The sequence below is a fragment of the Mytilus californianus genome, unplaced genomic scaffold (genome assembly GCF_021869535.1).
Source record: "Mytilus californianus isolate M0D057914Y unplaced genomic scaffold, xbMytCali1.0.p SCAF_32, whole genome shotgun sequence".
NCBI classification, from domain to species: Eukaryota; Metazoa; Mollusca; class Bivalvia; order Mytilida; family Mytilidae; genus Mytilus; species Mytilus californianus.
In genome coordinates this window covers 1,634,046-1,706,134 of record NW_026262682.1, presented here as the reverse complement: position 1 = coordinate 1,706,134, position 72,089 = coordinate 1,634,046, and the positions used below count along the sequence as shown (strand labels likewise).

General features: G+C 34.6%; 1 pseudogene; it reads right to left on the bottom strand.

Moving 5' to 3' along the window:
* Positions 1-54,729: 54,729 nt before the first annotated feature.
* LOC127736529 (uncharacterized) lies at positions 54,730-55,670 on the bottom strand (annotated as a pseudogene).
* Positions 55,671-72,089: the final 16,419 nt, after the last annotated feature.

Below are 72,089 nucleotides of genomic sequence, written 5' to 3'. Positions count from 1 at the left end.
ACATCTCTTTGTAATAATTCAAACAACTGTGATGTTATAACTGTAGGCTGGTCGGATAAAAAAATAGAAAACAAACTTATCACTCGGAATGATATTATACAGAAGTGTGTCTACTTAATCTGATTAGATTTTTATTTAGATAGTGTACGTTCAGAAGATAATCATTCGTTTACGAATACCCTGCATTTTGTATGTGTCTTAATTCTTAACGTTCCATTATGACCATTAATTTGACAACTGCATACCATTTAGGAAATCATTTGATCACGGATAGGGCTCAGTTCAAAAAAAAAAGACATAATGCTAAATCTGGAGTTTATCGATAAATCAAAGCTATATTTTAGAATTCTTCCATGTACAAGAAAAATGTCTACAACTTTATTTGTTGATTGAAAACTGGTTTGAATCTCCTCAAAATGTGTGAATCCTAGTTTAACCAATGATTCATTTAACAAAAGGTTATGTATTACCCCAACAAAATAGAGAAAAGGCAATGTCATTTATAATTTAACTTGCAACCATTTGTATCGTTATTTTGTTGTTATCAGAGTGTCTTATACACGCTGTTGTAAATGTGTGTATTGTATGGCATGGTATTGGTTGCAAAAATTTGATATTTTTCATTTAAATGCAATATTTTTCATTTAATTGGTATATTTTTTCATTTATATGCAATATTTTTTCATTTGTATGGTATATTTTTTCATTTAAATGGTATATTGTTTCATTTATATGCAATATTTTTTTATTTTAATGGTATAATTTTTCATTTATATGGTATATTTTTTCATTTAAATGCAATATTTTTTCATTTGTATGGTATATTTTTTCATTTAAATGGTATATTTTATCATTTATATGCAATATTTTTTATTTTAATGGTATAATTTTTCATTTATATGGTATATTTTTTCATTTAAATGCAATATTTGTTATTCAAATGGTATAATTCACATACAGAATTTTTTTCTTATAAATGCTCACAAATCTACAACTTTTTTGTCATTCACAGCAAGCATTGGAATTTAACTCTTAAAACAACTCGTATACATTCTGCTGATCCCTGATTTGACATGTCAAATAATTTTCAACAAATGGCTGATTGTTTTTAGATAACTTCATTCGTAAATAGCTCGCCATCAAGTCTTAGTCATTTGTAAAGCATTGTTAACTTAATGTAACAACACAAACACTATTCTTAAAGAATGGTGAAAAGTCTTTTGTGTGTAATTGAATACGATTGCTTTATGAATCAATTACAAATGATTGAGTATAGTTTATAATTGGTTGGCCACAAGTTTAGGAATAAATATAAATACTTTCTTGAGGGGGGATAGGACCTTTATCGGGACTCCGGGATCGGGTGTTTTTAAGCTCGGGATTTCGGGATTTACTACATAGGGATCCGGGAAATCTTTTTTTCAAATTTCGAGATCCGGGATTTAACTTTATTTAAATTCGGGACCTCGGGATTTCGTGTTTTTAAGCCCGAGATTTCGGGATCAGGACCCCTCCTAAACCCCCCCCCTCTTTCTTGATGTATATGAATATACATTTCCGATTGTTTTGGGATATATTCCAGTACTTTGCAAATGTATTTGATTTTGATTTAAGATTTAGGTTTGATTGATTGGTTAAGGTTTAATGCCCTATCAGCAGCTTGTGAAAGTTTTATGAATCTGGTAAAGTTTTGAGATTCGTAAGCAATCGTAAGAAAAATTTGTGTATGTGAAGCGTTATAACTATACATGGTAGAATCATCTAACCTTGTATTTGCATGCATCCTAGATAGTAGATTATCATCCAGGCAAAGTCATGTGTTTCGCAGTTGAACCCTCAGACAATATTAAGAACAAGACAAACTTAGTGATAGTTGATTATTTTTATTTTTACAAAGAAGTTCCAATTCATCGGTTCTTATTGAAATTATGTCACTTTTTCCAAATCGATTGTCATACAATATCCCTCATGTCGTCTCATTACTATAGCTAAACTGTGAACTTGACCTGTTGAACATACTTAGGTTGGACTTAGTTAGGTTAGACATGGTTAGGATTGACATGTTTAGGTTGCACATGGTTAAGTTGGACTTTGTTAGGATTGACATGGTTAGGTTGCACATGGTTCGGTTGAACATGGTTAAGTTGGACTTTGTTAGGTAGGACATGGTTAGGTTGCACTGGGTTAGGTTGAACATGGTTAAGTTGGACTTGGTTAAGTTCAACATGGTTAAGTTGGACTTGGTTAGGTTGAACATGGTTAGATAGGACATGGTTAGGTTGAAAACTAATATGGGATTAAAATTAGAAAGATAAAATCACAGGAGACATGTGTACTAGTTAATGACAGTTTTATTTCCGAAAAATGTTCGTCCGATGAAATAAATTGATGATATTGAATAAAGCAAAAACAACAAACTCAACCGTTACGGATATCCTTTTTTAAACGTTTATTACAGTGACGGATATCCATCTATTCAGTTACCCATATCATCGCTTTGGTCTAACAGCTAGTTGTAACACTTTAATACCAAAAACATTAAAATATCAATTTCATCAAACATGATTAATGCTTATATTCATATATATGGTGAAAATCAAAATGATGTCAACAAACTTAAACACTTGTCATAAAACTCATTTTTAAAAACAGTTGTCACCTCCTTATGCTCATGTCGCCAAAATCTTTCTGTTCTTTTGTAATGTACTGAACGACCAGTTATATGGCTTCTTCTCTTATAAGTCATGAATAATGTTACATTAGTGTTCAGACCGTACTCTAGATGGAACACCAACTGTTGCACAAGTTTTAACAATCTGTTAAAGAACAGACGATGCCGTGTTAGTTGCACCACATTGAAGAAATGTAATGTACCTGCTGTATCCATCAGTACAACCATGGGTCACAATTCCCCATCTGTAAACAATGAAATGATTTCTAATGAGACAATCTATGTTTTTATATTTTTAGTTAAAGGTTGTAGCACATTTCAATAAGCAGAACTTTGATTGACATAAATACAAGCAAAGATCATGATTCTTTATCTGATTAAAACTTTTAATTCCGTTATTTGAATACTAGCTGTTTCACATTCCAATGTGGATATATAGACATTCACTCGTTCGGCATGCTCTAGTGGATCAAACTGACAGCACAAAACAATGACTCAACGACAATTCGTATCACAGCCTTTTCAGTGTTACGATTAACAACTATATTTGTACACATATTGTTACAAGGATAAGGCTTGTGTTAAAGCAACAAAGTCAACTCCTCCCTTCTTAGAATAACTCAGTGTATCAATACAAGTGCTGTAGAAATTATTTACATGACTAAATAACATAAGTCCATGTACTCGCAAAATTACTTTCTTATTGCTTAACAATGAAGTGGCGGATCAAGAACTTTTTATCCTCACACTTTACTCCTGGGTCAGGATGGTTCTTTAAGAATTAAAATCAACAATGTGTCATCCTAAGAGGCAATGATTAATAGTATGTCAAATGAATGGCTGAAAACCAAAAATCTCAAATGTTATTGCCTCAATGCTAAATTTCACAGGGTTATAAGTACCTCTATGAATCTAGTGTACATAAACTTTTTATTCCTGTCGTCATACTGCTATTGTTATGCCCCCATCGTATTAAGTTTTACCCTTATTCTTCTGTAAGTGTGTATGTCCCTTTCTTGAACGAACGCCCATTTATCCCAAAATTGGTTTCTGTTTTCTTACTTTAGTTTGCCTGAACCAAATTGTATGAAACTAATTATCGCAACCACTTTTCTGTTCATGGATTTCCACCAACTTTTGATATTTCAAGTATACTGTTTCAGAATATGTGGCAACTGATACAACAGTGTTACAGCTGTCCTCGCTCAATTCCTGGAAAATAGAGAAAACGCGAAAACATATTTATGGTAAATACCTTAAACTAAACCTTGAACAAGTTAATTCATCACATTTTCATAATAACTGTACTTCTAAATCTTAGTCAAAACACTAACTTTGCATGTATTTCAAATCATGACTTGCACAAGGCTTACATGTTTACCCAGCAATTAGCATACAAATAATTAAGTACTTAACAGACAAAAAGCAGGGGAGGGTTGGCGCCTTCAAACTTGTTAAACCGGGCCACCACATTGCGATCCCAAGTCAGGAACCTATGGTTCAGTGGTTGTAATCTTTATGTCATGTGGATATTGTCTCATTGACAATCAATAACCACATCTCCTTATTTTAATAGTAGAAACATATTTTGATTAAATATTTACTTAGAATTCAGGTTAGGGGAAGGTTGGCATCTTAAAATGAGGTTTTACCCGGTCACATTCTGCATGAACCTATCCCAAGCCTATCAAGAGACTGTAATTTAGATGCTGTCCATTGTAGCTTTGTAACATATTTGTTTTTCATTTATTATTTTTACTCCCAAGGGTAACTGGGGAATAGAAGTATGGTCACCATTGGTCTTCCTCCGACCGGCAGTAAAACCCTTGCTATAATGGGGCGTCCGTTTGGCTGTGCGGGATGTTCAAATTTGCAGCCACGTCCGGTCAGAATGGGGACGTTAAATCCGATGCCTCGTGTAAAGAGAGTGCCATGCTCTTTGCACGTTAAGAACCCTTGCAACAACTCTTTGAGGGGTCCGTAGGTGACCTGTTGCAAGGCTAAATTTCTGTCCGTATCCAATATACCCTCATTTCCCGTGGTAGTCTAAATTTCTCCGACCTTAATCCCGGTCGCCCCTATTACAGAACCTACCTATTGTATTTATTGTAACTTGTTCTCGTCCTGAATATGCATGAAATATTTGCCACTGGACGTTAAGCAACCAACAATCAACAATCAATAATTCAATAAAAACTTTCCTTTCTTTAATGATAGCTGTATGTGATCACAAGTGTGTAATTTTATAGCCATTGTTTAATGTGTATAATGTCGATGGAGTCTAACGAGTAAAGAAATTGGCTATACTGGGAAAAAAGAACAATGCGATTATTGTTTACATATTGAAAGCTCAGGTCTGATATCAAAAGTCTTAAACACGGTAATCTGTCATAAGCAGACCTGTTCCCAGGTCTGGTCAATAGCAGACTTGTCCACAGGTCTGGTCAGGAGCAATCCTGTCCTCAGGACTTGTCCACAGGTCTGGTCAGGGGCAGACCTGTCCTCGGGACTGGTCAATAGCAGACTTGTCCACAGGTCTGCAGCAGTCCTAAAAAAGCAGACCGTAGGTCTGGTCTCCCAATGACGAAGTTAACTTGCTTGTCTGCTTAAAATTTCTCTAGTTAACTTGAAAAGCGCTCAACAAGTCTGCTCCAAGTCAACTGTTGTACAGGTTAGGACCGCACCCATCTGTATATTTGCCATTTCAAAATATAAATACCCATACAAGCGGCAAATCTGTGTATATTATTCATTTTTATAATGACAGACCCCTCGCCCAAGTGTATAGCCCTAGGAAATTCAAACCCGGGTTTTTTTTGTTATTGAATTTTGTGACCTAAAGTATATTTTGTCTCTACTGTTAACACCTTTTCCTCCCTGTTGTTGTCCATTCGTTTGATGTGTTTTATCATTTGATTTTGCCATTTGATTAGGGACATTCCGTTTTGAATTTTCCTTGGAGTTCAGTATTTTTTCTGAATGTACAGACTATCTGCCGATTTTTGATTTTTTTCGGTAATCTACATAAATGTAAATGTGATTTCAAATTAACACTGCCATACAAGTGTGAGACACACTTTTCAATGGATATTTTCTTTTCTCCTATCACTTTCCGACTGAGGAAATTAATAAATGATATCACAGACACTACTTAAACATTTCCTCCCCGCATATTCTCATAGCTCTGCAAGGCCTTACTTCGTGTAATACACTTTGTTGTATCCCAATTTCAAAATGTCGTCAATCTATGAAAATGTTGTTGCCATGTTTCATGTTACAATGAATATTACCATCCCTTGAGTGTCATTCTTTTCCATCTAGGGACTCGCGTACCGTCTGGAAAAGGTAAGTAGTATTCAGTAACGGAGTTAAATCTTCGCTAAAGTGTATTTTTCTAACAACAAAGTCCCAATGGTCCAATCCAAAAAAATATGAAACAATGCTCATTATGTTTTAATAGAAAGCATTGATGATGCCCATATATTGAATTTCTAGTAACTTATGGGTAAAAGATTAGAAAGATCAAAAACAAATCTTCCACTACTTGAAAAGTCATGCAACAGTTTGTTTCCTTGTTTACTTCGTCAAGACAATCACCCATTGTTATTAGAACTATTAATGTCCAATAAATTTATGATTTTCAAATATATAATAGATATAAGAAGATGTGGTATGAGTGCCAATGAGACAACTCTCCATCCAAGTCAAAATTTATTAAAGTAAACCATTATAGGTCACAGTACGGTCTTCAACACGGAGCCTTGGCTCACAACGAACAGTAAGCTATGAAGGGCCCCAAAAATTACAAGTGTAAAACTATTCAAACGGGAAAACCAACGGTCTAATCTATATAAATAACGAGAAACACTTATGAACCACATCAACAAACGACAACTTCTGACCATCAGATTCCTGACTTAGGACAGGTGCAAACAAATGCAGCGGGTTTAAACGTTTTAATGGTACCAAACCTTCACCCTTTTTCTGAAACAATAGTGGAACATCATAACATAGAATGACACACTATAAAATATCATCTGAAATAGCTTAACTCAATCAAAGTTATTAACACCAATGAAAATACACTGAACAAATAAATTTGACCTATGATACAATGTAAATACAAAATAAATAAACTAAGGGAAGAATAATAAAAGTAACATGTTATATCGGTATGAAATGAGAAACAGTTTAAGAAAAACAATATGCTCGAACAAAAATATCAGCCATTTCTAATAACTTTAAACACAGGTAAATGAAAATAATATTGTTGTTAGGTATACGTGTACAGTTCCAATAGAGAAAGGAAATATTTTTACAAAATAAATAATTTTGATGTTCATAGTACGAAGTGAAAATTTACAGTAATACCAAACACTTATCAAAGTTTGTATATAGACCAGATATAACCCTGAATAACATTAAATAACAAAAAAAGAATTACAATTAGTATCAACAGGTCAAATAATCAAGAAAGTACGATTTGAGAGTACTCGCAGTTACTGACAGCTAGTTAAAAGCCAAAAACAATTTATAATAAAAAATCATGCATCAGAGACTAAAATCAACTAAAACACATCCCAGGGATTTAGTATTTTAACGTCATTGACAGTCAAAGAAGACATGACTAGTGCAATGCCAAAAAAAAAATGTATCGACAGACCATAGGATAGTTAGTTTAACCTCTTTATAGATCAAAATGAACGTGGGTGTGTCTTTATACATCCCATTTGAAAAGAATACAAATTTAGTTTTAATTTGCTGATGACAAAATCGATATTGGTGCCAATGTAAACTATATTCAAAGATCTAATTACAACATTGGTAAGATAACAATTACTAATAAGTTTGTTTAAAGGTTCGATGAGTTTACACGGATCACATAGTGATTTCTGCGCTTTGAGTACAATATTACCGTAAAATTTTGGATGTGAAATACCGTTTTTAATCAGTTTTCTACAGGTACAGCCAAATTTACTAATCAAATCTTTGTATTTTTGAAAGAATTTAGCAAAAGTTTTACGTAATTTATGAAAACGAAATCCCTGACTTAATAATTTACCAGTGATGCATTGATTACGTTCGTTAAAATCTATGACATCACTACACACACGAGCATAACGAACGAGTTGGGATATATAAACACCGTATGATGGATCCAAAGGAACATCGCCGTCTAAAAAAGGAAAATTAACAATTGGGAATGAAAAATCGTATAAGACTTGATATGAGAGATAGCTTACTGAGATATCAATTATTTATCAGGTCTTTTAAAAAAAAAATCTGAGTTGCAACTTTTTGTAGTATTAGATAAATGTATACATTCTGTTTGTTGTAACAAAATACACATGTAGAAATACTTGGTGTTGTCTACTGCCGCCTCTTTTTGAATTCCCCAGTCATTTTGTTGAACACATTTTCTCCCAATTTTCTGGCCATCCGAAAAGTTGTCGGACAGCTCAGCTAGGACTGAATTCTGGTACTGAACATCACCTTTTATGAATATATGTCAGTTATTGAGATATAAATAGCAGTATGGTTAAATACATATGGTAGCAAGTATTCTTTCCATTTTTTTTTAATCCTTTCAAAATCGGTAACTTGTAATTCACCTTACTACAATAAATTTTTTTAACTAATAAGAAAAGTTCAAGAACTTGCTGCTCAGTGTGAGCCAATGCTTATTTAATGTCTGATAGAGTGTATTGTCCTCCAGTCAGTTATGTCATTTTCATGAACATGATTAATCATTCTATGATTGAAATTCAGAATAATAGAAAATCAGAACTACCGGCAATTTGTTGGAGCATGGTAAATGTTTAAATCCACCTACTACTCAGCATATTTGTCTGAAGAAACTTGCATAGATGCTAACCATTACTATTTACCCGCAATTGTTAAGAATTTTGGACCAAAATTACGGTGTAACGATTCATAGTCTATTTACGTTCATTACCTCTGCAGACCACCAAGAGTGACTGGGGAATAGTAATATAGTCACCACAGGTATTCCTCCGGCAAAAGAACTTTAATCTACATATTCATTATTATCCACATCATGCAGCAAAGTCACCAAGACAATTTTCCTCCACCTTCCGCTTGGGGTTTCATATATCTATCACTGATAAGGTCATGTCTATTTCATCCTCAAAGTGCTCAGCAGCAAATTGTTCTTGTGTAAGAAAAATTTCCTCCTTTTTGTCTTATTTAGAGAAAGCTTTATCATTTTTTCTAGAAAAGTGATGTTGTTCATTCTGTATCAATAGCATTTCGAATGACCTTGTAGAGTAATCTGTATCACCTTTGGTGTACATGCCTTTCACATATGTATTTCATTTTTTGTTGAACCATTCTTATCCAAGAATATGAATAGCATTTACAAGAAGAGCAATTTTTTTAAACTAGCATTGGCAAGTGTACCATTTAAAGCAGGAAGGCCTTAATACAATAAAAATGAACTGTCATCGTTAGCTTCGAGTATTTCAAATAGTTTTCAATTGACCTTGTCAGACGAGTTATATTCAATGTTGGCCGAATACTTTGCAGTTTTTTTTTATCAACACCAGCAATGTGAGTAGGAATACGGAAAATCTTGTTCGCGATTTGTAAAAACATAATTTTGTCATTAATTTTATTACACATAATTTATAATCTATGGTATTAAACAACGGGGGAAATGTTAGCCGCGATGGACATTTAATTCTATTCACTGCAGTGACTTTTGATTTGTTTTCCATATTTTGTAAAGCGTTTATTTAATCTTCATTGATATTTTCTCTGCATCTCTGTTGTTTGTGCTTGTCTTGAAAAAAACGGGAAAAACATGTTCATGTCCTTTCCAACGTTTTTGCTGTTTCAACCTTCTGCATACATTTCCAACATGAATAACTTCCATGTTAAAATACACCATTATAGGTAAGTCAGCAGTACCACATAGCAAATAAGAAAGTTGCCGTGCTCTGGAGCGAGACCATTACTACCACTGTTCAACTTCTTGAATGAATCAAGGAAAGATCTACGAGTTTGACTGTCCCTCTGGTATCTTTCGTCCCTCTCTTAGAAAAGAGATGTGTTCATGAATGGTTTTTGGTTACCAAACCAAAGACCACCTAAAATTATATTTTTTTCATCATCCATCACCAGCAGTGTTAAAGGTTAAAGAACTATTTTCTGGCTGACTTAAAGGCCCATCTTTTTAACTGCATAATTGATATAAATATCCATCTGATATTGTCTTTGTAAGTTGCACCCCCAGTCGTCTTCGAACTAGAAAATCGATTTTGTAATTTGTCAAAGAATCCTTCGTGTTCAAAAAGATTTTGCGCTTCTGATTCAACTAGTGTCTCAGTAACATAACTCTTTAATTGATGTTTTCTTCCATCCTGCTTAATGACAAACAAAAACATTTTCGCCTTTGATCATTCCAAGACGATGATAGTGTTTACGTGTAGGATTTTTTAGATTCTGAAAATACTTCTTGTATTCACGAAGACTTTTATAAAGTTGATGTCCAGGGGGGAAATGAAAGCTATGATACGACATGCGACACATTTTGGAAAGGTCAACATCATTCTCCTGCAGGCCTGCTACAAGCTGGTAGGTTATGGCAACACTGTCGCAGGCAGTCAGGTTTATCAGCTTGGAGTAGGTGATCTTAGGTTTGGCATCGTTCAAATAGTTTGGTACGATATTAAGTTTTCTGTGTTGATAGGTCAGTGGACACGTCTATCATTATAGAGAACGATAGTCTTGTCTTTTACTTCTCGTAAAACGGGTCGAGGTAGTAAAACAAGTGCATGCGGTTGTATCTGTACTAACAGTAAATACCTACTGAACCATTTAGTATAGTCTCTAAAATCTTTAATACTGATCCTAATGTCACTACTTCTGTCTGATGCATAGAGATCGCAATGAAAACTTATATGGTTTTCCGTGAGATTGTAACGGAATTTATATAAACCTTTAGGAACCCTTGCAACAACTCTTTGAGGGGTCCGTAGGTGACCTGTTGCAAGGCTAAATTTCTGTCCCAATCCAATATACCCTCATTTCCCGTGGCAGTCTAAATTTCTCCGACCTTAATCCCGGAAGCCCCTATTACAGAACCTACTTATATTTATTGTTAACTTGTTCTCGTCCTGAATATGACTGAAATATTTGCCACTGGATGTTAAGCAACCAACAATCAATCAATCAATCAACTCATTGTGGTCAGGTGACTATCTTTCATCATTACTATCTTTTGTTTTCAGAATCGTTTTCTTTTTCTTTTCAGGTGACTCCATACTAATACAAGAAATGATTGTAACAGGCTGCTGTTACGAAGTCTCCCAAAACGAAGCTCCCATAATTCGTAATTCCCAAGTCGCCTGACATTGGGGAAAGTCCAGTGAAAATTGGTTTGGTCCAGTAAAGTTATATGCATTAGTGATGCCTTGGGACTAACTCTGTATATCAGTCAAATCATCTTGGCATGACAAACCAGAATATATATGGTTTAGGGGTGGGGATCTCGACCATTTACAAGATACTAGAACATTGGGGGTGGGGGAAACCCCTGGGGACTGATCCTATACGTCATTCAAATGTTTGAGACATGACGAACAGGAATATATATGGTATAGGGGTGGGGATCTCGACCATTTACAAGATATTAGAACTTTCTCAAATGACAGGGGGTCGAGATGACCCCTGGGGACTAACCCTGTCTATCATTCAAACCATCTTCACATGACAAACCAGAATATATATGGTTTAGGGGTGGGGATCTTGACCACTTACAAGATATTAGAACTTTCTTAAATGGCATGGGGTGGGGGTGACCCCTGGGGACTAACCTTGTATTTCATTTGATGTGCTTTATCATGACAAACAAGAATATATATGGTTTAGGGGTGGGGATCTCGACCATTTACAAGATATCAGAACCTTCTCAAATGGCAGGGGGTCGTGATGACCCCTGGGGACTAACCCTGTATATCATTCAAACCATATTAGCATGACAAACCAGAATATATATGGTTTAGGGATGGGGATCTTGACCGCTTACAAGATATTAGAATTTTCTTAAATGGCATGGGGTGGGGGTGACCCCTTGGGACTAACCCTGTATTTCATTTCATGTGCTTTATCATGACAAACCAGAATATATATGGTTTAGGGGTGGGGATCTCGACCATTTACAAGATATTAGAACTTTCTCAAATGGCAAGGGGTCGGGATGACCCCTGGGGACTTACCCTGTATATCATTCAAACCATCTTAGCATGACAAACCAGAATATATATGGTTTAAGGGTGGGGATCTCGACCATTTACAAGATATTAGAACTTTCTCAAATGGCAGGGGGTCGGGATGACCCCTGGGGACTAACCCTGTATATCATTCAAACCATCTTAGCATGACAAACCAGAATATGTATGGTTTAGGGGTAGGGATCTTGACCACTTACAAGGTATTAGAACTTTCTTAAATGGCAGGGGGTGGGGGTGACCTCTGGGGACTAACCCTGTATTTCATTTAATGGGTTTTATCATTTAGAACATTTTCAATTAAAAAGATTGTGTCTGTGACAAACGGTTTTCAATTTATAATCATTTAAAAATTTAAAAAAACAAAATCCCATAGGGTTCTATAGTAAAACCCTCTTTTCTTTTTGCCCCTCAAAGTACCCCTTTATAAACCCCATTGCACAAACAAAACCCTGATTGCACCACTAGACATGTTAGTCTAACATATTGTGAAACCCTAAGTTAATCTGACTAGCGGTTTTGGAGAACGGGTGCGGACAAGTTCAAATTTAAAAGCGGCGGAAAAGGAAGAGGAGGAATAATAATAATAATAATAATAATAACTGATCAAAAACAATAAGTCTTTCCAAACTTCGTTTGGGAGACTTAAATAACTGCCAATGTCATCTTTATTGACAGACTCATTTTCATCATCAAAATCACTATCATTGCCCTCAGAAGATTTTGTTCCAGGAACAAATTCATTGGAATTAGAGGAAGGCAAATCATTTTCTGAGTTAACGGAATCGACTGAAATATTTAAAAGATTTTGTAAGCTATCGTTTTGGAAGTCTTGTATTGCCAGGTTTTCTAATAAAATTTAATGCACGTCTAACTCATGACCTAAATGAATATGTCTTTCTTGTGCCATGAGGTAATATGCCTTGAGGTCGTGAGTCCTGGCTTAAAACGATGTTGATTTTGATTTTATTGAGTATAGCCACACTAGATATGTGATCCCCCATTCGTCACCAGATATACCATCTAAATAATATTCCCAATTTCTATTGGGAACAAAATCAGCCAAAGATTCACCGTTAGGCAGAGTAGGCTCTGAGATATGCAACTACTGACGTTTTTAATATCTTCCAGTTCATAGTGAACGGAATTAAAATAACCACATTTATCCTAAAACGAGTTGTTGGCATGATACGAGTTATGTTCTCGTATATTTTATGATGGTATAATACTAAACCCCTAACGAGAAAGAATGTGAATGTGTTCATGTCAGCTGAACTACATGTACTTGGAGTCTGTTGATTTTTGGTTGTGTTTTTGAGATATGATCTTGTAGAGTCCAGAGTTATTGCAGAACTTGTAGGATTTAAATCGTAGGGCATCAGTGTTGTGTTGAAACACTGGACTGATGTTGTGCGCATAGTTAAATTGGAAAAAAGACAGTTCATCTGCTGTTTTTTTATAATATTTTCCTCGTCCAGGTCTGTAATGTGATATGTTAATTCTCTTCTTTAACTTCTATCGTTCTGTTCACTTATGACCTACAATGTATTCAAAATAAAAATTTCAGTTGATTTTGATAAAATTATAGACCATACATTAACCAAAAAAGCAGAACATATCATATTTAAATCAATGAACAAATTTCTTCATTGTTAATAAATTTGTAAACCCTGATTTATTTAATTTAAGCCAATTAAAATTAATTGATATATTTTCATCCCCGCCCGCCCCTTTGAAATCGTCCCGCCCCGATTTTTTTTTATTTTAAAAAATTAGCTGATATCCGGAATTTGTTTATTTCCGTTACCGGTAACCATCGATAATTTCGTTTCATTAAAAACTTCCTGTTTCTAATTCCAGTTTTCGTATTTCTTACAATAATCAACCAAACATGCAAAATGATTAAGTCGACATATTCTGCTGCTCTATGATGACAACATCATCTACCGAGAATAGAGATCGATTATGAGAAGGACATGAAATGTTCTGGTTACGAGTAATAAGCGGTGTCCATGAACGCAAATCGCAGTATGTCACAAATTTCTGTGATTATAAAACCGTGGATTAAAATATTTTTTTTTTTATTTTTTGCCTTTTCTACACGATGCATATGTATTTTTACGTACCTGTTAAATCCGATGCCTCGTGTAAAGAGAGTGCCACGCTCTTCGCACGCTTAGAACCCTTGCAACAACTCTTTGAGGATTTGAATGGATGTCTTCAGATTTATGAATTCTAGAAATATCTATATGTGTGGTGTTACAAGGCATACAGTTTTCTAGTTTGTGCTGTTTGGGTTCTGTTTCAGAAATTTTTAACCATTGAATTAAATCAAAGTGGTTGATAAATGTCTCCCTTTCTCCACCTTGATTTCTATTTTCATAGTATTTAGCATTTGTTACATACTCCTGAATCCTTGCTGTTTGTTGACAATATAACTTAAAATTTTTGATTTGCATTGATTGATATTTATGCATAAATAGAGAATAGTTTTCATGACGCTGTTTCGGTGATAAAGATGAATTATATACAGGGGTCAAAAATAATTATCAAATAGAAAAATGTTTTTGAATATAACTGTAATTATGACTATTTCTTCATGTTGTATTCATTGATGTTGTCTAATAAACTAGATTGAAAAAATTCTTGTCAAATCATTCTTCTTCTTCTCGGGAAAGATCAGGAAAGGAAGTGGTATGCAGTAAAGATCAGTAATGCAGAAATAGAAAGTTAATAAATGAAATATATTCAGGGTTTTCATTTTAGATTAAAATGAAAGCGATTTATAACTGATTTTTTTTTTAAATCATGAAAAGCGTCGAGTGAGATTTTCAAAGTGAAAAATGATTATTTTATAAAGAAATTTTTCAGGAAAAAAATAACAATCAAAAAAAGATTTCACTATATACATTGTAACTGTTAACTTTACATTAAAAAAAACATGGAAAACATTGCATTTTTAATTGTAAGGAGGTTTTTTTACACCAATGTTACCATGGGATCAATCCATGGGATCCTTCAATGGACAAAGACATGGACAGTGATGTACTTTAAGAGCAAAATGCCTAGTTTCCTTCTTGTTTGGAAATTTAATAATAAAGTGGTGGTTTTTTAATAAGGTAAGTTAAACTTGTGTCTGCTGTGTACAGTATGCGGAGATGTGCAAAATACTTTCGATTAACAAAAGAACTGCTCCCTCTCCCCTTTTTATTTTCTATTCATATCAGTGCTAGTGATTAACAATAAACAACAATTATTCATGTTTTCATTTCAGATACATTTATTGAACACTGATAAGTGAGAAAAATGTACTAGAAAATAGTCCATACAATTTGAAAAATTGCGCCAGGAATACTTTATTATCGAGTATTTCCCTTTGTTTTTCTCCTTGATCACTCGAGCGTTTGTAAACAATGACGACCTTGTCGGAAATGTTATCTCGTTTTGTATTTTCAATCTGTACAACCTTTCATCGAAAACTTCTAGACTTGTATATATAGTCAATCTTTTCAGAATTAATTGAACAATTGCTACACATCTGGCGCTTGGTTGTCACATTTTGTACACTAGCATCCTTAAAAGTGGGAGCATTTGTAAAATTTCCACCTCCGTCCAGTTAAAATACGTTTTTACATTCATTCACGCTGTCCGTACTGTTATCGCCAGCAATTTCATGAAAAAATATAAAGGAAAGAGTTGATACATCCAAAATTTACTGTATAAATATGATGATAAAAGGTTGTGCAAATCATATAAAGGTGCAGAGATGTATTTATATCAAATAAGTCACGTGACAACCATGGGGAAATTCCCATGAAAATGAAAGTAGAAAAAAATGAAATCTTACAATCTATTCAATTGATATCACCCATATATGATCGCCTTGAATGTTCAAATATACGATTTCCAGCAATATTTAGAAGAAACAGCGATTTGACAGAAATTTTATGAAATTACAATTTGGACCACTCCAAGTTTTTGGTGGGGTTTGTGTTGCTTAGTCTTTAGTTTTCTATGTTGTGTAATCTGTACTATTATTTGTCTGTTTGTCTTTTTATTTTTGGACATGGAGTTGTCAGTTTGTTTTCAATCTATGAGTTTGAATGTCCCTCTGGTATCTTTCGTTCCTCTTTTAAACCACCTTCGGAGCCTGAAAGTTGTGTTTTTCGTTAAGATATGTTTGTAAAGTGTAAAGTTTTTTTTTACATCTTTTGGATTTTCACCATATTGATAAATATAAGCAATAATCATGGTTGATGTAATTGATATTTCTATGTTTATGGTATTAAGTGTTAGCACTCTCTGTTAAGCGAAAATTACATTTTAAGTCTATTTCTAATCTGCAGGTACAACATTTGGCCTCTAATCACATCTTACTTGTATGTTGACAAAGCTGTTTTTCATTGGAGGATTAACCCAAAAAACACTAGTTAACTTACACAATTCACACATTGGTGACTCAACCCCAGCACTTGTAGAGGTTAAGGGGGGGGGGGGGGGGGGGGGGGGGAGGGAGCCTGTGTTATTACTGTGGAGGAGGTCGATTTAAGGTTCTATTTTTTAATGCGATAATCAATAACAAATGCAGCCAATTTAAGATTACGTTTTTTTCCAATATCTGAAAAGGAGGTGGTATTTAGGCTAAAATGCAATAACATTTTCAATACAAAAGTCGTAGCTTGAGAGTAACTGATAAATATATGTCTGCCCTTGGTAATAGTGGCTGTAAAGTTTGACATCTTGTTGTTTGCAAAGTTACTGAGTTTAAAATTTATACATTGACTATAATACGAATTCAATATAAAGTGAAATGCTTTAGAGTAGCCTCGGTTACACAAAGACCGAGTAAATGGAGATGGCTGACCTGCTTAGTAACAATTATGCCACAGAGTACGCGAAAGAAGTAATGGCGGTAAACCCTTTTAGACCCGTACATGATAACTTGCATTCAAACAACACGTGCAGTTCATGTTTGAAGGACCACTCATTTCAAAGAACGAGGAAACTAAATACAACTACTTAATGATATGGGTAGGAGATAAAGTCCGTGACATTTATTCTACATGGAATTTAGAGGCTGCAGAGGCCAAGCTATTAAAGACATACTACGATAAGTTTGAAAACTATTTTAGGCCGAAATCAAATAAATTGTTTACAAAATACAAATTTATGGGATCTGTATCTCCATTTTATATCTAATACCAATTTAAGTGCCATCACATGCTTAGAATTTTGGTTGTATTTGCAGATAGAACAAGGCTTTCTGATATCAGTTTCAAATTTACTACTCCATGAAGACCACGAAGCAATGAATGTTTGAGGGGACATAAATTTAGCTGAATTAAGAAAACTTCTCCTGTATTTTTGGCTCATGATTTTGCAATATGCACTGAAAGTGACGTAACTGTAAAAGAATGAACGAATCACAAATTGAATGACCCCAGACCTGGTTCTTTCAAAATTTAACTGTCTGCTCGCAATTCATCAACTAATGTTTTATAGAAATAATCGTATGATTCCGAAACAGGGTTTGTTTCTACCACATCCAGATGGTCTTTTAACCTATGCAAATTTTGTGTTTGGTAGGTTCATTGGCGAATGGACAGTCAATGCGCTCTTTATTCCAAGCTGTTTTCTTATTTCATTTTCATTTTTGTTGAAGCAGTTGCACTCACAGACAAAATGCTTGCATTAGGAAACATTGACCTCAGCTTTACAAGTTCAATGAATTTCCCCCTGAATCCATGACCCCATTGAACTACACAGCGTGCTTCAGCCACAAATATGTGTGAAATTTTACTCTGCCATTTCTTTGATTAAAAAGTCTTAACCAATAAATTGTTCTGGGTGACTTGAGATGTATAAAAATTACATTTTTTCAATTTTTCAATGTCAATTTGACAGTCCTCAGATAATTCACCAGTTTTAAAGCAACGTACAATATCGGAGTTGAAACCGCTTTATCTCCATAGCGTACTAGCTGTTCTTCTAAGATAAATTTCAGCGGAGAAATTACTAGAAAAGATGAATTTCTGAAATACTGCAGTGTCTCAAATATAAAAGATTTTCCATATCCTGTTGATATACTGTAAGTACTTTTATTCGTTGGGAACCAATTTTTGTTAAACTGCTGCAAATTTTGTTTATCCGACATTGATTTTTATATATATCCATATTGGTCAATAAATTTTTCCCAAATTAAGTTAAAAAGGGGAGGGGGTCAATGAAAAAAATATGTATATTAAGTTTTTTATCCTTCATTGAACTTTTGATGTCTTCCCTCAATCCACATCGATCAAATATATTGATTGTTATTGTCATAAGACATTAGGGATGATAGTGTGAAAGTTTTTAGTAGGTTGTAGTTCCAGGAACTATATTCTACCAAAAGGTTACCAGGATGCAAAGATATGAAGTCACAACAATGTTATCAAGAAGGGATTATTTTATTAGTTTTGAAATATGAGAACCAGATTAATGTGATTATTCAGGAATGCTTTTCAGTTCCATTCAATCTTGAGGAGTATATTTAGAGAATAAAATATATGTACATGATATAAGAATATATAATTGTTGGCACATTAAAATAAACCAATTTGACAAATTTGGTTAATTATATCGGGAATCACTTAAGCATGACTGGAGCCCCCTTTTTTTCCACTAACAAAAAGTTCTGTATCCGCCAATGTTTATGAATTAATATTATGCAGGCCTTGGCCTTACCTTTATTTACTTCTGATCTAAAAAGTGTTCGGTCTCCAATTGTTGTGATTACCCAGTCGCGACAACTCTGCATCTGTTGAGGCGCGACATGTGGCTATTTTGTACACAACGGGTGCCACATGTGGAGCAGGATCTGCTTACCCTTCCGGAGCACCTGAGATCACCCCTAGTTTTTGGATGGGTTCGTGTTGCTTATTCTTTAGTTTTCTATGTTGTGTCATGTGTACTATTGTTTGTCTTTTTCATTTTCAGCCATGGCGTTGTCAGTTTATTTTCGATTTATGAGTTGGACTGTCCCTCTGGTATCTTTCGTCCCTCCTTTGTCAACTTTACTTTCAACAAAATTGTTCAACAAGTCACTTAAATGGATTTTTGTCAGCACTGCTTCGACTGCGTCTACGTTAGTTAGCGTCGACGCCATCTCAACTTGTAATTATTTTAACATCGGATCGGAATCAATTTTGACGTAGACCGTACAATCCACGTGGTATAATCATTCTAATCATTATCATGTTCATTGACCATACATGTAACAACGATTAAAGCACATCATATAATGACCATTTGACACCATATAACGAAGTAAGACTAACCACATAATATAATGATAAGATCACATCATAAACAGATGTTTGCACACAATATAAGGGAAAATGGACATACTATAAAGATATTTGTACACACTATAAAAATGTTTGTACATAATATAAGTGAAAAATCACATAATATAAAGGTGTATAAACCGGTCAACTATGGAAGAACTTTGTTCCCAATTATCTCTAACTGGTGAAACCCCACCATTCATGAACACGATAGGTCACCAATAGAGAAACGGCAGACCTCGTGGCTTGAAAAAAAGAAAGGAAAAATAAAGTCAGGCAAACAGATATGGTGCCGATTAAAGTGACATGCTTGTTAAACCCTAACACCATAAAGATATACAGACTAGACATTGACTATCATTATTGGTTTTACCAATGGCCTCTTTTTGTGCATACTGAAAGATCTGCGTTGAAATGAAAACTGTGTGCTCTTTTGAATGTAGATATAGGTGGCGTCAATGATTAGTATAACAGGGTCAGTAGGTCCACCAAACAATGTTTTTGCTAAGTCAGTTGTATGTTTTTCAACTACGCTTTTCGTGTGATGTGTTCAAAGCCAATGTAATATGGAATGAATTCTTTGGCTAGAGCCTTACGAGCACTCCAGATTGATGTTTTAATGGAATCAATTCCAATGTTAAATACTGTTGATAATAAGCGATTCGACATTCCTGATCTAAGTTTTGTCAAATAAATACAAATACATGTTCTCAAAGATCTATTTTTTGTATTTCTGATATCACTGATATGACTACATATGTCGTCAAATGAACATTTGCTTAACCCTAATAAGTTGTAATAATCAGCGTCACTTATGAAAGAATCAGAATCAAAATCAATTCGCTTATTGTGGTTTTTCAAAGCTATTGATCTGATTTGTTGTAATAAGTTAAAAATGTCAGTTCTCTTAAATTGACATTCAGATTTAAGATCAGATATTTGTGCCATTGCATCATCCTTCAACATATCACCGTCAATATGCCCAGGGCAGCATATGGGGCCAGCCGGAATGATTACATTTTTTTCAATCAAAACATTATTTCTGATACATGATGTAAGACAATAACAATCAAAACCAAGGAGTAAACAAAGACTCACAAAACCAAAAGACATTTACATCAACAGTTACAAATAATAAATAACACGAACTCCACTAAAAACCGGGAGTGAAATCAGGTGCTCCGGAAGTGTAAGCAAACAACAACAAACTTATGGCCTCGTCGTTTGCAAATACAACAGGAAGAGTGGGAAGGTCCTTTCACACTCTGTAAAAGTAGTGAAATGTATTTTGGAGAACACAAGTCTTGTTTTGCTTTTTGTCTCGCTTGACGGAGTCAAAACGCGAGACATAGGTATGCTGTTTCCGGCGGCAGCAGCGTCAACAATTTATTAGTTTGTGATTTGGTCTAGTGTATGGTGAACTAGTGGTAGGTCAAAAATATTTGGTATGCAGTTGTATTAGTATTTGCACATCTCGTTACCATGGAGATTATTTGGCCCCGCCCCCTCAGTTATGGTCTACTGACTTTTAAATTTTAATTATTTTGCATGTATTAGTTTGTGATTAGGTCACTTTATAAGGAATCACTAATGGTAGGTCAATAATAATTGGTATGCAGTTGCATAAGCATTGGCATATCTCATTTCCATGGAGATAATTTGGCCCCACCCCTTCTGTCATGGTCTATTGACTTTGAAATTTTTGCTTAGTTTTCAAATGTTAGTTTGTGATTAGGTCAGTTTATGGAGAACCACTAGTGGTAGGTCAATGATATTTGGTATGCAGTTGTATTACCATTGGAACATCTCATTTCCACGGAGATTATTTGGCCCTGCCCCCTCAGTTATGGTCTATTGACTTTGAAATTTTGATTATTTTCATGTATTAGTGTTTTATTTTAGGTAACCTTCTTAGGAACCACTAGTGGTAAGTTAATGATAATTGGTATGCAATTGCATAAGCATTGGTATATCTCATCCATGGAGATTATTTGGCCATGCCCCCTCAGTTATGGTTTATTAACTTTGAAATTTTTGCTTATTTTACATGTATTAGTTTATGGTTAGGTTTGTTGAAAGGGAACTACTTATGATAAGTCAGTAGTATTTTGGTATGCAGTTGTAATAGCATTGGCACATCTCATTTCCATCGAGATTTTTTTTGTCATGTACCTCCAGTCATGGTTCATTGACTTTGAATATTTGCAAAACTTTACATGTTTAAATGTTGCTATTTTAATTTCAACATTTGCATTATTGAAATTACAAAAAAGCGAGACATATCTCTGTGATAACAGTTTATTTCGCTGGGGGTTGGTAAACTACATCATCAGAGACAGTGTTCGAAGATGTTTGGTGAGATCTGTGATATTTGTTGCGACATTTGCTGCATGAAACATCAGTTTCCTTAACCTTGATCATAAAGTTTTTAAACAAGTACTTCTGGCAGAGTACACACGGGAAACTTCGTAGATCACAAGATCTGAAATTAAAACAGAGAAGATGAGAAAACGATTAGTCATAAAAGTATTCAAATGATTGTAAAAGTACAGCTATACTAATAAAATATTCATAACAGACCTAGTGAAGAGTGATTATATTGCAATAGGTGGATAACGACAAACAAGATGTATGAAATAAGTAAGAATACACACGTGTTTGTGGTAAACCTTATTATCCCAACTCGTAATCAAAACTATATAGAAAACTTATACCTCATCACCAGGGCGCTGCTGTTGACCAGATAGTAAGTTTTGTAACATTCGATTTCAACATTAGACATTCGTTTTTCAATTTTCAACATTCAACATTCAATATTCGTTTTTTTAACTTCCAACATTCGTTTTCTTCTTTCAACACTATTTTCAACTTTCAACATTCGTTTTTAACATTCAACATTCGTTTTAATCATTCGAGTTTCAACTTTCAACTTTAGTGTTCAACATTCAACATATTATTTCAACATTCAACATATTTTTCAATATTAAATTTTCAACTGTCAAGATTCGTCTTCAACATTCAACATTCGATTTCAACATTAGACATTCGTTTTTCAATTTTCAACATTCAACATTCAATATTCGTTTTTTTAACTTCCAACATTCGTTTTCTACTTTCAACACTATTTTCAACTTTCAACATTCGTTTTTAACATTCAACATTCGTTTTAATCATTCGAGTTTCAACTTTCAACTTTAGTGTTCAACATTCAACATATTATTTCAACATTCAACATATTTTTCAATATTAAATTTTCAACTGTCAAGATTCGTCTTCAACATTCAACATTCGTTTTCAATATTCGACTTTCGACATTCAACATTCTTTTCAACTTTCAACAATCGTTTTAAATCTTCAGCATTTGTTTTCAACATTCAACGCTCGTTTTGAACATTCGATTTTCGACATTCAACATTCATTTGCAACATTCAACATTAGTTTTTAACTTTCTTCAACTTTCAATATTCATTTTTTACATTCAACAGTCGTTTTCAACATTCAACATATTTTTATTTCAACATTACATTTTCACCTGTCAAGATTCGTTTTCAACATTCAACATACGTTTTCAACATTCGAAATTCTACATTTAACATTCAATAATCGTTTGAAGTCTTCAACATTTGTTTTAAACATTCGTTTTCTCAACATTCAACATTCGTTTTCAACATTTGATTTTCAACTTTTAACATTCGTTTTCTTCATTCATTATTCGTTTTTCAACTTTCAACAATATATTCGTTTTCAACATTTGTTTTCAACATTCGTTTTCAACATTCAACATTTTTTTTCAATATCAAATTTTCAACTGTCAAGATTTGTTTTCAACATTCAACATTCGTTTTCAATATTCGACTTTCGACATTCAACATTCAACATTCAACATTCGTTTTCAATATTCGACTTTCGACATTCAACATTCAACAATCGTTTTAAATCTTCATCATTCGTTTTATACATTCAACGCTTGTTTTGAACATTCGATTTTCGACATTCAACATTCGTTTTCAACATTCAACATTCGTTTTCAACATTCAACATTCATTTGCAATATTCAACATTAGTTTTCAATATTCATCATTCGTTTTCAACATATGGATATCAACTTTTAAATTCGTTTTCGACATTCAACATTCATTTGCAACATTTAACATTCGTTTTTAATATTCATCATTCATTTTCAACATTCAGATATCAACTTTCATCACTAGTTTATATCATTTAATTTTCAACTTTCAACATTCGTTTTTAACATTCAACATTCGTTTTCATCATTCGATTTTCAAATTTCGACACTATTTTTCAACTTTCAACTTTCTTTTTCAACATTCAACATTCGTTTTCATATTTCGACATTCTTTTTCAACTTTCAGCATTTTTTTCAACATTCGATGTTCAACTATCAAGATTCGTTTTCAACATTCGATTTTCAACTTTCAGCATTTTTTTCAACATTCGATGTTCAACTATCAAGATTCGTTTTCAACATTCGATTTTCAACTTTCAACTTTCGTTTTTAACATTCAACATACGTTTTCATCATTCAACATTATTTTTCAACTTTCAGCATTTTTTTTCAACATTCGTTTTAAACATTCAATTTTCGACATTCAACATTCGTTTTCAACATTCAACATTCTTTTTCAACATTCAACAATTGTTTTCATAATTCGATTTTCAATTTTCAACATTTAACATTTTTTCCATCTTTTTAACTTTTAACTTTCGTTTTTCACATTCAACATTAGTTTTCAACATTCAACATTCAATTTCAACTTTCAACATTTTTTTCATTATTAAATGTTCAACTGTCAAGATTCGTTTTCAAAATTCAACATTCGTTTTCAATATTCGACTTTCGACATTCAACATTCGTTCTCAACATTCAACAATCGTTTTAAATCCTCAACATTCGTTTTTATCATTCAACATTTGTTTTCAGCATTCAACATTCGTTTTCAATATTCATCATTCATTTTCAACATTCGGATATCTACTCTCAACATTCGGATATCAACTTTCAACATTCGTTTTCAACATTCAACATCCATCCGTTTTCAACATGCAACATTGGTTTTCAACACTCAACATTCGTTTTCAACATTCAACATTCGTTTTAACATTCAACATTCGTTTTCAACATTTTATTTTGAACTTTTAACATTTTAACATATTTTAATATTATATACTTGAAACAAGACATGTTGTATCAACAGGTACATATTATAAACAAATATTTACTCATCTTTGAAATAAATCCTTTTTGATACAAAATCTTAAATCGACTGGCAGTAAAACGCTTGCCGAAGTGAGGCGTCCGTTTCGCTGTTCGGAATGTATCAGTTTGCAGCCATGGTCGGTCAGATCGTTGACGGTAAATCCGATGCCTCGTATTACTTTCTTGAATGCCATGGATGTAGTTCCTACGGGCACTGGATGTGACTGCTCCCCCTCCTGAAATAAAAAAGAATTGCAGACACCAAACAACTTTTTGCTTTCTATAAAAAATTAATTACTAGCAGCATCAAACATCAGTGGATCTCGGAATAAAAACAAATCAGAATGTGACTTGGCGGTATACCAAAGCAAAGAAATACACAAAGCAACTGCTAAATTTGAGGAACCTTATTTCTTCGATATATTTGATTGATTTTGATTTTTGGTGTTTTACCGCCACTTTTAAGCACCGCATTTAGGCTATTTCGTGGCGGCCAGTTTTTATTGGCGGAGGAAGCCGGAGTGCCCGAAGAAAATCACCGACCTTCGATAGGAAAACTGACAATTCTAGTCAATTAAGATTGGAGTCGAGTGCATCCGCATGAGCGGGGTTCGAACTCACAACCCCAGTGTTGACTGGCTAGTGTTTACAGTAGTAACTACTTGGACCACTCGGCCACCGAGGCCCCCCTTTCTTCGATATTGAACAACTCTCTAATATTTACCGTTCATTTGTTCTGATTATCGCTTTGTATTCCCTGGTAAACATGCCAGACATACGACGAAGACATCTGCCACCAAACCAACAAAAAAACCAAAGAGAACAGTCTGAATGTCTCATATACTTTGAAAACCATTATACTACAACACAAAACAGCGAATTGGCTGGAAAACAATCCTCATTCTTAACACTTTAAAATTTTGATAAAATATCCCCATATCAATTTGTTCTAATTAAGAAAACAATAATGATAACAAATCATTGTAATTTGGATCCCCTTCCATTTCCACGTTAGAGATGTCAAGCGATGCAAATAAAGATTCAAGGTTGGACATGATTTCATCTTCCTCTACATTTTCAAAATTATTCTTTTCAGTTGAAGAAATTGTAAAATTTAAACGTTTGTCCATGAAATCGTTTGACACAATACTTTTTTTGTAGCTTATCAGTAGACGTAGATGACTTAGTATTTACTTCAAATGTAGAATTATAGTATTAATACATTCTTCTCAGGTTGCTTGTTCAATGCATCTTCTCTTTGTTGTGCTTTGTATACGTAGTTTTTTTTTTACCCTTGGCAAGCGTTAAGCCTTTTGCGCTAACCTTTGAAGATACCTATATAAACTAAATACCTGTGAAGAAATATGAACGAATATGGTTATGATGTTATCCCAACAACATGAACTACATATGAACCTAACTTCATTGTTTAAATATCTGTCAAAGCTTTTGATAAACTTTGGTCATGAGGGTGGTAATGGCAGAATATGTTTGTTAAATGTATTTACACTTTTTATCAACTGTACAGACCCCCCGGTGGATCGCTAACCTTGCCGTGGTCGGGGGGCTTGCGTGTCTCGGTGACCCCAAGAGCTATGCCAGCTGTAGCTTCGTCTCCTGGTAGGGTTACCCATGCTGGACATTTCGAAGGGTAGACCAGACTAAAGTGATCCGAGCATCGTACGAGTTGCCCGATGTTTTGAATATAATAGGCTCTGCTACCCGTGTCGGTGGTTGACGAGATCCTTGTGAATGAGGGCTATAGCCAGACTCCTTACGGTCAGAAAATACCTGTATGGACGAGACTATAGTTCAATAAGCTGCTTTGGCTCCGATATCATCTAAACTGGAGGTCGGATGAACCCGGTTCGATCAATCGGCTGGTCATGTTGAGCCCTTCAGTTAATCCTCAACAATAAGCTTTCTTGTTTCTTTTTTCATTATAAACACATACGTTTTAAATTAAGCTAATTATATTTCGGATAACTGAAGAAGGCGATGGCTCATGGGTCAATCAAGTGGTACGCTTTCTATTTCGCTTCATGGATACGCTCTGCTTGAGTATACTATTTGAACATCTGGTGCTTTCCGCAGTGGATCTTGGGTGCTAATTTTGGGGACCAGCTACACCATACATGTTATATTTAAGCTCGTTTTCAGCATTAAGGTATAAAACCACTAATTCATAGCCCCATTGCTTTCTATGTTAAATTCTGCAATTTCAAGCATTAATGACTACTTTGTCTTAAGTTCAAATAAAGTGGCAGTTATTTAATGTCTAAACTGTACCTTATCCTGACTTGTGCTGAAAAAATCAACATACCTTTAATTGCATATTAGAGCGTACTGGTTCCCGGAAGTTTGATAGTACAAAAACAGGAACTTCTGATCTGAAAAACAGGCCAAATGAGCCCTCCTATTAAAATTTCATATACTTCTTTATTATTCAACAAGGGTTCCACAGTGATCCCAAGTCCCCAAGCTTTCATTTGATACTAAAACAACCCAAATATTCCCACTATTGACAAAGATACAGCTATGCGTAGGAACTATTTTGTTTAAAATATGTACTACTTTCTTGTATGTTCTTTCCGACCGGGCCTGAATTAGTGGTTCTATACCTTAACACTTGACCCCGGCTCGCCACGGAAACGCAGCATCGCCCTTGTAGGCAGTCCGAGGTGGGTGGATGACAAGAATGATGAATCTTTCTCCTTTCATATGGCACAACAAAACCAACTCTCTAAATCAGCTTTAATACATAAAAAAAGAAAATGTGATGATTCAGTGCCCTGTCAGGAAGATGACAGTTGGCCTAGATTTATTGTAATAAAAGGAACAGATGAAAAACCAATTTCCAAAATATCTCCCTTTGGGATTCACAAACAAATTCAAAGCGTTGCTGGCACTGTTAAAAAAGTTTCAAAAATGAGATCGGGCAATTTGTTGGTTGAATGTTCCAACAAAAGTCAATCAACAAATTTGCTAACAAGACAACAATAACAAACTTTCCTGTTTCTGTGTCTCCTCACAACAGTTTGAACAGCTGTAAGGGGATCATTCGAGACAGAAGTCAATACCTTGGTGACCTTACCGTAGAAGAAATATGTGAGGAACTTTCCAGCCAAGGTGTAACTGATGTTGTAAGACATCAAATGAAAAGGAATGGAAATGTTATAGAATTAAATACATATCTTCTGACCTTTAGAATTCCAACTCCTCCTTCCTCTATAACTTTAGGTTGCTTCGGAATCAGAGTTGACATGTTTATCCCTAACCAAATTCGATGCTTCACTTGTCAAAAGTTTGGTCATGGCACCAAACAATGTCATGGTACGCAGAGATGCTTAAAGTGTTCTGACGAAGGACACGAGGGAACAGCATGTAGCTCTGAATCTTCAAAGTGCGTAAACTGTGGTGAATCCCATTTTTCATCATCTAGGAACTGCATTGTTTACCTGAAAGAAAAAAAATATTATTAAAATTAAAACAGAAAGAAACATCAGTTACCCAGAAGCTAAACAGATAGCTTCTGTTTCGAATGATCTCCTTGTTTCGAACAAACCATCGTACGCCAGCAAAGTTGATCGCTCATACAGTCATGACTCAACACAGACTCGAATAAACTGGCCAATTGATGCTGAAAACTTTACGATGTGACCGGTTGTAGCTGAACCTTTAGACAAAATTATAATTCCAAGAAAATCAAACACGTTTATAACCGTATACCAGTCAAACCAATCTTCTTTACAGAGTTCAAAGTCATCACCAAAGGCAAAGGTAAATGTTAAATCTAATAAAGATAAATCAATTGGAAAAAAATTGGAATGTAGCTATCTGGGGCGATCTCATTGACGTTGATGTTCCCTCGTCCTCAACAACCCCAACGACTCACTCGTCTAACAAAACGGCACCTAGTCGCTCATCTTCTAAGGCGCCACCTAATCACTCGTCTACAAATAAGTCATCAAAAATATTGACAGCTAATAATGCTAATAGACCACCGTCTCCTCTCTGTGATATGAGCGTGGAGATAGACGCTAAACATCCACCAAGATAATCCTCACAGAACTGTGAAAGGAGATCCCGTTTTAGTGGTAGAGGTGGTAAATCACCATCAGTACAGCGGAGTTAGAAACAGAAAGGACTTAACACAAAAAATAAGTTTAATGTGTTAGACGACTCCCAAATGGACTATGAAAGCACTGTTCCAACTGAAAGGTCACCGTCACAGGATGATCGAAGGAAAGATGCTGCCAAATTTGATCACATTTGCCCTTCTCCTCATTCATGACCAATATAATTCAATGGAATTGCCGAGGTCTTAAAACAAATCTTCTTGAGTTAACACTTTCAGTTCAGTCTTTATTACCGGTTATATTTTGTCTTCAGGAAACCCACTTAAAAGAAAGTAATAATATATCTTTAAAAGGATATACCATGCATAGTACTTTTTCTAAGGAAGATGAGCGTGCTGCTGGAGGATCAACAATTCTTGTGAAGGACAACGTCATTCGTAATGCGGTCCAAATCACCACAGATCTACAAGCAGTTGCTGTTCGTTTATCCTTGATTCAAAGAATTACTTAATGCTCAATTTATATTCCTCCTCATTCTGTAATTGATAAAGCAAAACTCATAAAAATTTAACTGATCAGTTACCCACACCTTATATTCTGATGGGAGATTTCCAATGTGGGAAAGTAAATCTTTAAATGATAAAGGCAAAATTATAAAAGACTTTGTGTCTCAAGAAGGCTTGCGTATTTTTAATGATGGGTCCGATACTTATCGTCATCCCGGAAACAGTGCTTATTCTTCTATTGATTTAACTATTTGCGATTCTACTAGATTTTTCGTGGCGTGTACATGATGATCTTTGTGGAAGTGACCACTTCCCACTAATTCTTGAACATCTTTTTACTTCAGCTCAACAAAGAGTCCCTCGTTGGAAACTGAGCTGTTTGGCTTATGTTTGAAACTCTTTGCAGAGAGGAATTACAGTCGAAGATCTAACTTTTAATACAGTTTAAACATCAATTGCTGACAAAACAATACCTAAGACCTCGGCAAATCCGAAACATCCCAGCAAACCATGGTTTGATGACGCCTGTGATCAAGCCATAGGTGACCGTAAAAAATCTGAATGACGGTTCAATCAACATCTTACAGCGGAAAACTTGGGTAATTTCCGTATTTTTTGCGCTAAGGCTCGGCAAACTTGCAGGCAAGGCCGACAAACATCCTGGAATAAAATTGTCTCGGGGATAACATCTCGCACTCCGATGACATAAGTTTGGAATATGGTACAAAACAAAAAAGGTAAAAATTCTAAAGCTACTGTTTAATATTTGAAAGATGGCAATTCTTTATTAACATCTGAAAAGGATATTGCCAACAAGCTTGATGAAACTTTTACGAAATCTTCTTCTAACAACTACAGGGAAGATATAAAAAAAAGTGAAAACACTTGCCAGATTCCTCTCTAGAAGCTCTTTTGCTTTACAGAAGTAAAAATTAATGCAAACGGAGAAAAAGGGGGGTTAAAGTTATGATAACAAAACATCTATTAGAAACAAGTAAAACACCCCATCCTACATATACAGATGACTAAATGGGCAATAATTAGCTATAATGTTTACAAGTATTCCAAAAATATAATAAGGGAGAGGGTTATGTACAGCACCGATGTATTTTAAAAACAATTGCAAACAAAAAAGGCGTGAGAAACCAAAGGGACATTAAAAACTTATAAAATGAAGACAAGCTGACAACAGCATTGCATAACACGAAAAAAAAAAGAACAAATGCAAATAGAAAATTATGATCGATGCTAGTATTAACTTCTACGTTCTATGGTCTCCTGTAGTTTAAGCCCACCAACCACGTCAAGGTCAGAGACAATATGGCAGGGTTTTTTTTGTTGTATTTTTACAGATCTTTCCCCACTAGATAGATTATCACTATATTTCCTACGATTTCAAAATTGAGTAGATGTTATATTTATTGTTTAGAAAAGATTATGGACTGCTTAATTTTCATTCGATGGCTAACAATGATTCATAAGGTACAAACAGATAAATGAAATCTTATACATCTACATCTTCGTCGTCATCTATGTTTCTAACTGCAACCAGACAAGTATTTACATTTTGACAAATGTCATTTGCCTGACATGGGCATAAATCTGTACATGATAGATTTTGTTCGAAGCAAATGCCAACTAAATCTTGCAGATTTTCAGATGACATCTGACCTTCGAGATAGAAAGGAACAAGTCATTCTTCTTTTCCCATTCGAACTGAAGAGGAGAATGTAGGATATTTTTGATTTACTAGAAGACACCCGTGATATCGCGGGTCCGTGACTGAATTAAAGTAAATAACTATGCGTAAGCCTTATTTTAGTATTGGGATTGTCATCTGATAAATTCATGCCAATTATAAGATGCACAGTTTTCTCTGCTTTCAAAATCGTTCTGTTTGAACCGGTCGACCTGGAACTTATCAATTATTGGTAATTTTAATTATTTGGAAAACAAAAGGTCCTGGAATGGAGTTTTTTTTTAATCAACAGCATTGTCCTATATTAGTTATAAATACAGTTGAATTCTTTGATTCGCTTTTTTACGTCATGCCCGCATCAAATTGAAAACTGTACCTTAACGCCTTATTTTAAGTCCAGATTTTTAGTATTCGTATTGTCATATTAGGAAGTCTGACTGATTAAAATACTACAATAGGGAACAATTTGACAATGATTGAATTTAAAAATGTCAACCCTGTGATTATGACCCGTGTATATAGCAAAATCCGAAATACACCGTTTGGTGGTGCGCCTGTCAGATGCGGAACGTACAGATAAGGTAATAAGGTAACAGGTCAATATACTATTGGTATCGGTATCGGATTCGACCCGGAATTTGTTAATTATTGGCAATTTTAATTATGTGGAAAACAAAAGGGTCTGGAGTGGTGTAATTTTTAATCAACACCATTGTCCTATATTGGCTTTATATAAAATTAAATTCTTTGATTTGTCGTTTTTTACCCCATGACGGCTGACAAATTGGACCTCGTTATTTTAGTATTATAGATGGGAAGACATCAAATTTATGTCTAGAGTGAAGCTCTTATTACATATTGTTTAAAAGAAGATTCACAAGGAGGAAGTTTGACAAGGGAGAAATTTTAAATTGTAAAATTGAGGATGAAAATGGGGAATGTACCAAAGAGACAACAACCCGACCATAGAACAGACAATTTTAGCCAATTTTACGCTGAATTTGTTTGGTCAGAATGATCTATTTTGAGTTTTGACTTGAGATCATTTCATCTTGGTTGTCTTTCAACACTAAAAAACAGTGCGCTTACCGATCCTAAACAGGGATGAGGTTGTATCGCATCATGTTAAAACATGTGCGGCTTGTAGGATGTTACAGATGGCAAACCCGAGACTTTTACATATTTCGTGGACATGTATATAGCGGCGCAAATCTTGTGTGCAAGTTATAGTGCCTGTTTGAAACCATAGCTCATGCGTATGCTGCATGGAGAGGAAGTAATGAGCGCATAAGATCAGAACATCTGTATCTTGTGACTTTATTATTATCCTACCCTTGATGCCTTTCACACCGAACTCTTTGTATACATGAATAGCATGTAAAATCATTCGAGTATCTACTTCATCGTGCGTACAAAATAGTTCTTAAAACCTGAATACTCCTTCTGCGCAGATTTAGGGTCCTTGGAAGTGCTAGCTAGATATATGACTTCCTCATGTATCATAGTAACTGTTGATCTACCATGATGCTGAACAATCGATTCTCCAAGAAATCTGATTAAGTCCTGCTGGTTCTCACTGACACAAAGAAACTTTTTCCAGTCAGGAATTTGACGACCTTCTATATATGACCTGAAACACTTTTACAGACGAACAAGAACTTGATTCAGCTTTAAAATAACTGCAGTTGTGTCTGCTAGTGTACGATTTATAGCAAGAATGGTGGTACAATATTTTGTAATCATCAGTACGAAGATGGTCTAGGTCTGAAGCATCATGCAATATACTAAAATATACATGATCTTTCCCTGCTCCCAGAGCCTCGATAAAGCTTTTGTTTGTGCTAATTCCTCGCATATTAATAAGCAATTCAGTAGAAAAATCCTGAAATATAACACACTTTTCCCATTCTATTTCATTCCTACTTCGTTTAGGGCTTGATGGGCATAGTTTAACAGGACTGTGAATGTGTGCCATATTCCGGGTCTGAAACGTGACCGAAGGACTTGATTTGTATATTACAATTATAACAAAACTATCAATTCAAAAAAACAATCAAAGTTATAAAAACCAACAAAAAAAATATTTCCTAAAACAAAACAACGATCTTCAAACTAACTAGAGTATTCAAAACATACAAATCGACCACACAACAAGCAAAAAAAGAGAAATGAAGTTAGTGACAATTGTCCTAGTTAATGACCGGATAGTGTAAGCTACAAAACGATTAACGGCACGAGAAAATGAGTGTTTGAATCAAGGCAGAATTATCACTAAATTTGTGTTTTAAATTGCTATTTTCTTGTCACCGATTAACATTACACGAAAGATATTTGGCACACATATAAACCATGTCTTATCGATGTAATCAGAGTAAAAATCCCGTGAAAGTAACACGCAATAAATTTTCTTTCGTTCAAAATGTGGTAAATTTCAGCTAAAAATATAGTCTTACTAAAATTATGAAATACTTATACTTAAGTTATATAAATCTTTTTTAGCTTTCATTCTATGATAAATTTAATTTTTAAGCTAAATGATAAGTATCATTTGAACAAATAACACAGAAAGCAATAATATTATTTTTCGTGTTGAAGATGGCCTGTATGAGGAGGTATTTTTGGGTTCCCTAAGAAACCACAAAATTTTGAAAAACGTGACAACAGTAGCTTACGAAGACATTCTTGATTGGAAAATATAATAATTTTCCAATAGTTTGCATATAAATATAGCCGTGTGTTATCCGTTAACTTAAACTCGTTAACTAGACGTCTTTTTCGATACTGGGCACCCTACTATAAATATTTCCAACAAATTTTAAGGATTAGAAAAATATACTTATACTAATACTGATTGATTTTTGGTTGTCCAGTGGCAGATATTTCATGCATGTTCAGGAAAAGAACAAGTTAACTATAAATACACACAACCAAACGGACGCCCCACTTCGGCAAACGTTTTACTACCGGTCGGGAGAAGACTAAGTGACCATATTTCGTTTCCCCAGTCACCCTTGGGGAGAAAAATATACAAGAGGTGGACTTCAGATGGCCCCTCAACAAAATGTATACTAGTTCAATGGACGTCACACTAAACGCCATAACATATAAATTAAAATAAAAAAAAAATATAAAAACATACAAGACTAACGAAGGCCAGAGACTCCTAGCTTTGGACAGGCGCATACATGCGTCGGGTTTTAAACATGTTTTGTGAGATGTCAACCCTCACCTATACCTCTAGCCTATGAAGATTAAAGGAAACCCCATCATAACGCACAGTGAATATCAGCGTATAAGAAATCTTGAGTCCGTGTCAGAAGAGGTTACTGTACTTAAGAAATTAAGCAAAATGAAAATGATGCATTAATTAACAAGTTAATTAAGAGACTATTAGCAGTAACTCCTATGACAACATCAGACCTTAATTAAGCCGACTGAAAGAATAGGTCTTCATCATATGAAAACCAAGCTTAACCTAAGTTGATCATGCAAACCATCACGTGAGTTCAGATAATAAAGTCTGTGTAGCCTAAGCATCCTGGATACTGTTTCTCAGACAAATTTGTTCAAAACTGCAGATACTTTTCTCTTTATTCAATCAAATGAATATCAGTCTGTGCGTAAGAAGCATTTGTCTTAAGCAGCTTAAATCCTATTTCATTGTACTAATTTAGTATTTACTGAAAGAATGACAATAATAGTGCGGGTTTTTAATTAATAAGGGAGGGTGAGGTCAAAGGGGCATTTCTGTCAAATTCATGTTCACCGACTTTACTCAAATTCTCATATTTGTTTCATAACAATGTTAAACATTTATCCAAACTATATAAAGTTTTACAGGGCATGATACTATGTAGCTTCATTTCGTGTGTGTTTTAGACTAGACGCCGTCTAATTAAGTTGACCTCCCGAATACCACATAATCAACCAAATAAATATCAGCCTATGCCTAAGAACCATGTGTCCAATGCAGATAAAATCATATTTCTTTGTAATAATGTAGTATTTACTGCGAAAAATTGTCATGGTTATAATCGCAATCATTTAATTAAATTTTCTACGAGTTAAACAGGATTTTTTTTCAGTATAAAAAAATAAAATAAAATAGCATTTTAGTCCAAAATGACAATATCGCAGTAATCAATGCATACAAGCCCTTGCATGTCAGAATTGGTTTTCTTCAAACTTTACATTGTTTAGCTTGATAAAAAGAAGCTAAACAAAATGCTTGATTTCTTATTTTTAGTTAAAGTTCCATAACTTCGCAATTCAGATTTTTTTAAATCCACGATACTCCTATAGCCTGGATAAATAATCCTTTGATCACATTCATCCTATGTATAGATAAAAAAAATATCTTGTGTCAATCATTTAATCACAAATCAAAGTCAGAGCTTTATCAGGCTTGAATGTAGTGTACATTCGTGTCCCATTAATATAAATTCTACCTCTGCGGGTGTATCAAGCTTTATTTAAATTTGCATCATTGTTATTTACTTTGTTAAATACTCCAAAATCGAAACAGCAAACATAGCTGAACTAATATTACGGTTATTGTTTCATGTCAAATCTATTTAAATACTTGCAGTACATTCTTCATGCTGATTTTTATCTCACACTTTTCTTCAACTAAATGTAAATTTATCCATTTACCCGTGATCCTCTGACCTGATAAATGAAAAAAATTGCCCATAAATGTCCATCCGATTGAATATACAGCTTACTTACTCGATGATGTACATGAATTTGTTTTGCAGTTTTTTTTTTGCTGGTTGATGTGAATATTTCGACATTTCTATACATCGTCTTCAAAGACGGATCATACTATGGTATACTGTTATTCATCGGTCATCAACTGTGGTAATTTACTCAAACACCTTTTCGCCTAAAGTCATGAAACTGTTGAATTATTTATACATGATTTTTATTAATTTTAGATTTGAGTTTTGGAATTAAGTGATCTTTTCGTAAACAAGAGGAAATTTTCCAGTTTTCAGATTTATAATTCAAATATGATCATCTATATTTAAACCTTTCTAAAGTTACATTAACACAATATTATTAATACAGATTGGTTAAAGAAAGCTCCTTTTTCATTTCAAATGATAATCATTATGTCGTTTCATAGTAATTCGATGCAGTAAAGACAGTTTGAAAATTTCTTCTTTATGCCAAACTATTAAAGACTGAAACAAATTACCTGAATGAAAAGCCTGCAGTACCACTACTGAGTGCTTCAAGGAGAAACTCTCAAGAAAATCATAATAAAATAACATATGTTAATTAATAACAATACTGTTTAACTAGACATGCACCAGAAAGTAATCATCAATCAATGTTATCTTTCAAATTATCCATCTCCATTTTTTGTTTGGTGATATTTCGGTCGAGTAAAAATTGAATTTTTGTTAAACACCTAAAATTAACACACCTTTTTAACCTATGTGTTTTTTTTTGTTTTCCGGACTACAAACTTACGTAAACTTAGTATTTCTAACTAAAATCAAACTGTTCTTACCACTAGGTAATATGCTTAAATAAGAGAACAGAGCAGGTATATCTCTCACTAGAATTTGGCAAGTCACGTAGAGTTTGATTTGAGTCTCGTTCTAATATATTGCTCTGCGAAAAGTAACACCCAGTAGGATCAAAGTCAACTGACGATACTGGACATCACATATGAAGATTTGAGTGGTTGAAACTTGTAAATTGTTGTACAATAACACAAACGAAAGAGACCGATTTAAAGTTACATCTAATAAAATTATCTGAAAAAATGACCGATTTAAGGTAATATCTAGAATCATATAAAGAGGTTGAATCTTGCAAAATGTAATACAATATCAATACGGAAAGTGGCCGATTTAAGGTTACAATCGATAAAGATAGCTGGAAAAAAATGACCGATTTAAGGTTATAAATTTAAAAAAGTGGTCAAATCAACTGAAAAATGATCAATAAAGCAGTGGCATGTTTGCTGTAACATTCAACACATGTATCCTACAAATATGGTCGATTTAAGGTAGCATCTAATACAATTAAAAAAAAACATACTGGAAAATGTTGACAACTATCTATAAAATGATTAAATTTCTTGTAAAATTGAGTAAAATGATCAATGAAGAAAGTGACCGATGCAAGGTTACATCTAAAACAACATCACATGTTTCCGTATTGCTGGATTCCCCTTTGTGAACCCCGATGAAATTATTGACCCTGAAAATGAAGAAGACCCGGATGATGACATTCCACTTCCGGAAATAACGGGGATGGTACGACATAGTGCCGGAAATGATGATTTATCGTTCGATGAAATGCTCGCTATTGAGTCAGCTATGCCAACAGAGGAAACATTTGACGGTGACTGGCAAAAAACTGTGGTAGAACAATTTAAAGAACGCGAGGACGATGATTGAAGACACTATCGTGCGTAGCAAAATGGTTAAAAAGCAGTGAACACTTGACATTTTTATGTTAAAATAATTGTACACAAATCATGATGTAAACTTTATTTTAAACATTTTTTCAGCATTATTGTTATTACATGTAGTACATGTGTATATAGTTTTTAATTAGATTAGAACATTGCATTATAAAAATCCGACGTATATGCCTCCTCTTCCGGTAAATCAGAAAACCTGACTAAATCGACCCCCTGTCCATACCGGCCTCTTTTCTTAATCCCATAGCCGGTCGGTTTATGCAGGTTTAACTGTATATATCTGTCTGGCCGGGTTAGTTTAACCTTGTACTTATTTTCAGTGTTCATTAGTTTATGTTTTTTTTAATTTCCGATTGATATTTTTGTGTAAAATACTAAGGGAATAAAAGTAGAAATATATTTGGCGTATGGATATATGCAAGTAACAGGTGTCAGTTGACATTTACATCATTTCATTGTTCCTTTGTCATTAAGCTAAATTATTTTATGAGGTTTCTGAAATACGTTTAGTAATAGGTTTACGAAATTCGTTGTTTGGATTACTATTTGGTACTATTTTAGTAGGTCTGACTGGAATGGTTCGTCTCATTTTGACCATGTTGACGTCCTGTATAATTTTAACATTTAAATACAAGATTCAAATGAAAGATATTATTTCAACTACCAAAACTATTCCTTTATTTCTTGATAGAAGGTTGCTGCTCACAAGGAAGCTATTAAACCAAGAGTTCCAAATGGTGAAGTTGAAATCATCCCTTCGTAAATTTTACGGGCGCCATCACGAGTTGGTTGACCGTTATGGAATAACCGTTTCACAAATGATATCGGATATGTTCCTTACGTGGTAACTACAATCCCCTTCCTTTTCATGAATGTGACCTGCCGAATAAGACTATTTACCGGATTTGTTATAACATAAGCAACACGACGGGTGCCACATGTGGAGCAGGATCTGCTTATCCTTCCGGAGCACCTGAGATCACCCCTAGTTTTTGTTGGGGTTAGTGTTGCTTATTCTTTAGTTTTCTGTGTTGTGTCGTGTGTTCTATTGTTTGTCTGTTTGTCTTCTTTCATTTTTAGCCAGGCGGTGTCAGTTTATTTTCGATTTATGAGTTTGACTGTCCCGCAGGTATCTTTCGTCCCTCTTGTCCAATATTTGTTTTTCCGCATTAGTTTATACAAAATTTTTCCATAACTGATATTCATAAATAATGTTATAATTTAAGAAACTTGTGCATTATTTGGAGAAACAGTGAAATATTGTTAGAATTCAGCATTCACTAGATAAAGATATATTACCTTTGCACTAAAGACCAGAAGGATATTTCACATGTTTATTTCATCTAAAAAGAGAAAGATGAGCTAGATTAATGGACTACTTTAATAATTTTAAAATGTTCTTTTTTATTGATTACCAGAAGTCGGAGGAAAGCAAATTCAAAAATAATATTCAAAGCCATTATTATTGGCTGGCAGCACTAAATGTTCTATATTAAGAAGTCTGTTCATCTAAAAAGCAGCACAAAACACTAAAATACAGTTCCCAGGCCTGTACACTTGAATAAATATTACAATCCAGCGCAATTATTAGCAGACATGAAACAAACATTCTTTCCAAATAAGAAAAGTACACAGGGAAATTAAACAACCTAAGAGAGATCAACTGCAGCATTTCGACAAAGACAAGCCGACTTTCAGGACTTTACAAAGAAAAAGGTTTTTATTTAAAGAAAGATGTATTACGTATGTTATTTTATGAGTACTAGTGTATACTTCCGATACTTTATTGTACTTATTTCCTCAATTTCATGAAAAAAATGTATTTTTTTTTATCAAAATTGATTGAGATATAGATATACTTAAGGTAAAGTAGGGGAATATTATGAAATGCAACACACAGTCACTTTTTCATATATATATATATGATTATAACTTTTATGTTTTCATTTTCTCAAAATGCCATAAGGAACCCTCTTTAGTAAAATTGTATATTCACTTCTGGCAAAACAAGGCATTTGAAACCGCTAAGTGAAGAACTAGCTAAATCCAATTACCTTGAATTTCTGTGAACTTTTATAGTGTCACAAGAGATAAAAATAAAATAAATTGCTGCTAGACATCAATAGTTTAACCGTGCAAATTCTAAAACAAACATATCTTTGTACATCGGATGTGTTAAAATAACCATACAAGATCAATATCTGAAATATTAGAAAGATGAAACCAAGAGAATTCACAGTTCAATATAAAAGATTAAACCTTAATAATCATGTTTATTAGCTGATTTCATTCAGCATATTCAACCAACAACTGGATGTGCGAAAGTCGTGTTTCTGGAAAAAATCATGTTAATGGACATGAACACAGCACTACCGCAAATGCAGAAACACTATGTAAATGCAAAATATATGTTCTGTTAAGAAATAAACTTGATGCTAAAAATTGTATTCTAGTTGCTGATGAAGCTTTTGCCTTTTGGCAAAGAGGCTGGTGTTGAAGGGGGACAATCTCTCTTTCATATCGACATTTCGCATATACTATATGATGGCGCTCTTATGATCCGATTCAAACACAAGTGTAAAGTACATTTTGACTTAAAAAGAATTCTCCGACAGCTGTGGAGTTTTTTTCAAAAAGTATTCATGTACCAGAATTATAGTTTATTACGCCAGACGCGCGTTTCGTCTACATATGACATCCCCCAAGGGTGACTGGGGAATAGAAGTATGGTCACCATTGGTCTTCCTCCGACCGGCAGTAAAACCCATGCTAAAGTGGGGCGTCCGTTTGGCTGTACGGGATGTACAAATTTGCAGCCACGTCCGGTCAGAATGGGGACGTTAAATCCGATGCCTCGTGTAAAGAGAGTGTCACGCTCTTTGCACGTTAAGAACCCTTGCAACAACTCTTTGAGGGGTCCGTAGGTGACCTGCTGCAAGGCTAAATTTCTGTCCGTATCCAATATACCCTCATTTCCCGTGGTAGTCTAAATTTCTCCGACCTAAATCCCGAACGCCCCTATTACAGAACCTACCTATTGTATTTATTGTTAATTTGTTCTCGTCCTGAATATGCATGAAATATTTGCCACTGGACGTTAAGCAACCAACAATCAATCAATCTACATATGACTCATCAGTGACGCTCTGATCAAAATAGTTATAAAGCCAAGCAAGTAGAAAGTTGAAGAGTATTGAGGACCCAAAATTCCAAAAAGTTGTGCCAAATACGGCTAATGTTATACTTCTCCTGGGATAAGAAAATGTTCTTCATTTCAATTAGAGTTACACCATGTAAGAGAACAAGATTCTCCAAAGATCAATCAGAAATGTCTCCAAGTCATTAACAAATATTCTATATATCATGACTTGCTATAATCTAGCGTTTTGTGCTGATCCAGCATAAAGCAATCACCATTAAATCAAAATATCATTAACACAGTTAATGTAATATCATTCAATTGTTATCATGTAGTTTGCTGTTATCATGTAGTTAATACTTATGCATAGGTGACTACGTTACCTTCCCCATCCTTGTAACTGCCCTTATCAAATAAAACGTGCAACTCAACTGTGGTTGTTATTACATGGTGTCAGATGTTTTGACGTATTCCACGCCGGAATTTAAGTAACAATTCAATTAATCCTGTCAGCAGTAACGTCCGGAAGATATTTTAGAGAATATTATTGCACAATTTGTGTACAACAGGTGACATTGATCAGTAACAAATATGGCAACCGGGTTTCAGTTCGAACACCCATCATTAAATTGGGGTGCACCAGACGTGTACCAAGAATTTCAAAGATTCAAACAGCATGTTGAGTTTACATTCAAGGGTCCCCTAGTTAAGGCAGAGCCTGCTGACCGCGCAGGTTGGTTAGGACTATGGATTGGGCAGCAAGGGCGTGAAGTCTACAAAACTTTTGTGTGGCAAGAAAATGAACAAGACAACCCTGACATAATTCTAGGAAAACTGGAAACATACATCCGCCCTAGGACAAATAAACGTGTAGCCAGATTTAAAGCATGTCAAAGGAAACAGACTGAAAGTGAGAACTTTGATAATTTTGTTAAAGACCTTAGATTATTATTGATGGACTGTGACTATGGAAACACCGAGGATATCTTAATAGATCTAATAATCAGTGGCGTTAAACACTCAAAAGTCCAAGAGAGAATGCTCGACAAGGGCTCCGATTTGACTATAGCAAAAGCTATTGAGATTGGGCAACAATTTGAACTATCACAAAAACAACTCAAAATGATTCGTGGCGAAGAAATTCTACGCGTCAGTGAACACTCTTACGACAAAAAGAAAGATCACAAAGGTACAAAACAACAATACCGTAGACCGCCTGTTAACACTCAAAATAACAATAGACAAGATAAAAGAAGACAAGAAACCTATCATCAGTCAAAATGTGGAAATTGCGGAACAACGCATGGAAACAACAGATGTCCAGCAAAAGGCACAACATGTAAATACTGTAAAAAGCCAGATCATTGGTTAAAAGTTTGTAGAAAGAGACTTAGAAAAATCAACATGATTCAAGAAGTAGATCAGAGTAGTTGTGATAGTCAAGATAGTGGAGATGAATTATTATACATATCAACCATAAAAACCGAAACTTGGCGAAACTCAGAAGATAGATGGATTGTAGACGTTCACATTGGTGACAAGGCACTTCCGGTCAGAATTGACACCGGTGCAAAGTGTAGTATTATTTCCAAGAAATCACTCAATAAATTAGAATTAAAGAGTAAAAAGTTCGAAATTACCGATTCGAAGAAAATACTGAAATCGTACACAGGACACAAGATTCAACAGATTGGTAAAATAAGACTTCCGGTTATATTCAAGGATCATGAAATTTATGAAACTTTTGAAATAGTCGATATGGAACAGGACAATATTATCAGTGGCGACTTTGCAGAGAGTTTGAATCTCGTGAAAAGAATAGACACAATTGACACTATAGAGGAAATTGCTAAGCCAAATGAATTGTCACATGACTTTCCAGAACTGATAAAAACTTCAGGAACATTACCAGGTGAATATCGACTCACAATAGCTGAAAATGCAAAAGGTGTAGTGCATGCACCGAGACGAATTCCTGCCGCTATTAAGGAAAAAGCGATAACTGAACTTAGAAACATGGAAGAAAATGGTTACATAACAAAAGTTGAAGAACCGACAGAGTGGGTCAGTTACATGGTAGTCGCACTCAGAAAGGACAAAGTTAGAATTTGTATCGACCCGAAGGATCTGAATGAAGTGATTCAACGTGAAAACTATCCGTTAAAGACAATTGAAGACGTAATACCGTTGATACCAGATGCGAAAGTATTTTCGGTACTAGATGCTAAATCCGGATTCCTACAAATTAAACTAGAAGAACCGTCTTCATATTTGACAACTTTCAATACTCCGATTGGCCGGTATAGATGGTTACGCTTACCATTCGGAATCAAGTCCGCACCAGAAATATACCAGCGTATTATGGATCAGATGCTCGAAGGCATTACAGGAGCTACCGCTATTATAGATGACATTCTTATTGCAGGCCGAAACATGGAAGAACATGACAAAATTCTGAAACAAGTGGTTGAACGTGCTACTAAACATAACTTACGTTTAAATTTTGATAAATGCTTTGTGAGAAAAGCAAAAGTTGCATACATGGGCCATGTTATCACCGACAAAGGACTTCTACCGGATCCTGCTAAAATTCAGGCCGTAGTCGAAATGCCTGCTCCACAGAACAAGGAAGGTGTTCGTAGATTCTTAGGACTTGTTCAGTACCTTTCAAAGTTTATACCAAATCTAAGTCAAGTGGACGCTCCGTTGAGGACACTATTGAAATCTGATGTTTTATTCATATGGGAATACGAACAGGAAAAGAGCTTTCATGAATTAAAGCGTTTGTGTAGTACAACGCCAGTTCTTGCATTTTTCGATGTTAAGAAACGTGTCGAAATCGAGTGTGACGCTAGTCAAGAAGGGCTAGGCGCCGTTGTAATGCAAGAAGGCCGTGTTATTTTTTTATGCATCTCGTTCCTTATCCGAGTCTGAAAAACGTTATGCACAGATTGAGAAGGAGATGCTCTCCATAGTGTTCAGTACTAAGAAGTTTCATTGTTATATTTTTGGGAAGAAAACTGTAATACACAATGACCATAAACCGCTAGAACAAATTTTTAAAAAGCCATTATTAGCAGCACCGCTTCGTATACAGAAAATGATGTTAAAATTACAATGGTACGACATTCAAGTGTGTTATCGGAAGGGAAAAGACATGAAAATATCCGACGCTTTATCCAGAGCGTTTTTGTCAGTAGAAAACAAAACTGAAGAAGGAGATATCGTACAAGACATGATTTGCATGATATCAGTAAGTAAGGACAAATATTCCAAAATACAGGATGCAACGAAATCCGAATTGTGTGAACTTAATGAAATAATTCTTAAAAGATGGCCAGATCTTAAAGTCGAAACTCCGTTTGAAGTCCGAGAGTACTGGGATCAGTTATCTGTTCTTGATGGAATTATTTACAAGGGACTTAAAATTGTGATTCCGCCCAGTTTGCGTGACAACATGTTAAAACTCATACACAAATCTCATCTTGGCATGACAAAATGCAAGAAACGTGCTCGAGAAGTAATGTATTGGCCACGTATGAATATAGAAGTTGAGCGATACATTGAAGATTGTGCGCTTTGTGCGTCATATCAAAATCAGCAGCCAGCTGAACCGCTTAAACCTACTCCGACCCCGGATCTACCGTATATGTTAGTTGGATGTGACTTGTTTGACTTTCAGAGTAAAGCTTACATACTTACCGTGGATTATTATTCTAAGTACATTGATGTGTTACCGTTGAATTCAACCAATACTACAGCTATAGTTGAAGCGCTAAAATCCATATTTGCAACACATGGAATACCAACTACATTACGTTCAGACAATGGACCGCAGTTCATTTCGTCCGAGTTTAAGAAGTTCAGTAAGGAACTCGGAATTGACCACCAAACATCGAGTCCACATTTTCAAAGTCCGAACGGTGAAGCCGAAAGATCAATACAAACCGTTAAAAATCTCTGGAGAAAATCTGATGACAAACATTTGAGCCTTCTAGATTACCGTACTACACCATTGGAAGGAATTGACTTGTCGCCTTCCCAACTTTTAATGGGTAGACGACCGAGAAATACTCTGCCTGCGTCAAAAGAAGTGTTGAAGCCTAATATGAACAACTCAATGAATGTAAAAAGACACTTTGACCGCGAGAAAGAAAAGCAAAAGTTTTATTATGACAAACGCAGAGGAGTGAAAGAATTACCAACAATAAATGATAAATGTGCCGTGCGTATGACACCTTTACCCGGCTCGAAGGAATGGAAACCAGGAACTATTGTCAAGCACAGCGACAAACCTAGATCTTATATTGTGCAAAGGTCCGATTCAGGAAACAATCGCTTGTATAGGAGAAATCGTAAACACTTGCGTACTTCTACCGAAACAGCCTCCAAGGACATTAACCGCGAGACAATAAGTGACAATTTCGAATTAGACAATCTACCGAAAAGAATTGAGACCGCCCCGAAAGAAACAAATGACAATAAGCGAGATGGAAGTAAAGAACACAACGAGGAAGTGAAGAGCTCAGATGTGACAACGACTAAATCAGGAAGGATTGTCAAGAAACCAGAGAAGCTTGATTTGTAAAACTTTGTGAATTAGACTTTTAAGTTTTCTCATATTAGCGTAGAACTTTATGAGCAAGTTTCATTTTTAGTTTTCATTAGAATAGACTTTAAAGTTGCTAGTTCCGAAATCCGAAATTTTCATATAATGTCAATTCAATTTAATTCAATTTGTGAGTGCAATTAGAGACTTTTAAAATTCTTCAATTAGTTTCATTTGCGAGAGAAAGAGAGATGTAATATCATTCAATTGTTATCATGTAGTTTGCTGTTATCATGTAGTTAATACTTATGCATAGGTGACTACGTTACCTTCCCCATCCTTGTAACTGCCCTTATCAAATAAAACGTGCAACTCAACTGTGGTTGTTATTACAGTTAATTGGTATTGATAAATGGATCATTTGTTACATTTCATTTTAGATTGGATGATGTGCAACAAAGAAATTTGCAGTCTGGAAATTAACAACATATGAATTAAAGAAAGAAATTCCCTGTTCGCAAGAAAGAAATGTAGAAGGCAAAATAACACCGTTGAGGAACCTAACACAGTTGCCATTGATTGTTCGATCATATGTATGTTTTGTTGTGTTGCAAATTTAAATTTTAAAACTAAATTCCAATCTATAGAAATGAAACCTGTTTCAACGATCTATTCAACACGACTACATCATTAAGTAATTTACCAAATTTTATTGCAACCTTTGAAGACTCGACATACCCGGTATTCGTTTGAAACAATGTACGTTAAGTCAAATTTAATCTAATACAATTCTGAACCACATATGATTTCTTTTTTCATTTGTTAATGATCTTTAATATGGTCTTTCCACAGTCTTGTACATTGTTAGAATTATTTCACACCTAAACAAACAATATTATCCTATTGAATGTCAATCCAGATAATCACTTCAGACATATAAAGGAGCTATCATTTGATTTTTATGGGGGGGGGGGGTTGCTATGATGAAATTTGAAAAAAAAAGGCAGGACAGAAGTTTTGAGTAAAAAAAAGTCAGGATGAGTAACTTGGCAAAAAAAAAAAAGGCAGAATGACAAATTATGTATAAAAAGTCAGGATTAACTAATTAAAAAAAAGGCAGGACCGAATAAAGTGAAAAATAAAAAGACAGGACCGAGATTACAACTAAAAAAAAATGCAGGACACAATATTTTTCATCCTAGCCCCCCCCCCCCCCCCCCCCCATAAAAATCAAATGATAGCTCCCTAATGTATATTAAAGTTATTTGTTATTTAGAAGAAGAACGAGACGTTGTTTGATATAGCCCTGGTTCGCCATACATTAGTGACCGTTTACAAAGTGTGAGTAACAGCTGCAAAGAGTAACATAACATAAATACTACACTCTGAGGATTTCAACTTCACTAAAAGGAGAGCTGAAATCATTACTATTGTCCTTAAGTTTTGTGTACACCCGACTCTCATTCTCAAATTCCAGTTGTAAGTCATACTAGTAATCAAATGACAAAATCAAAAGCTCAAACAGATCTTTTGCATTAGATAAAAGCTAGTATTTCTGAAGAAATTATCACTCGTTTTCAGCCGTATAATATTGAAACTGCATCAACACAGCATGCACTTGCTTCCTTGCTTGATCCCAGACACAGAACAGAAAAAAATGAAATGTTAAAGTCAAAATCAGACGTTATTCCTTCCATTAAAGCCTGCATTCAAAAATTCATCGCAAAACAAGTGTAGTTTCAATTTGCAATATGAATATAATCCATCACTTGGACAACAGCCTTCCCTTTCAACAATATTACTTTATTTGATTCCAAGTTGAAAGCGTTTCTAACTGCAACTAATAAAGAAGACAATAGCAATCAAACTGATGATTTTGAAGAATACATGTTTTCATTACCAAATATGTCACAGACGTATGTAAAAATTGGTTACTAATACTTGCATACAGGATCTTTCAGGACAGTAATACTAATAAGTACAAATAAATAAGCTTAAGGAACAACTTTGTTCTTTTGTTTATTGTGACGGGACAAATAAAATATCCTCAATAAATAATCATAACTTCTACTTGAAAGTGCCAGCCAGGTATAAGAAGAATTTGGATTTCGTTGCCAGGAAGTACCATGTGCATTAGCTGCATGGGCTAAACCTACATAACTGAACATGGCTTATTTGATAGATCCTTCCAAACTTGACCACATGTCAGCTGCTACCATAGGCAAACTTTTAGCAGAAATAAGTTTATTTCAGGTCTGTTTTATAGATATTTGTAATTATATTATGGTAGAGCATACTTATTCGACAGTGCACATACAATTCTAATTAGTTGTGAAAGATAACGAAGTCTCTAATATATCGAACTTGGTTTGTTAGTAGGGTGTGGGAACGATACTTCCAAGTCTCTATTCTTGCATTTAACTGCCGAATCAATGTTTTGGATGCAGAAAACTTATAAATAAATGTAGATATCTAGATTGATTGATTGTTGGTTGCTTAACGTCCATTGGCACATATTTCATGCATATTCAGGACGAGAACAAGTTAACAATAAATAAAATAGGTAGGTTGATACAAAAGAGGCCATCTAGGATGATGAACGGGGAAATTTGGACTGCCACTGGAAAAATGAGGGTATATTGGATAGGGACAGAAATTTTGCCTTGCAACAGTCCACCTACGGACCCCTCAAAGAGTTGTTGCAAGGGTTCTTAACGTGCAAAGAGCGTGGCACTCTCTTTACACGAGGCATCGGATTTAACGTCCCCCTTCTAATCGGAGGTCACTGCGAACTTGATACATCCCGCACAGCCAAACGGACGCCCCACTTCGGCAAGCGTTTTACTGCCGGTCGGGATAAGTCCAAGTGACCATATTTCTATACCCAAGTCACCCTTGGGGTGTAGATATCTAGGAAACAAAGATTGTATTTTGTTACATCTGGTAACTGAAAGCTTGATTTTTGCCCTTAAAAGGCTGAAAATGCATGAAATATTTATATTCAATATGAATATTCACATTTTGTCTATTAAAACATCAAATTGAAATTGTTCAAAAATGTTTCCTACTGGTTTCACAGATATCCATGAATATAAATATTTGGTGTATATCAGCATTATTTGTTTCTTATATATATATCTGGGTATGTTTTAGGGAAAGATATGTTGAAGAACCTTCTTCTAGTGGTGAGCAATCAGAAGGAGAAGATGAGTATTACAATGAGCCGGTCCAGAACATTGATAACCTTTCAAATGAAGACAACCCTTTTGATACACAGCTGTCACAAATTTTACCAGAAAGAGCTATCAGTATAAAACATTTGGATGTTCAACATGCTGAAGACTATATTTCTCAAGAATCAAATGATGAAAGGACAACTGATGAGTCTGAAAGATTGAACAGAAGACAGTTGATTAAAAGCATCAGTTCACAGGCAATAGGGTTCAAATTCCTAGACATATTTACTTTAAAAGATCCACCTAAAAGGTTCAAAGTAGGTGTTGAGGATGCTCCAAATATAATTGGCCTGATTGACATAGATAAATTCGATTACAAAGAATAAAACTTTTCTGAATATGAGGTATATATAGTGGATGGGAACAACAGTATTAAAGCATAAAAAGAGGCATACAGACGGACAAAAGACGACCTGTTCAAGCATCGTGGAGTTTTCATATACTGTGGTTTAACAGAAAATGAATTAATTCTGCTTGGAATCAGCAGAAATGAGGACACTGAATAGTTCGTGAAGTTCTCTGATTTTCAGAAGGTACTGAGGCGTCGATTGTATTCCATGACAGGCACACCAGCCCGCGCTGATCCTCCAAAAGTTCCTAAAGAATTTAATGATGTATTTCCCACTCTACTTAACTTGCAAGGTGTAAATAAACTCATCATAGAAACCAGAACTAAATTTAGTATATACGCAAGACGCGCGTTTTGTCTACAAAAGACTCATCAGTGACGCTCGAATCCAAAAAAGTTAAAAAAAAAAAAAAAAGAAAAAAAAAAGACAAGTACGAAGTTGAAGAGCATTGAGGACCAAAATTCCTAAAAGTTTTGCCAAATTCAGCTTTGGAAATCTATGCCTGAGGTAGAAAAGCCTTAGTATTTCAAAAAATCATAATTTTGTAAACGATTAATTTATAAATGTAACCATATCAATAATAATTCGTGTCGGCACAAAAAGTGCTAAGTAACAGTTAATTGCATCTATATAGAGCTTTTAAAAGTTGAAGTAAGAAATATGTATGGATCTGGTTTATTTTCATGCAGAAAATCTTAATGTTCTATTTGACCAAACAAAGTTGATACGAAAAATGTTAACAATTGAAGTAATCTGCCTTAAAAGAAATCATCAAAATTGTCTAAAATAAAGCCAGATCAAAATCAAAGTTTTAAACTTCAAACATAAAACTCTGAAACTCAATCCTACATACAGGCAAGACAAATCTCTGTGTCATTAGCTTTTTAATCAAAAACAACACCCCAAGTATCACAAGTTGAAATTCAATTTTTGTTAGTTACTATTATGTCCAGAACATTTTTTAGAAAGCATGAGTCTATATGATTTATATAACTATTTTCAAGTACATGTAACCCAGTCAGTAAATAATTAATGGTTATATTATAAGATTTTGTTTGCTTAAGCTTACTTGTCTTATAGTTGACACTTTTAATGCAACATGCAGTAATGTTTTCTTTTATATTTGATCAGAAAATAAACCCCTAAATCATATATATTACTGTTCGTCATTTCAAGAAGATATGAATGACATAGAGAGACAACCTGCGCAATTGACTTTGAATTAATTATAAATTTTCAATGTTAAGTTTTCTGCTTTAGTCAGTTTGATAGGATCTACTAATGAAAGATCAATGAAACTTTGTATAAAGTTGCATGTCTATCAGAAAATATCAGTTTGGCACTTTTTAAGAGGCCCTGCCCCTTTGTATATGGTCCAATGATTTTGAATGTCAAGTTTTCTTGTTAAGTCAGTTTAATAGGAACTACTAATTGAATAAATGATATTTTGCGTAATTTTAAGTGATACATCTATTACTATTTATAGGCGGATCCAAGGGGAGCCATGGAGGGCCTGCCCCCCCCTCCCCCCTTTTCGTAGAAGAAATTTGGTTGATAATATAGGGAATTACTGGATCGTGACTGGAGCGCCCCCCCCTTTTTAGGTCAGTCAGCGGGCCCCCCTTACAAAAATTTCTAGATCCGCCACTGCTATCATAAGATTATAAGATGACTATTTTATGGCTCTGTCCCTGGTCATGGTACAGTGATTTTAATTAGTAAGCAGTGATGCTGTCCATCAGATTTGCTTTTTCAAAAATTCTGCAGACAGACAAGTTGCAATGTTATTTTTTTTAAGGAGAAACATTTCTTAATGACAGGCTTACATTATCCCTATTATTATACACAGTACTGTAATTGCAGGTAGCAAAAGTTCCCTGGGTACATCATTTTCAATGAAACTTAGTGGTAAGTTTTGTAGAATTATTCTTGCAAGATTCACTTTTAAAAATAGTACAGTTACACAACCATGGTTTTCTGTTCAATTGTAAGTAAAATATTTTTAACACATAAAAATTAACTTTAAACATGTTTAGAAATATTGTTAAAATTTGTTATTAGTCAAATTTACTGGGAACCACTTATGGCAAGATTTTAGTATGCAGTTGTTTTACTCCTGCTTTAAAAAAGGTTGGGGGATACTGTTTTCCCTCTGTCTGTCCGTCGGTCATTCCCATGAGTATTTGTCGTTGCATTTTTAAAAATAATTCTCAGTTTCCAGAGCTGATACTGAAAGGGGTAGATGACTTTTGCCTCAACTCAACAAAGAAAACAGCTAAAGACTTTGTGGATAGAGATAGGCCAATAACTAGTTGAATGCAGTGGTTAGGATCAGATAAATTAGTGTTGCCTGCAGTGGATTAACTCCTTAAAACCCGCATTAACCTTGAAAGATTATTTTATATTAAATTAGTTTATTGAAGCTGAAGTCATTCTAAACTCATTTTTTTCAGGAAACCTCTCTTGAAACATCAGTTTTTGTACTGTCTATGGCAGCATATTGAAATGAATTAATTCAATTAAATCAACAAGTGTAGTAGGTTTATGACTTAGGTTTATCATTCTTTGATTAATGACTTGTTTTGTGTGTTTGATTGATTGATTGATTGATTGTTGGTTGCTTAACGTCCAGTGGCAAATATTTCATGCATATTCAGGACGAGAACAAGTTCACAATAAATACAATAGGTAGGTTCTGTAATAGATTAAGGGATTAAGGTCGGAGAAATTTAGACTGCCACGGGAAATGAGGGTACATTGGATAGGGACAGAAATTTAGCCTTGCAACAGGTCACCTACGGACCCCTCAAAGAGTTGTCGCAAGGGTTCTTAACGTGCAAAGAGCGTGGCACTCTCTTTACACGAGGCATCGGATTTAACGTCCCCATTCTGACCGGACGTGGCTGCAAATTTGTACATCCCGCACAGCCAAACGGACGCCCCACTTTAGCACGGGTTTTACTGCCGGTCGGAGGAAGACCAATGGTGACCATACTTCTATTCCCCAGTCACCCTTGGGGGTTTGTGTGTTTGAATATATATATCTGTATTATTTTACTGTAGATAACATGCAAGAGGTGGCAATAAAACAAGAGGTAGGTCCATCTCAACATAATAATAACGATGATTTATTAGATGGTCACTGTGTAGATGACATACTAGCCGATAGAAAGATGATAGTGGAGTCGTGTCAAGTTCATGTGTGTAGAAAACGGTCATGCTTGTGAAAAGAAGAGAGGTAGAATTATGTCACTGTACGGCCTTCAACAATGACAAAAGCCCATTTTACACAATCTATTGTGTCTAATGTCAGAAGATATGTTAGTTTAAACTACATTTTAACTTTTCAGATGATGGTTGTGAAAATGAATAATATGTTGGACAGTATGTTGGTGTGGCATTTTCAGACAAACTGTTCTTGGGCCAGATTATAAGAAAGAATGGTCTGCTGCTACAGATCAACTGCATGGAGCAGATCAGCTCCAAAAATTCGTTTAAGTGGCCAAGGAAGATCAGGACACAGTGGATCCCATCTTTATTTTGAAACTAAAATTGATATATATGCTAGATACTCTTCAGGTAGAGTCTGGAGCATAACTCGTTTTGAACAGGTTTTACAAAAGTACCATAATTATTGTAAAAAAAAAAATTATAACCTTGTACATGTTTTGATATGATAATTTCCATTTTAAATTTGCATCCTTTGGTTCTCAAAAACTCTTCAAGAATTTTATGTTTTATACAGTTTCAATCTCATTTTAGTCTTGATTATTCATGCAAATGGTGAAAAGGTTATAAACATTGTTAAAAAAATATCTAATCAGCAAGAACATGTCTTCTTATATTGTATATTTAAAATTTCAAGTCAAGCATTGTGACATAAATAAGTGTAAAATAATGTTTCCTCTTCAGGTTTTCCTTCACACAAGTTGAACTCAACAACAGCTAGTGAGGTTTTAACGGTGCCAAGACAGAGACACAAACCATGGTGATGCGAAGCATCGAGAATCTGTATGCAGGACTTCCTTGCAGAGCCATAATCTAGTTTAAATCTAACTAGAGATCTACATAAATGAAGTACAATGTTATTCATATTTTTGACTCTGTAACATATTAAAAAGTAATCAACGTACAAGGAACCTTCAATATTACTTTTTAAAACTTCAACAAGATGTTGATTCTAAGACTAAATAATGTAACAGATAAAATACTACCCGGAGGGTCACCCATCTCTTGATCATACAGATCAGACATGGTTGAATTTACTCTAACATTAAATTGATTGATTGATTGTTGGTTGCTTCACGTCCAGTGGCAAATATTTCATAATTAACGTTTATTAATTGAACAATTTAGATTTGATAAATAAATTTACTGAAAACAATATATCAGAGGGTAATTATATGTTTGCCTCTTAACTACAAAAAGGTTGATTGCCAAGCAGATGTGTATGGTCTTACTTGTACGTTTTAGTTTTTGACTAAAAAAAGATTGCATGCATGATCCCCTAAGGTATTTGTTTTTCATTTTTCAGACATCTTGCACACATGAATAGGATGAGTGTGAAGAAATGTCAGTCCGCGGTTTACCCTTTAAACACGAGCCTGCGGCAAAACTCACCAAAAACACAAATAACTCACCTGTGTCAACAGGACCAGAAACTGTTTCACCTTTAATATCAACAGTAGTTTAATCAACACACCTGTCGCCACAACTATTGTTTCACCTGCAATCACACCTGTTGTTTCTCCATCTTCATCAAGCACCATGTCTTCAGTGTCATTAGATAAAACTAAGTAGGAATTCAAAACAGCAAATGGTGTCACTTCCAGGAAAGATGTGGTATGTATTGCAATTTACAAAACACACTGTGACTATGCTGAAGTCACACGAGTCTGGAAGACCAAAGTGGACATAAAATGTTTAAAAAAGAATTCTAAGGGACTAACCAGTTAGATGCTTTCAGGAAATTTACCGTTCAAAGATTGATTGTTGGTTGCTTAAAGTCCAGTGGCAAATATTTCATGCATGTTCAGGACGAGAACAAGTTAACTGTAAATACAAAAGGTAGGTCTTGTCATACTAGAGGTGGAAAATGAGGATATATTGGATAGAGACATCCCGATTTGACCGGACGTGACTGCGAACTTAATACATCCCGCACAGTCAAACAGATACCCCACTTCGGCACGCGTTTAACTGCCGGTCGGGAGAAGACCAAGTGACCATATTTCTTTTCCTCAGTCACCCTTGGGGGTTATCTTTGAAGACCTATAAATTAATTTAAAAACAAATTATTCAAAAACAGGGACACGGTATAGTAGAAAATACTGCCTTCAATCACATTTATCAAAGTCAAGCCAAAGGGGGAACCCATAAGGTTTTTTTTTTAATTTTTAATTGCAATTCTCATGAAAAATTGTCCCGAGGAATGGTCAGGGATTAACAGCTGGACACTGGTATCAACAGATGATTGACATATTAGCCCCTCCCAAATACCTAAATATTTTGATTAATTACATGTGCTTTATTTACATAAGTTCATTATCAATTAACTCCCTGGTGTGATAAAATGATGACTTTGAGATTTTTAAAAACTGTGCGGAATAATACTTACTTCGAAATTGTATGATAAAAAATTTTCTTCAAGAAATCATTGTTAGACAGCTGTAATGCTACCTTAAATTAGACACTTGACTGGTCTTTTTCAAGACTTCAACTTTTACTTTACTATAACTTCCTCCCACTAATGAGGAAGCTCATCCAATAAGGATTTAAAACCTTTATTCTGTCTTGTTTACGTACGCAGAATCCATATATCTGCTTCTCTTCATACTGTAAACGACAACTTTATTTTCCATTACCTGTGTGACACTTATTTTACAGTGACAGTTTCCACCTCATTCTGACAGTCACCAGTAGCCCTGTGAATACTAGTATAAAATCAAGGTAGCCCTGTGAATACTAGTATAAAATCAAGATTATCTATTAAACCGCTTCTGGTGCTATAAAGCGAACGTCCCTACACCTAGACCTCCATCTGTAAGTTTAAAACCCCTTGGTTATGTTTTCCCGAGTTAAAAATCATTGGGTCGATTCGTTTATGACTAATTCGGTATACACCGACCACGTGAATCAACTGTAGAAACGGACGAACCGACTATATACAATATGGCCGATTGCAGTGATATTTGTGTTGCAACTTGTGTTGCCATGGATTTGATGGTACTTCAAAGGCTCAAACAGAGTAACATCACAAGGCTGTTATATATGACTTGCATGTTCGAGCAAACAGTACAATATAACATTCTCAGACTTACAACGCTGAGCTGTTTCCAGACTAATATGGCTAGTATGTCCATCCACTTACAAAAAAACCGGTCGCTTGACTTTTCGGTCCTTTATTGCAGTAATAAAATGATCACGTACCCAGGTGTAAAATAGTTCGGAATCCATCCAACCAGTCTTTGTCCGACCAAGTACTGCTTCAGTGAAACCTTCGAGTGGATTATACCGGAAACGCTCCCCTGGAAATACAAGCATAGGTGGTAAGTAGTGTGCTGTTGCACTCATACATGCAAGAACTGTTATCTGTGATTTGTCAGTTGAACATGTTGAATACACATTCTTACTGCCTTTAGCAGCCCAAATTTTACCAGATTTTGGATTTTGCGGAAAACCACTTTCATCTGCGTTATATATGCGGGAAGCATCTTTCAATATATCTATTCCCTCTTCATAATTTTCCGTTAGGTACTTTGCAAAATCTTCAAACCACCATTTTATTTTTGCCAAGATATAACTGCGCGTTCCTTACCAAGTTTCTGCGGAGTGCGAGTAGAAATCTCAGGATGGTGTTTCATGAAAGCATATAGCCAATCCTTACCCGGAAAATTATCTTTAAATGGAGTTTTCCGACCGTCATGGTCCAAAATTGTCTTCACCGTATACAGAAGTTGCCGTCTTTTTGCCATATCTATGACCCAGTGAACAAGCATTTCTTTCTCACTATCATATAATACAGGATTAGGTTCTGATCTTGCTTGAAGACTAGATCTGCCATTAAGTTTGTCTATTATAGTAGTTTTTGGAACATTGTATTGTCGTGATGCAGATCGAATTGACATTGACTTATTTTCAACCATTTGTACTGCTTTTTTGATATCCTCTAGAGCACAATTTCTGTACTTGTTTCGTTTTCCCATTTGTATTTGAAAATCTGTAAGCAGAAAATGGTGAGGTAAAAACTTACTAAAACAAGAAATTGTGCCGACGCGATAATACATGTATTTTATGACAATATTGAAACTTAATACAATAGGTAGGTCTTGTTATGATAGAGGCCATTCGGAATGATAGTCGGGGAAATTTGAACTGCCACTGGAAAATGAGGGTATATTGGACAGAGACAGACATTTTGCCGTCAACAAGGCCACCTCCGGACCCCTCAAAGAGTTGTTGCAAGGTTCTTAACGTAAAAAAGCATGGCACTCTCTGTACACGAGGCATCAGATTTAACGTCCCCATTCTGACCGGACGTGACTGCGAACTTGATACATCCCGCACAGCCAAACGGGCCCCCCCTTCGGCAAGCCTTTTACTGCCGGTCGGAAGAAGACCACATGACCATATTTCATTTTCTCCAGTCACCCTTTGGGTTGATATACTGAATCAGACCGTGTTGAACAATGAAAATATCTGTAATAAGCAAAAGCCCGACGTCAATGTTATGCTGTCCTTTACGACTAGCTGTCCAAAAAGTACTGGCAGATTGACAGTTTGTAAAGTGTATGAAAAGAAGGCATATGACTTCAAAACAGATATCATGTAAGCTGTCATCACAAACCAGCAGGAAAGAACTAAAAAGAAAACGCTACACCAACCATCTGAAGTGACTCACACTGCATTAGCAAAGACTACACCTTATCAGGAGGAGGTGGTCCACAACCACAGATCTCGGTTTTCCTGGTTCAAATGACTTTGTGAATGTAATGAAAAAAATGAAGCTTTTTGTACTTATAATATCAACTAATAAGTATAATATATTTTATGCCCCTCCTATGATAGTGAAATTGTTTCTTAAATGCCTTTCAACTGTTACTTAGACTAATATAAAATGTTTCACTTAATCCTTTAATAGCTACCCTTAACTGTACATGCCGGTAGAAAAATTTTGCTCTTTTTATATTTTAGAACACACTACGAAAATAAGATATTTGGCAAAATCAGGAGATTCCAGAGATGTGACACCAACAATATTTGCTCTTCCCAACAGTGAATATTGTCCAGTCAAGTTAAAATGATTCGTTATTTAGTAATTAAATGTATTTTAAGTACAAATGGGGCATCCTTGGACCTAGCTATCAATTGTTTACCACACTAAACAGGCATGTTAATGATCATAATGATACATCAAGTTAAGAGTTATTAAAACATAATTTCGGTTACAAAGACGATGCCATCAAGACGAAAAAATAAATGCACAAACCAGTAGACAAACAAACAAAAAAGAAAGAAAACTGAACCCTTTGGAATGTATTTAGAAACGTTAAAAATACCACAAGCAGAAAAACAACTTTATTGAAGGCCGATTGGACAAAGAATGTTCCACTCACTCTCATTACTAAATATAATCCAATGGTAATAAACCTTAGTAATGTTATAAGAAAACATCGGAGCAATCCGCAAAAAGACAAGCAATGCAGTGAAATTTTCACCCAGGTGCCTATCATAGCGTATAAACGTAACAAAAATATCAAAGAATACCTTGCTAAATCAAGGAAATAGTTGGGAGACTTTTAAAAAGGGACCCATGCTTTAATAGTATAAGCAAAAAATCCCGAAACAGTGTTAATTATTATCTTAATAATAGGCAACAAACTTTCATATAAATGAAATTAAAAAAACGGTGTAAAGTCTTGAGATTAATTACGTATGTTGGTTGAAGGAACCGCATTTAATCGCAACTTTGACTTGACTTATGAGCTGATCAAGTATGACAAGACTAAAACATTACTCACCTATTGCATCTATGTCTTTGTAAGCCTGTGAAATTGTGTCGTCAATCCTGATCAGTTGTCAAGCACCTTGTAATACCAAGTCAGGAGCTTGTAATTCAGTGGTTGTCATTTGTTGATTTGTTACACATGTGTTTTTCGTTTATTTTTTGTACATAAATTAGGCCATTAGTTTTCTCGATTGAATTTTTTACATTGCCTTTTATAGCTGACTTTGCGGTATGGGCTTTACTCGTTGTTGAAGGCCGTAGGCCCTAAAGTTGTTAATTTCTGTGTCATTTAGTCTTTAGTGGAGAGTTGTCTCATTGGCAATTATACCACATCTTCTTTTTTATATTTTCACTAGTATTTATTCATTTTGGAAGGCGTGTATTACGGATACTGATCGAATTTAGCCGTTGCTGAAAAAAACACCAATGTCATACATGAAACTTTCACTGAATTTACCTGCAATCTCTCGTACAGTCTGTCTACAGAGGATTCTCTGGTAAAAGCATCATGAAGATGGTGAGGTATGTTGTCTAAGCCTGGCATCATTACCCTCATTGCAAAAGGATCAAACCGGTTTCCTTCTTCATACTCAACATTTAAAGGTATCTCTGTGTGAGGTTTAACTTTAAAATGGTGGTAACCCTTTATACTCCACACAATATTGACATACCTTGTGTTAATTTTTTTGCCTTTGTGAGTGCTTAATGCCATGTGCAAGGTCAATGTTTGTAATTGAATCTTCATAATTTTGAGAAGTTCATCAGTCATGAAAAGCCAAGACCTTGTTTCATTTCATAAGTCATGGATTTCCATGACTATTGACAAAAATACAAAAAAAAAAGGGTCATGGATTGCCGTGACTTTGGTATTGGTTTTTAAAACTGAATACTCCCTTGACCCTAAATAGAGTAACAGTTCAAAGTCATGGGTCATGGAAAACCATCACTTTTATTAGTCATGGTTTACCATGTTATCCCTGACTGTTCCAGCTATATTAATTTTTTTTTAATTTTCTGTAAGCTCTTAAAGGTCAAGAGACTTTTTAAAAAGATGTTTTGAATTTGTATCAACTTTTTTCATTTCGATTTCTTTGCGACGTAATTTGTGATTTAATGGCACTTATTTTAAGCTTTTTAGTTTTGCAAGTAGAAATGAAAAAAAAATTTAGTCTAATTTTGTCCATTTTCCGCCTAAATTGCTGATTTCCAAAATATTTTTTTCCTTTTCAGCCGGAATTTGGGCTTCCTTAAGTTCCTTTTATTTTATTCTGGCTTCAATAATTGATGATTTTTCACTAAAATTTGAATGAAATCTGTGATGTCTCTCTGTCTTTTTTCTTCCCCCATTTTCCTGCATCTAACTATTCGAGTGTTTTTCTACCCCAAGGGTGACTGGGGAATAGAAGTATGGTCACTATTGGTCTTCCTCCGACCGGCAGTAAAACCCGTGCTAAAGTGGGGCGTCCGTTTGGCTGTGCGGGATGTACAAATTTGCAGCCACGTCCGGTCAGAATGGGGACGTTAAATCCGATGCCTCGTGTAAAGAGAGTGCCACGCTCTTTGCACGTTAAGAACCCTTGCAACAACTCTTTGAGGGGTCCGTAGGTGACCTGTTGCAAGGCTAAATTTCTGTCCCTATCCAATATACCCTCATTTCCCGTGGCAGTCTAAATTTCTCCGACCTTAATCCCTGAATATATTACAGAACCTACCTATTGTATTTATTGTAAACTTGTTCTCGTCCTGAATATGCATGAAATATTTGCCACTGGACGTTAAGCAACCAACAATCAATCAATCAATCGAGTGTTTTTCTGCTTCTCCGTTTTTTCTTTCAGCCAATCTGCAGTGCCATTATTCTTAAACATTAATTTTTCATTAATTGTGGAAGTGCTTGTGTTTGATGCAATGGTATTTTGCCGATCTATTTGAGCCATTAGTCTTTCCAAGGTTATGTTATTGGCTGAACATGATTTTGAACTTAGAATCAATTCTACTGACGGATTTGAATATATGCCACCATCTAAAAAAGAGAGTTTTTTGCTTTTAGTTAATAAATTACAATAAATCAGTTTGACGGCTTCTAAAACAGTGTCCTGATTAGTAGTTTCAGTTTGTTCAAATATTTTATAATCTAAATCCGGTTTCTCTGGGTTTTTTTTGGGTCTCCAAATGTTGTAAAGAAAATATTTGTAATTTTTTATCAAAAATAAGTTGAGGTTTTTCAGAAATTTTTCAAGACCTGTTATAAGTTGGTTGTAGACTGAAGACAGCTGCAAGGCTGTTGGTGTTGAAGCAGCTAGATGAAAATAAGGCGTTGTTATATGGTGACATACAAGAGCATTGCTTGACATATAGAAAGTATCACAGGATTTCTAATATAATGGATGATGGAATTTTGAAGAATATTCGGCCGAATTTTAGATGAAGTTAAATATTTGTAAAGATGTTGATGAATTGAAAAAGTTCCAGCTGTATTGTAGAAATAGGTGTTGAATCTGTTTCCTTTAAATTTCATTATCGATATATGAGAAATTCAAACCATTTCTAAAAAATGTTGTGAAAAGCAAGGATCTCCGGATTTGTCATCATATAAAATTTTCGAAACACAACGTAGAAAATTTTGTACAAACTAATTTGTTAAGTTGAAGATTTTTGGTAATTTCCAAATGTTTTGCCACTCTTTTTGCCTCTTCTGCAAACTGTAAAAGAGGATGAACGGAACAATGAAATGATGATGTCTTTTTATATTCTTCTAATGATTCAATGACGTTGTTTATTAATCTGTTGGTCTTTATTTCTGTTGCGCTCCTATCAATCATACAATTTGATATTTTGGATACAATAGGACTGTCGGGTGAACTTATATTTTCAAGCATTTCAACAGTGGCTTCAGTATACTGTTCAGCAGTACCACATGCAATTTCATTAGTACCTATATGAATTAAAACACATCCTTTGTATGCATATGTATATTTTCAACATTGATTTTTATATCTTAAGGAGGCTCGAGGGAACAAAAAAATCATCAAAAATTGAAACATTTTTTTTTTATTACAAATTTTATTTATTACACTATTAGTTGTTACTTTATGATATGGTACAAAATCAAAAATTCAATTTAGTTTGGCCCCAGATGACTTTTAACATTTTTATATCATTGAAAAATCTCCAAATTATCTCCCTTTGGTGAAAAATGCATTTTTTTTTTGCATTTAAATTGAAATAACTTGATCAAGTCATCGGTGACCTACATTTTTTTATTTTTCAAATGAACTGTACTTAAACTAAACTATTGTAGAATTTAAGCGATTTCTGTAATGTAGTTCTTTTTTATTTCGATATTTCATTTTTTTCTTCTATAACCAATAGTCCAACAGAAAAAAAAGTACCTTAACAAAAATGCATGCTTCCTTCAATGGAAGATAGTGAGCTCAAATGAACGGTAACCCCATGTTTTTATTTATTTTAATTTTTGATAGAAAAAATTAGAGAAATCCTTTATTTAAAAAACAAATGGATTTGTACCCACGAGCCCCCATTAACATGTCAAAACTGATATCATTATTTGTTTTTGATGGCTAAATGCAATATTTAGAACCTTATAAACATGATAAAGATGTGTTAAACACCAGTTATCAATCAAAGAAAGTTTTTGTTGTAGAATCATAAATCCCTGTATTTAATGATGTTTTGGTTGTTCAGTATTGGGGCATTAGTGGCAGATTGTAGTTAAACTTCTGTATTACTAGCCATTCAACAAGGTTTCATACCATAATAATGATGTCCTCTCTTTATTATTGCATCAGTAGTCCTGTAGTAGCCTCTTTGCCAACAGTGACTTTGGACCCCAGCAGGGTCAAACCAAAGACTTTAAAATTGGCGTTTGCTACTTCTTCAACTGTTTCAGTACTTAAACATCCATCGGATTTCGTAGTAAAACATGTACCCCTGGTAGCCAAGTTTGGAATCAATCAATCTATTTAATATACCTATAAAGCAAGTGTCCAATTTAAATAAATGAACTTTGAAATTGTCAATATCAAAGTGGTCGTGTTGTTAATGTTGTCCTCCACTTTATAAAAATGGGAAACGTTAATGAACTCCAAGAAATGAGCTATGATGAAGTTCGGAAGATAGCTTTATGTATTTCCTCGTTGTCGGCAGATTCGATAGATTCGATCTCCGGAGGTACAAGTGTAGATGTATCATCGTCACTCTCCTCTGCATGTAAGTTGATGTCAGGAACAACGACAACACCCTTCTTTGGGGCAGTTAGTTTTAACAAATGGAGTCACTGAATTTTTTCAGTAGATTGACCGAGCTAAACAATTTTTATTTCCGTGCAAGTGCGTTTGCAATCTCAGCATGAACTGTAAGAAATCCATCAGTCAAATTTGAAAATTCATTCTGTGTGGATCTGTAATTGAAATCTTCCTCCGTAAGGATTTTCATGTTCAGTAAATATGTCTGTTGCTTTATAGGAAATATCACAGCCCAATTCTTCGCGAGGTTCGGTTAGGTTATCTCTATCAATTTCTACTTTGGAAATATAATGACAATTTCTACTTTGCTCAGAGTCCTTCCTTGACATCTGAAAGTTTGGAAGAGTGTGATAAAACACAACGACAATCCATGCCGAATTCAAAATTTGAAGTATTTGTTCTTAACATATACATTTGTAAATATGGGGGCCTATGTGCATTTCCGCGAAGGTTGTAAGTTATAAAATAAAAATCAAAGTAACTTATTGCTCCCTATCAATAAGACTAATTATTTGTTATATGCTGTTTTTCATAAGGACTGATACACCACTGACTGTTTGCAAAGCCAGGGCTGGCTAAGTTATATGGGTTATGTTCTTTGATGAAGGCCGTTCATAGATCTATAATTTCTTTTTCTAGATTAAAATCTTGCTAGCTGTTAGGTATATATAAAGTGTTTATTTAGTGGCACTGTAAGAGTTCTATAGTATTTATTATCTATAAAAAGTGGTTGAAAATTGTAAAATGTAGTAGATTTATAAATAATGACAGTGGCCGATTAAGGTTACATCAAATACAATTATCTGGAAAATGTGGTCAATTTGATATAATATGTTTTACAATCATCTGAAAAAAAAAATGGTCGTATCTTGTAAATTCTGGTAAAATTTTAAATAAAGAAAGTGGCAATTTATCAATAATAATAATAATAATTTTCTACATTGCCAGAGCATTTTAGAAATTCTTGTGGTTTCAGCCCAACACCAGTTCAGCCAAATTGTATATAATAGTGGATTTATTTGCCCGAATCATGGGGGTAGACGGGAGTTTTTTCTGTTGAGTTATTCATTTTCACTTTTTATAAGCGTGGTTGTTATTTTATCTTTTTAATTATACCCTCTGTTAAAATTATATATATGTAGGATGGAGACTATACACATGTAGTATGGCGGCATGATTATTCCCCCCCCCCCCCCCCCCCCCCCCCTGACATATGACAATTACATAAATCGGCAGCAACAATAAGTTGCATGTAATGCTTTACATAGCAATGCTACACAAACAATGATTGATATAATATGCTAAAAAAAAGTCAGACGACGAAAATCATTTTGTACTTTCTTATAGAATAACACCACTTGATATTGGTTACAGTCCGGTAGACCTATTGATGGTCCCACTTGCACCTGAATTGCCTAATTAAAACAGTATTATGACAAACGACATCGGGCGCGACCATTTACTCAAGTTAAAACCATTGTTATCTCAATGTTAAAAAGATGCATGTAGATGAATTTACTATCAAGGTAGAGGATGCAAATATAGACTTTGATGACACAATAAAATCTGCACCATCTTTTACTACAGCATCATCAGCTAGTATTAATAAAAAGCAGAAATTTGTCAACACCTTTAATTTAGCAAATTAGTCAAGAGACAAAAAACTACAAAAATGTCATGGTACAAATTAAAATATTACGATTTTTTTAAAAGTTTTTTTTCATTGTTTAATCGATATAATATATTTTTTAAATTTGCTTGTTGCGCACACTTCTTTATTCGTTTACCTCCCCCATTTTAAATTCTCTGTCTGGAAACTTAAACTGACATATCTGATAACCAGGATAATAGAGGGTATGTACGAGTGTCGCAGCGACCTTTTCAACAAACGCAATATGGTGGTAGAGGCAGTCGCATACACCGAATAGATATTATGCAAATAGATGATGATTCAACTGTTTATTAATACAAAGAACACATGCCAAACCTCAGTAAGATAATCGTTATAACTGGTAGTTAATCCACCATAATTGACCGTCTTATTTGCAGCAATATTTGAATACAATAACTACAATTTTTTGGTCGCATAAATTAATGATGCCAGTATGTCCTTTTATTCAAAATATTGATACGTAATAAACTTTCAGTAGTTTTGATATAAACTCATGCTGACTTGTACAACAACATTATTTGACCGCATCAACCAAAACTGACCATATTTGCACTTTATTTTGTAAATCTACATAGCCACATAGTAAATCAGCCATATTTTTAATGTCAGGATTCAATGTATAATACATATATTATATATATTTATATATTACATATATAAATGACAGCAATATTGGAACACAATAACTACAAATTTTTGTTCACCTAAATGCTGTCCTCCTTTTATTCAAAATATTGATACGCAACAAAATTTCAGTAGTTTTGATACCGCAAGCTGACTTGTACAACAAAATTATTTGACCGCATTAACCAAACCTGACTATGTGTACTTTAATTTGTAAATCTATATACCCGCATGGTAAATCAGCCATATTTTTATTTCAGGATTCATGGTTTGATATTTTGATTTTGAGTTTATGATTCAAAGAATTGAAGTCTGATTATTTAGTCACTTTATGTATGTTGAATTTGAACATTTCATATATGCACGTGTACGAACACAATGGGTCCGATTAAGAAAAAGAAAAAAAAAATGCAGTTTATAATCCTAAATGTACATTTCTCGAAAATATGACAATCGCTAGACTGAAAGCACAGTTAAAAAAAGAATATCGCTTATCTAATGCAAACTGCAGGGTTCGCGAAAATCATCGGTCCTGGCCGCCAAAATTAGCTTGGGACCTGTATTTTGTACGCTAGCGGCGGTCTTAATGACCGATGCAAAAACGGCCGTTGCAGTGCCACTGTCGTCATTATTTTTCATCCATCATCACATGTATCAGGGCTAACATCAGCGAGAACGTAGACCCAACCACTTATTTTCCGCAAGTTTCCAGGATAAAAGGGAATGGTTCAACTTCGACATTAAAAAAAAAGTCATGACATGTTCGATATGAATTGAGTACCCCAGCGCAGGCAGTTCCAAGCGTATTGAAAATTTAAATAACCGAAACTAATTTATCCCAGGATGCTCCAATTTCAGAAAAAGTTCTATTTTAGATCATGAGAAGTCTAAACACCATCAATATTATATTGTCCCCAAGGGTGACTGGGGAATAGAAGTATGGTCACCATTGGTCTTCCTCCGACCGGCGGTAAAACCCTCGTCAAAGTTGGGCTCCCGTTTGGCTGTGCGGGATGTACAAATTTGCAGCCACGTCCGGTCAGAATGGGGACGTTAAATCCGATGCCTCGTGTAGAGAGTGCCAAACTCTTTGAACGTTAAGAACCCTTGCAACAACTCTTTGAGGGGTCCGTAGGTGGCCTGTTGCAAGGCTAAATTTCTGTCCCTTTCTAATATACCCTCATTTCCCGTGGCAGTCTAAATTTCTCCGACCTTAACCCCATACGCCTCTATTACAGAACCTACCTATTGTATTTATTGTTAATTTGTTCTCGTCCTGAATATGCATGAAATATTTGCCACTGGACGTTAAGCAACCAACAATCAATCAATCAATCAATATTATATTGCAAAACAACCTGCAGCCTTACAACCCATTTCATCTGTTGATTTCTTATCCGTGTATACGGGTGTTTGCATTTTGTTGACTATTTACTTGTATCTACATTATGTACTTCAGCTTCATTCTGTTAAGGTAGTTCTAATGGCATATAATTTATGATCTAGTCAGGATTATTTTCCTGGTTGCCCATTTCTGTGTGAAATAATAGTTTAAATTAAGTTATTCAGAATCACTTCTATGCACAAGTCAATTATTTCTGTTCAAAAGCAAACACGAAATCAGCAACACTCTTTTTGTGACCCGCGATCTTAGGTTCACGTATTTGTAGACGAAATGCGCGTCCGGCGTATTAATTATAAACCTGGTACATTTGATATCTATTCACACCACTGGGTCGATGCCACTGCTGTTGGACGTTTCGTCCCACAGGGTAGCACAAGCCTAGCAGTCAGCACGTTGGTGTTGACATGACTATCAATTAAGGCAATCCATTATCTATTCGCTTTTGATGAAAAAGTATTAACAACAGTCATAAAAGTAGGAATGTAGCTTTTTCTTGTCAAAATATTTACATTCCTATCTAATGACTTTTGAAATACTCGATCTCTCTTTCAGGTATTGTTCACTGGCTGTTCATTATAACTAAAACTTGGATTGTTTCTAATTTTGCTCTGATCTTTGATGAATTTGGCGAAGACGGTATATGGGGGAAATGCAACATAATGTTCGTTCGTGTATTTTACAGCAGTTAAAGTCCATCTTTTTTATAAATGATATGAAAGTTTGTTCACGATAGACTTTAAACCAGATGACGAGTCATAGTGGCTCATCACTTTCGGATACTTTTTTTCTACTTTTTCTCTATTTTCGATAATATATCTGCAAGTTGATAGAGTTTTTTTATAGTCTTTGTATGTAATGTTTGGGAAAGGATCTACCTTATGTCTTAAGACAGCCTCGAGCATTTCTGGACTTCCGTACCGGTCTAGCCGTTTCCATATTCTTATCAATGTCTGATGAAGGTGATACGTATTTGCAGTCTTTATGTAGCGTACTTGTTGTGATTCAGGTCCTGTCGACTTCATTAATAAGTCTACTTCCGCACTTGGTGAAATATTTAAGTCTGTGATTACCTCAGAAAAGCTTGACTTCCATAATGAATTAAACTCTGGTTGATCATTAAAACTTGTTAGTCTTGTCATAAGATATAATATGATGTTGAATTCATCATTCGGGTAAATGAACAGCGTAGTTCAGGACCAGGGACGGATGCATTAATATTCAGATCATTATCTTTAGCCTCTCTGATGATCTCTGAAACAACATATTTCAAAGTTTAATCGAAGTCATGCACAACGCTGATTGCCTCGTGCAGGTCAGGTTCATAAATGTTGTGACTTTGCCAATTTATGTCGCAAACTTTTACATGGACATCGTCCGACCGCTTCAGAACTAAATCTGTAACGTCTTATAGTACCTTCTTCCACAAGCTGCTTAATTTGAAGTCAAATCACGATGAAAGGTCAAGGTTGCACACTTTCTAAATTTCAGTATGTTAGCATTTTTGCATACTCTGTCTTCTGAATAATAATAATTTGCATGGAAATATGAAAATCTGTTAGAACAGATGTTAACAATCAGTTATCAAACGCACTTTAAATATTAATGACTGATTTCTAATAAATAGGGCTGTTTTCCAGAAATTCCAGTAAAAACGATAAAATTGTATTGAAACAAAAAAAAATGTCTATTATTCAGTTGTGATTCACCATATAACCAAATAACATATTCTATTTAGTGCTTTGGGAGTTTTTGACACTATCAAATTACTGCAATTACCCTTCATGCTAACTAAACAGCCAATTATAGCAACTCGTGCAGTTGCCCAAAATACCACCATCTGCAAGAAGATTTTTTTGCTGTTCTTTATTAACAAAATTTGTATGTTAATATGAGATTAAAAAACTAAAATCTTATAATCACAAAAGTGATTGATTGATTGTTGGTTGCTTTACGCCGCATTAGCACAACAAGGCTATATCGCGGCGAGAGCTAATTCGAATATTTTTTTACAATTTAAAGCATATTTTTAAAATCAGACAAAAGGCCCTTCAATAAACTAAAATTCTAGATTAAAGCAAAAGTGTTTAAAGGATATAATACACGCGGGATTCGTTTTTTCGGGGAAAATTAGGGAGCAAAACTTTGATATTTCAATATGTGTTTTTAGAAAACTTGTTTTCGTGTTGTCTTCTACTGGAACGTGAACTGACTAAGGGCGTAAAAGTTTATAAGTTGGCAACTAAGAATTTTATGTGTGCCAATCTTATCAAGTCAAGTTATATAATTATTTCTTGAAATACATGTGAATTGACACATTTTGCAAATCATTTTTTATTTGAAAATTCTAGCAATTCGTTATAACTACACTTTCAATTCCGGAGTAGTTAGAAAGCTGCACTGTAGTATAAAGATGACTGATTGATTGTATGTGTTTAACGCCACTTTCTGCATTATTGACTACTAAATAAAATTCAGAATTGAAATGGGGAATGTGTTAAAGAGACAACAACCCGAGCAAAAAGCAGAAGCAGCCCAAGGCTACCAACGGGTCTTCAACACAACGAAACAATCCTGCTTCAAAGGACAGGCTTAAGTTGACATCTAAACGAAAATGTGTACTAGTTTAGTGAAAACGAACGCACACATAACTCCGAAACATATAAGAGAAATAAAGTAAAAAAAAACAATGCAAAAGCTCCCGACTTAAGACTGGCGCAAATATGCAGAGGGGTTAGACATGTTTGTGAGATCGCAACCCTCTCCTATACCTCTAGCAAATGCAGAATAAACAAACACACAGCAATACGCACAGTAAAATTAGTTAAAAAGAAGTCCGAGTCCGATGTCAGAATAGGGAACTGACGAAACTAAGCAAAAATGATGGTGCAACATAAATAAACAAAGGACTACAGCAGTTGCTGATATGCCAGCTCCAGACCACATATATCTTCTACATATACAGTTTTTTGTGGCGATCAGTTTTTATTGGAGGAGGGACAGGGACCCGGAGTGCCAAAAGACCAACCGGCTCTCAGCATTATACATTTATTATATTTGTTAGTATGAATGACGAAATTACTGTGTAGGTGTCACACAAAAATTCAACCAATCAGCACCAAATGGCCCTGTGTAAAAGTAGGCAACCTCTAAATAATCAAACCAAAATTATCAGAAGGCCGCATCTTGACCTAAATTACATTAATTACAGTTAACAATGATGTGAAAATCACTTGGCTTATGCACCATTAATTTATTATATTTTTGACATATAGATACTGATACCTCAGGAAACATTAAGCATTTTGTGCAATTATATCATTTCTGGAAGTTTATTTAAGAAATGCAACTTTATGTAAATATTGCGCAATAACATTTAAGTTTGCATTTTATTTGGAATTTTGGTATATTGTTTTATAAGGTTCAGACAATTTTTAAATGAACAAATTTCATGCAGGTACCAGAAAAGGGCATTTTGTTTAACTGTAGCAAAATTTTTGAATATTCATGTTGACCTTTAACCTTGATTTAACGACAACTGCATCGTACGAGTTATTGACGACCGAGCAAAACAGAAAGTACAGATAACAAGCTTTCGAATGATATATAATATAGCCGTATGTTAGGTGGGTGCATTAAAGTCGTTAACTAAGCGTCTTTTTGAAAAATGTCACTCGCCTTTTATCTTGTGTTAATTTGATTTACTCAATATTTTATTGATCTAAGATTCTGTTATTTTCCATAGCAGAATGAATGGAGCTACGGATTTTTACCGAGGATGGATTGATTACGAGAATGGATTTTGAAGTTTGACATCTGAGTTTTGGTTGGGTAATTTCTTGTCAATTCATTTAATACTTTTTTTTTCTTTTTTTTGCAGAGTTAGTATTACCTATTTACTGTACTTATTTTCCCTAAGTTTGTATACAAGTTTTGGATAATTATATGTTTATTCCTCAAATTATTTACTCTCTGATGTCTATAATACATAGTTTTAGGTATATACTTTTTTAACACAAGAAAAATGTTATGATCTTCACATTGATGCTGTAACGTAAACACTTATAGTCTATGTTCAACGTCCCTTAGACAAAGACAACTCAAGTCGTGTTGACGGATGAAAATTTGGATATGTAACCTGTTTAATCTGAAATATATTAATTGTTTATAAGTGTTAAATAAACTTAAATAAAATTGTTTTTCTTTATCAATGCCATTGATTAATCCAGAATAATAAATAACAACAAACACATGAAAATAAAGCATATATTTCTTTGATTCTTCAAAGCAAAAACATTTTTCTACAATATATATATTTCGAAATTATTATATATTGTTTTCACCTCAGTGTTTGTTAGTTGTGTGTTTTTTTGTTTTTTTTTTTTTCAATTTGTCTTGGTGAGTAATAGACCTGATACAAAAACTATTAGTATTATGTAGACTGTTTCTATCTTCACGTCGGACTTCGTTCTCAACCTTGTTATTGTTGTCTCTCCTATACTTATGAGTTTAAGGTCTTCCTTTGTTTTCATTCACCTCCTTCAACAGTATTGAATCGAGTACATTTATCAAATGAAAAATGTATCTATTACGACGTTTTTCTAGAATAAGTTAACCACACGTTATGCAGGATCTGCTCACTCTTTCGGAGAACCTTGGATTAACCCCAGTTTTTGATTCGTACAGGCATTTCAAAATTTATGGATAAAAACTGGTTTTATATCTAGCTAAACCCTTCACAATTATATTAACCCATAACATCGTTTAAAGCAAAGTTAAGACTTGTAGGATTTAACAAGAAATGATAAGCCGATTGATTGACATTTGTTCGCAGATGTACTTCTTATTTCATTTTTCCACAGGAAATAATTTCATAAATGTTCTTACCACTTCTGGAAACTACAAACTTTACATTCACCTTGAAGATTTTGAATGAAATTCCAGATATGCAGAGTATTGCAAATTCATTGTCGGAGATGCCACAACAAAGTATAATTTGAATATAGGTGGATATAGCGGTGATGCAGGTAAAACTTAACCATTTCACTTGAGTATTTTGAATAAAAGAGACGTGTGTGAAATATTTAATTAGGTTTCAATCTAATATTATAAACATCATAACATTAAAGTTATCATTATCTTTCTCAAACAAGTATGTAATCTCTCTAGATGGTTGAAATTGTTGTCTTTATCAGTATGGTATATGTCATACTGTTATTCTCCTCAACGCATGGAAAATCCGCCAAGTTGTGTTTGTAATACTCATTTTCAAAATGATTGATTGATTGTTGGTTGCTTAACGTCCAGTGGCAAATATTTCATGCATATTCAGGACAAGAACAAGTTAACAATAAATTCAATAGGTAGGTTCTGTAATAGGAGCTTCTGAGATTAAGGTCGGAGAAATTTAGACTGCCACGGGAAATGAGGGCATATTGGATAGGGACAAAATTTAGCCTTGCAACAGGTCACCTACGGACCCCTCAAAGAGTTGTTACAAGGGTTCTTAACGTGCAAAGAGCGTGGCACTCTCTTTACACGAGGCATCGGATTTAACGTCCCCATTCTGACCGGACGTGGCTGCAAATTTGTACATCCCGCACAGCCAAACGGACGCCCCACTTTAGCAAGGGTTTGACTGCCGGTCGGAGGAAGACCAATGGTGACCATACTTCTATTCCCCAGTCACCCTTGGGGGGTTTTCAAAATGAAGTTAAATTTACCTGAATTGTCGGTGGACATTCATTCCTTTTTTATTCAAGCTGTAATCTTTACAAAAGGACTCAAAATTTCAAAAGCATCTTCCTAGAATCAGTATTCAAACAATAGAACTACATTATCCTAGAGAACATTTCCGATAGTCTGTCACCGGAAGGTAGAGGCCGACGCTTTAGGAAAGTATTGCTATAGCAAACTTCCTAAAAAAGGAGATGAGGTACGAGACAAAATAAAGTGAGATTGTGTGCATGTATAGTATCAATTTTTGAAGATTGAACAGAACTTGAATTTGATTATTGCTTTTAAGGTAAAATTTATTTCCATAATGTTAAATGTATCGGATATCAGAATGCCGGTTCTCGTTACCTGGTATAATATAGAATCAATCAGGTTTTTTCAATAAATAAGTGTAATACACATGTATTAGAGAGAAAAAACGAAATAAATGCCACCCATAACAGATGAATGCTCAGCTTTTTAGAATTTTCATGATAATTTCCTACAATAAAGGACAAAGTAGTGATAAACTATTAAAAAAAAAGATACCCGGTGCAGAAATTTAGCAAGGGAAAGGAAATTCAAAACTCTTAATTCACCGAATTGATAACTGGGCTACATTTCCTTCTACTACTAGTATACCTTTATTTGAAATGCTCAGAAGTGTAGGATGCTTGACAGTTTGTCCATTAGAACATCAACTAATCATGAATATCATATCAAGCTCATCGCCTGTTTTTGCTCTGATACCATTAGTTAGCGATGGAAAGCACCAATTAAATAATGTACTGGATATCTCAAACGACCCATCAAGTCATCCAGAAATGATGGCATTAACAAGACAAAATACCATTAATATTTGAGATTCTTAAAGACTCTGGACCTATACCAGCTATTTAAAAATCAATAGATAATTTTGTTCTAGTAAAATTATGAATA